Here is a 52,307-nt window from a genome sequence, read left to right as displayed (position 1 = left end):
CATGAAACCATTCCCCATGGTCATAAATACTTATTATCTAATGAGAATATTGTGGGCATTAGCAGTGCTAAATGGTATAAATATATAACAATACTGAAGTCGTTATAGTTTACCTTTAAAACCTCCCCAGCTATGGTTATCCCAGACAATCCACAGTAGCTTTCTTTTCTTTTGTTCTTTTCTTTCTATATTTTTTTATTTTACAAAATCCACAACTAAAGAAGTCAGTTGAATGGCCTGAGCAAACAGAAAAGAAGAGCTAACATTTCTATTCCTGGAAAACAATAAATGTGCATCCCCAGCTAAAATTCAGATAATTAGAAAACATCAGATAATTCACAGGAGTTTATGTGTACCTGGAGCCATGCAAGGTGTTTAAATTTGTGCAAGGAATAAAGACAGTATTATTTTCAGTGTGTTTTCTGGTTCCTACTTGGGAAGCACTTGCACTGGGTGTTGAGTCATGAAGGAATGTAAGTTGCCACTTTTTTTTTTAATTATGAAAGAGACCTCTCTATCTTGAAAACAGAGATCTGATTCAACAGCTCATGGCTGCCCTGTGCTATTTATGGACACTGTGTAATGAAAGCAGAACAAGACTGAGATGGTAGTATTTGTAAAGATGTATGAATAACTGTGTCCTTTTCAAGTTTTGAAACCATAATTAAAAATTATTGTGTGCTTTTTCAAGTTGTTTCTGACTGACTTATGTCAATCCTAAAGTAGTCTGACCATGGGGTTTTCTGGGCAGGATTTCTTCAAAAGCAGTTTATTTTTCTTTCCTCTGAGTCTGCCCAACAACTAGTGATATTTTTTTTTGAAAGAATCAAGGCCGTTACTGATAATTTTCCAAAGCATTTTAATGCTGTCAGTGTCACCTTCTCTTCTAGATCCAATTTCTTATATTTTTCCATTCTGAATGCATTTTAATACCAAAAGGAATATGAGTAAATGGGAAGGCTATTAAGCTTTGCCACGATTCCTTACGTAAAGCTAGAACATCAGGTCATTGGGACTGGACTAGCATTATTTATTAAATTATATATTTAAAATAGTAATCATATAATAATAATAATAATAATAATAATAATAATAGGGTTGTTGTAGGGTTTTTTGGGCTATATGTCCATGTTCTAGAGACATTCTCTCCTGACGTTTCGCCTGCATCTATGGCAAGCATCCTCAGAGGTAGTGAGGTCTGTTGGAACTAGGAAAAAGGGTTTGTATATCTGTAGAATGACCAGGGTGGGACAAAGGACTCTTGTCTGTTGGAGCTAGGTGTGAATGTTTCAACTGACTACCTTGATTAGCATTTGATGGTCTGACAGTGCCTGGTGCAATCTTTTATTGAGAGGTGATTAGCTGTCCTTGTTTGTTTCCTCTCTGTTGTTTTGCTGTTGTAATTTTAGAGTTTTTTAATACTGGTAGCCACAGTTTGTTAATTTTCATGGTTTCCTCCTTTCTGTTGAAATTGTCCACATGCTTGTGGATTTCAATAGCTTCTCTGTGTCGTCTGACATGGTGATTGTTAGAGTGGCCCAGCATTTCTGTGTTCTCAAATAATATGTCCTGGTTGGTTCATCAGGTGCTCTGCTATGGCTGATTTCTCTGAAGTAGTTTGCAGTGCCTTTCATGTTCCTTGATTCGTGTTTGGATGCTGCGTTTGGTGGTTCCTATGTAGACTTGTCCACAGCTGCATGGTACACGGTAGACTCCTGCAGAAGTGAGAGGATCCCTCTTGTCCTTTGCTGAACGTAGCATTTGTTGGATTTTCTTGGTGGGTCTGTAGATAGTTTGTATGTTGTGTTTCCTAATCAGCTTCCCTATGCGGTAAAAATTGTATGTGACATAAAATCTAAATATAAAACTTCCAACATTCCATATTAATTTACAAGAGCCAACGAATGTTTGCTCAGGTGTATGGGTTGGTTTTGTGGCCAGTGATGTTAACTGGGGCTAACATGGTCTAACGAAGCCCAAAATACAAATAGTTTTCAATCTGAGATCTGGTAGTGGTCTCTCATCATCTAATTCTCCTCCTAATGAGAAAAGTAACTTTTTAGTTGTTTTTTGAAGGAGAGGAGGGAGTTCCAGAGGTGGGGGCGATCACGAAGAAGGCCTTCTCTCTCGTTCCCACCAAATGTACTTGAGATGGGGTGGGACCGCGAGCAGGAGGTGATGTGATCAGTCAAATAGCCTAGAAAAACAGCCTTTATATATTTGGGAAAAGAGTGTTGCCTGGGCAAAATGAGCATATGAATCATAGGATCATAGAGTTTGAAGAGACCTTGTGGGCCATCCAGTCCAACCCCATGCCAAGAAGCAGGAAAATCGCATTCAAAGCACCCTGACAGATGGCCATCCATCCTCTGCTTAAAAGCCTCCAAAGAAGGAGCCTCCACCACACTCCTGGGCAGAGTTCCACTGCTGAACAGCTCTCACAGTCACTTGAGAGGTGAAGAGCAACGTCTGGTGGCTTGGGGGGAGGGGGGAAGGCTTAAAGTTCAAGCCTTGACCTTTAACATGCAGAAGCACATTCAGAACAAAGCACATGCAACTTTGGTTTTGTATTGCATATATGCCAACCATTAATAACGCTCCTCTTTAAAAACACACACACACGCAAACACATCTGATAATAAAGCAATATTTAGTAAGACAAAGTGCTGCTTCGGAGAGAGGCCATACAGACATTTTGTATTAAGAATGATTTTATTCATAAGTAAAAACAATATTTCTGATTTTTTAATTAAAAAATCCCACCTTCATTGATTCTGCTTATTAAACGATCCTTATATCTGGGGAGGAAATTCTTAAATTAAGTTTGTGTATTTCATTCACAACTTCAACCAGTGCAGACTGTAACTTACAGCATTCTATTCGTATTCTGTACATCGTTACTATACAGTATATTTACAATAACAGCTTACAATCGCAAACTGACACAGCTGGGTATGATAAAGAGATTTCACTGTTCTCACTTGTATCTGGAAGCATTTCAGAAGGGAAAAAGAAATATACTGAGTGTAATCTGAAGAAACAAACAGTAGTGTATTTGTCTCTGTTACCTTTACAAACACAGGGCTGATAAGCAGAAAAGCTATAGCTGTTTTATGTAAAATAACTAGAGGTTTGTGTCTTTGTGCAAGAATCTGAATTAATTTTGTTATTAATTAAACAGATCTTCATGTTGTATTTATATTTCAAAAAGTTTGTGCATAGCACAAAAGATGTCCATTTTGTTTTTTCAATGCACACTGAAGCAATCTGCATCTGCTTTGAACATATTTGCACAATGGTTGTTTCAGTCTACTCAGAGATATCTGAAATGTATTTAAACAATTCTGGTTTTTGAAACAAAGTTGTGAATATGAGGAAATGCTCAAAATACCATAATACTGATAAAAATCCACTTGAAATGTATACAAGTACGTTAATGAAGAGATTTGGCTTTGGACACAATACAGACTTGAATAATAAGCAAACTGAATGTCTACTGTATTGTAGAAATTACCTTTCTGAGCCTTTCCCCCCTATACTGTACAGTTCAAATCCCTGAAAGCATTTGGAATGGGAAAGTTGGATCATAGTTCTTAAGAAACATCGTGTTGGAAGAGAGAAGAATCCAATCAGTTTTACAGAAGGTGCAGGATTTAGTTATTTGTTCATACTCGGAGCACACTTCCCTCAAACCATAGGGACCAAAGTACAGCAGAATATAGACAGTACATTACGTTCTGTTTTTCAAAAACAAAGCCTCTAAGTGCCATTGTCCCAGTTTGATCATCAAATGAATGGCTCAGCTTCTAAGGCAAAAGTTACACACCTTCCAAAGCTAATTGCTCTCTGAATGTACAATGACCATAATTATATGGGGTACAATCTACTTAGATCAATATAATTGCGAGGTGATTTTTCCTCAGCCTGGTTGAGAAACCAGCTAGGGCAGACATGAGCAAACTTGGGCCCTCCAGGTGTTTTGGACTTCAACTCCTACAATTCCTAACAGCCTGGAGGGTCCAAGTTTGCCCGTGCCTGATCTAGGGCCATGAAAAATGTGAAAAATGTCTTCTTGTGCTGGTGGTTGGCTGCCAATTTGACAAGGGTTGTATGTCTCTTTATATTTCATATTTCAGTTTTATATTTGAAGCTTTGAGAGCTTCTGTCAAGCATGAATATATAATACAGCAAAAGAACACAGTTCTTTATTATTTCCTATGTTTTCCCTAGGTATTCAACTGCTAGTTGTCAGGAGGATATAGATCAGGCACGGGCAAACTTTGTTCCTCCAGGTGTTTTGGACTTCAACTCCCACCATTCCTAACGGCCTACTGGTAGGAAGGACCAAAGTTTGCCCATGCCTGATATAGATCCATGAGTCAATTTCACATCGCACCCTCACAAACAGTAGCTACTACACTTTTCCTTTCAGAAAAAAAAATTATCGAGCAGAACAAAGTGCAAGGCAATTATTACAACTTGTTTCAGAGGTAAATCATGCTTTTCAGATCTTTCTGAAGTTATAATTATCCAGTAATTGAAAATCTGTGTCGTTTTTCTTGCTACCGTTATAGTGCAATTTAGTGACAATATTAGTGAGGCTGCAAAAAAGCCGAGTAAGGAAAATGTGTATTGTATCTGTTTTAAATATATTAACAAAATAGTTGTTGCTAAAATTAATTGCTGATTAGATGTTATATAGTTCATCGGATGACTATTTTTAATGTATTGTTAAAGGCTTTCATGGCTGGAATCACTGGGTTGTTGTGAGTTTTTCAGGCTGTTTGGCGATGTTCCAGAAGCATTCTGTCCTGGAGAGAATGCTTCTGGAATATGGCCTTACAGCCCAAAAAAAAACTCACAACAACCCAACTATTTTTTAAATTGCAGGTCTGGATCCATTGAATGGCTGTAACAGTATATATTTAAAATGGAGTCATGGTAGAATCCATTTGTCCAGTTTATTCCAGGTTTTGTAATCCACTCCAGGACTATAGTAAGGCTTCATGCAATCAAGCTAATTTCCATAGTTCGTTAGGTTTCTAATAGTAATCGTTATGAATCAAGTATCTTAAAAAGAAATTAGAAAGCAGATACCCACTGTTAGTTTTTTACTCCCACATGCATAAAGTCACATTTTCCCTTCTTGGAAAAACAGTCTACCATGTTTTCATTTTTTAACATCTATTTCACATCTTAAAATTTCAGTTAAGGCATAATATGTTTTCCTAAAACATTCGAGTCTTGTTCAAGCCTGTGCTGTTCAATTGTAAGGGGCCGGCACAGATCCTTTTGATCCTCTAAGGAACCCACTATCTTAAATAAACCATTTATTTAGCCCTGAAGCAGGGCAGAAAGAAAAACATTTCAAGTCACAGGAGCCAGCCCTGCACTGAATGACAAAATATTCGGTAAAGCTAGAAATCTGACAAAGATGCAAAGCTCTGATAGTGAAGGAATATCAGAGTATTGCTGAATCATGAATAAAGAAACTTAATTTCTCTCAAATTAATACATATTATACCCTCAAGAATAGGGGGAACACAAATATGCCTAAGTATGTTACACACAAACCCACTGAAGTCGTTTTCGATAAACCAGAAAAACATGACTTTCTATAACTGATCATATTGAGAAGCTACAATGTTCATTTGAATTTCATAATATCAGCACACAGTCGGACAACAATAACACTGATATGATTAGAAGAATGAAATCCTTTGGCAATTAACGTCACATCTGCCTTGATGAGTTCATTTGGTATAAATAGAAGAGTTCCCTTAGAAATTGCCACTGTAATAGTGACCAGTCCTTGAACCGAAGAAGTCATTCATATATAGTAGAAAACAACACAGACAAAGACTGCAAGAGCCGAGTATTACGTAGTGCCCGATTCCTTCTAGAGAGAACAAATTTTGCAGTACCTTATTATCAACCGGATGGATCTACTTCTTAATCGAACTTCTTTGCTTGTTTTACAGTCAGTGCATAATAAAAGAATCCATTCATCATCCACATCAGTACATGATTTATGGGCGCTGAACCAGCTTGCTCTTGCTCTTGCTCCCATCTTGTTCACTCAGCTTGAAATGGGTGTAAGCTAAAATGCCAAACAATGTGCATGTAATCCCAAGGCCTTGATTAATTGACAAAGGGTCCTTAAATAAGAGATATCCTCCCATGAGAGTAATGCAGAATTTGAAGTGTCCAAACATATTGTAGCTGCATATTTCTGTTAAGGAGAACAGATATTCATCAAAGGTTAAACAACAAACATACTGAATTCATTTATAACCTCTTTATACTGCCAAAGATATAATTCTATTTAACTTCTATACTGTTAATGGGATTTGAAAGCAACCTAATTGGGCAGAAGGTTGCAGTTGGTGATTACTGACTCTCCCCATCTTGTAAACCCAGGTATTTTATTCTGAGCACTCTCTCTTTTCCCATAACACAATATAGGTTTTTCACACATATAACAATATTCCTTTAATGTACCTTCTTTGAACCTTTGAATTTTATTACCGTTGAAGTATAGTAAATATTTAACAAGTTGATATTGTTGTTAAAACTTGTGCGCCAGCTGCGTCTGTACCTTGAGACGCCAGACTTGGCCATGGTAGTCCACGCCTTAGTCACATCCCATCTGGACTACTGCAACACTCTCTATGTGGGACTGCCTTTGAGGATAGCTGCAATTAGTGCAGAGATCAGTGGCTAGATTGCTAACTGAAGCGCCATATCGTGAGAAGTTGACTTCCATGCTGCGGCAGCTCTACTGGTTGCCAGTCCAATTCCGGGCTAAATACAAAGTGCTGGTGTTACCTATAAAGCCCTAAATGCTTCAGGTCCAGGATATTTGTTTAATCGCATCTCCCTATACAGACCATCCTGTGCACTATGGTCAATGGAGGAGGCCCTCCTCTCGGTCCCACCTCTGTTACAAGCTTGGTTGGTGGGAATGAAAGAGGGGGCCTTCTCTGTGATCACTCGCCGTCTCCAGAACTCCTTCCCTAAAGAAGTAAAAATAGCCCCAACCCTCCTCTCCTTTACAAAACTTCTAATAATGCACCTATGCACTTTAGCGTATGAAGAGGAGGAAGACTAAGGCACTTTAACTACTTGGGATGCTGGCTAGTCCCACTTATACTATATGGCTGCCAAGTTACATTTCAAATGAACACTGTGCCAGCCACTTTTAATGTAGGGTATTTTTTGTAATGTAGGGTATTTTTTGTAATGTTTACTTATGTTTTAAATATGTCTTATTGTATTGTTTTGTTTTATTTTTCATCATAACGCTTAATTTTTTGTCGTAAGAGCACTGTTATTATTGTTGCATTATTGTGTAATATTCTGATATGTTTTTACTCATATGAGGCATTGAATGCTTGCCTTTTTGTGTATATAAGCCACACTGAGTCCCTTCGGGGAAAGAGGGAGGTCTAGAAATAAAGATTATGATTATGATTATGATTTCTTTCACTCAACTAACACTTATTTAATAATTAAAAATGCAAGTGCTTGTAATTAGGGAATTAGAACTATCCACCCAGTTCTTGTAGGTTTTTTCGGGCTATATGGCCATGTTCTAGAGGCATTTCTCCTGACGTTTCGCCTGCATCTATGGCAGGCTTCCTCAGAGGTCTGCTGGAGCTGGGAAAAAAGGGGGTTTATATATCTGTGGACTGACCAGGGTGAGACAAAAGGCTTTTGTAAGTTGGGCTAGGTGTGAATCTTTTCAACTGACCACCTTGATTAGCATACAATGGGCTGACTGTGCCTGGAGCAAACTCTTAATGAAAGGTGCTTAGAAGTCCCTGCCTGTTTTTCTCTCTGCTGTTTTAATTTTAGAATTTTTTAATACTGGTAGCCAGATTTTGTTCATTTTCATGGTTTCTTCCTTTCTGTTGAAATTGTCCACATGTTTGTGGATTTCAATGGCTTCTCTGTGTAGTCTGACATGGTGGTTGTGAGAGTGGTCCAGCATTTTTGTGTTCTCAAATAAAATGCTGTGTCCAGGTTGGTTCATCAGGTGCTCTGCTATGGCTGATTTCTCTGGTTGGAGTAGTCTGCAGTGCCTTTCATGTTCCTGGATTCTTGTTTGGGCGCTGCGTTTGGTGGTCCCTATGTAGACTTGTCCACAGCTGCATGGTATACGGTAGACTCCTGCAGAGGTGAGAGGATCCCTCTTGTCCTTTGCTGAACGTAGCATTTGTTGGATTTTCTTGGTGGGTTTGTAGATTGTTTGTATGTTGTGTTTCCTCATCAGCTTTCCTATGCGATCAGTGGTTCCCTTGATGTATGGCAGGAACACTTTTCCTCTGGGTGGATCTTCATCTTTACTCTTGTGGCTTGTTCTTGGTCTTTCAGCTCTTCTGATGTCTGAGGTGGAATATCCATTGGCCTGTAGAGCCCAGTTGAGGTGGTTCAGTTCATCTTGGAGGAGATGGGGTTCACAGATTCTTTTTGCACGGTCTGCCAAGGCTTTAATGGTGCTTCTTTTTTGACTTGGGTGATGGTTGGAGTTTTTATGTAGATATCTATCTGTGTGTGTGGGTTTTCTGTAAACGGTGTGACCCAATTGTTGATCTGGTTTACGGATGACTAGGACATCTAGAAAAGGCAATCTTCCTTCCTTTTCTTTTTCCATAGTGAACTGGATGTTTGGGTGGATGCTGTTAAGATGTTCCAGGAACCTGTTAAGTTCTTCTTCTCCATGGCTCCAAATGGTGAAAGTGTCATCCACATATCTGAACCATATAGTGGGCTTTTTGGTTGCTGTTTCAAGAGCTTGTTTTTCAAATTGTTCCATGTAGAAGTTAGCTATGACTGGGCTGAGAGGGCTCCCCATAGCTACTCCATCTTTCTGTTCGTAGAATTCATTGTCCCACTGAAAATAGCTGGTGGTGAGGCAATGGTGAAACAGCGCCGTGATGTCTTCTGGGAACCTCTGGTTGATGAGTGCCATGGTATCTGCAACTGGGACCATGGTAAATAGAGACACCACATCGAAGCTGATCAGTATGTCATTTGTATTTAGCTTGAGATTGCTGATTTTTTCAATGAAGTGGGCTGAGTCCTTGATGTAGTGTGTATTGAGCCCAATGTGGCTTTGTAACTGTGCAGCAAGAAATTTGGCTAAGTCATATGTGGGGGACCCAATGGCACTCACGATTGGTCTGAGTGGGGTGGAGTCCTTATGGATTTTGGGGAGTCCATAAAGCCTGGGTGGAAGGGCTTCCAATTTACATAGCTGCTGTCGTATTTCGAAGTTGACTGAGGAGTTTTTAATTAGAGTGTTGGTTTTTCTGGTTATTTTGGAAGTTGGGTCTTGCTTAAGTTTTCTGTATATAGTAGGGTCCAGGAGTTTTTTGATCTTCTCCTTGTATTGCTCTGTATGCATGATGACTGTGGCATTCCCCTTGTCTGCTGGCAGAATGAGGATATCAGGATCTGAATTTAGGTCTCTAATGGCTTCTCTTTCCTTCCTAGTAATGTTACTGGAGGGAAGTTTTGCCTTTCTCAGGATCCTTGCTGCTTCCGCTCGTACTTCTTCTGCTTCCTCCTCTGGGAGGCGGTAAATTGCTGATTCGACATTGGCAATGATGTTTTCTACTGGGATCCTGGTGGCGGTTACAGCAAAGTTTCCTCCTTTCGCTAGTATGGATACTTGGTCTTCAGAGAGTTGTCTGTCTGTCAGGTTGATGATGGTCCGTGATGTATCCAGTTCTGGTTTCGGCTGTTGCTTTTGTCGTTTGTAAAATTTTTGTTTTTGTCTGTTGGTGTGGACAACCATGTTTTTCTCCATTTTCCTGTAAGTGAGATTGTCTATTTTGTCCCAGTCCTGGGAATTCATCTTCTGGCTGATATTGATATGGAGGTGCAGCAGTTCCTTGTCTGTGTTTGCGAGTTCTTTGCGGATGGTGTGGATTCTCTCTCTTAAGAGGTTGCGTTCCAGGCGGTCATAGATCCGGTGAGCCTGTGGTGTTTTGAAAGTCCTTTTGGCTGCGAGGAATTGTGGGATGGTATCTGTGTCTCTGCAGCGTAGAAGGAAAGTCAGGGAGCACAGTAGATGTGCTTTCCTGGTCCTTAGTTTCTCCAATTTCCGTGTGTCTTGGAACAGTTTCTCCCCGTAGAGATGTTCAATGTATTGTCGAAGGCTTTCATGGCCGGAATCACTCAGTTCTTGTAGGTTTTTTCGGGCTATATGGCCCTGTTCTAGAGGCATTTCTCCTGACGTTTCGCCTGCATCTATGGCAGGCTTCCTCAGAGGTCTGCTGGAGCTGGGAAAAAAGGGGGTTTATATATCTGTGGACTGACCAGGGTGAGACAAAAGGCTTTTGTAAGTTGGGCTAGGTGTGAATCTTTTCAACTGACCACCTTGATTAGCATACAATGGGCTGACTGTGCCTGGAGCAAACTCTTAATGAAAGGTGCTTAGAAGTCCCTGCCTGTTTTTCTCTCTGCTGTTTTAATTTTAGAATTTTTTAATACTGGTAGCCAGATTTTGTTCATTTTCATGGTTTCTTCCTTTCTGTTGAAATTGTCCACATGTTTGTGGATTTCAATGGCTTCTCTGTGTAGTCTGACATGGTGGTTGTGAGAGTGGTCCAGCATTTTGGTGTTCTCAAATAAAATGCTGTGTCCAGGTTGGTTCATCAGGTGCTCTGCTATGGCTGATTTCTCTGGTTGGAGTAGTCTGCAGTGCCTTTCATGTTCCTGGATTCTTGTTTGGGCGCTGCGTTTGGTGGTCCCTATGTAGACTTGTCCACAGCTGCATGGTATACGGTAGACTCCTGCAGAGGTGAGAGGATCCCTCTTGTCCTTTGCTGAACGTAGCATTTGTTGGATTTTCTTGGTGGGTTTGTAGATTGTTTGTATGTTGTGTTTCCTCATCAGCTTTCCTATGCGATCAGTGGTTCCCTTGATGCACTGCAGACTACTCCAACCAGAGAAATCAGCCATAGCAGAGCACCTGATGAACCAACCTGGACACAGCATTTTATTTGAGAACACAAAAATGCTGGACCACTCTCACAACCACCATGTCAGACTACACAGAGAAGCCATTGAAATCCACAAACATGTGGACAATTTCAACAGAAAGGAAGAAACCATGAAAATGAACAAAATCTGGCTACCAGTATTAAAAAATTCTAAAATTAAAACAGCAGAGAGAAAAACAGGCAGGGACTTCTAAGCACCTTTCATTAAGAGTTTGCTCCAGGCACAGTCAGCCCATTGTATGCTAATCAAGGTGGTCAGTTGAAAAGATTCACACCTAGCCCAACTTACAAAAGCCTTTTGTCTCACCCTGGTCAGTCCACAGATATATAAACCCCCTTTTTTCCCAGCTCCAGCAGACCTCTGAGGAAGCCTGCCATAGATGCAGGCGAAACGTCAGGAGAAATGCCTCTAGAACATGGCCATATAGCCCGAAAAAACCTACAAGAACTGAGTGATTCCGGCCATGAAAGCCTTCGACAATACAAATTAGAACTATGTTTATGATGCACAATGCATTGTAATGAATCCAATTACATTTTTAAATGAACTTAAATCAGTCCTATAGTTCTGAAGTATCAATTATACCAGGCATCCTCAAACTGCGCTCCTCCAACTGTTTTGGGCTTCAACTCCCAGAATTCCTGATGATAGAACAAGCTTGTTAGGACTTCTGGGAGTTGGAGGCCCAAACAGCTGGAGAGCCACTGTTTGAGGATGCCTGAATTATACTGTCAAGAACCTTGAATAAATTATAGTGTGAACCAACTTAGTCCAAACATTGAAGTGCCTAACCAAGGTGCCAAATCTCACTTCCACATAAACTTATATACGTTTTCACATATTTTATAGTACCTTTCAAGTTTTAGAAGCCTAGGAGATTCACTGCTCCACTAACAATGATGCCAGCAGCTACCACTTTAAATAGACCATGAAGGGAAGATACTTAGTGATTGACTTTCTTCTTTCACAAAATGATTTAGTAGGATCTTTTGCTTGTCTTCAAGCACCAAACTAGTAATTGTTATCTGTACTTCATCCTATTCTGTGCACTTTATTAAGCATAACATAAACATTTTTTATTTACTGGAAATGACAAAATATAATGAAGGAAAGGATACGTGACTGGAGAAGTATTCCCAATGATCCAGTAAATAGTTAAGTTCACCATAAAGGCAATTACTCCAGACAGCAGCACCATAAGCTGTGAATTTAAAAAAGGAACACTCATAAATGGCAAGCAAGGCAACGCCAGTTTAAAAATGTTGAGCAGATATGACACTCTACATTCAGAGTACACAGACAATCTTACAAGTAAAAGTAAATTAAAAACCAGAAAAAATGCAATGATCCTTCTTCAGTTGACACATTCAATTGCTCAAGGCAGCATGGATTCTTTCTAACCTGTTCTAGTTCATTTTATGTGTCTTGACTAGGTCAGAGGCCAGTCATTCCCCAAGAACATAATGGGCCACTACAGTAGTAAACAACAGAAAATAAAATGAACCTGTCAGACCACCGCTTCACTGGATCAGTATTTAACCCAAAAACTATTTGGGACTTCAAATTGTTCCGTCACCTAAGCATGCCATTCCTCTTCTAATGAGAGCAACTAGGTGCTATGGGAGGAATCGAGTCTCCCTGATGTTTAAATCAATTAATCATTTAGTTCAGAATGGCCTGATTTGACTGTGCTTTGAAGCCTAGATCTCTTAATCATCTCACATTTGAACTGGTTGCTCCAGAAATGAAGATACAACTGATGACTTTCTTTGTTGTCCTCCATAGGGAATCACTGGATTTAATATTTAGAATGCTATTCCAAGAGGCACACACACATTTTAAGGTTTGAGAGACAAAACGCAAGAAGCATAAAATTCTTACCACAGCAGAAAGTGTCCAGGGACCAAAAATTCCACCTTCCCCAAATACTGGTTCAAAGAAGGGCACAACACACACCAATATGCCACAAGACATTGGTGCTTGGTAGTAGAGCAGCTGCATAGAGTTTACCTGCAGCTCATGCTGCTTTGCCCCTACCCACTGAAATCAAAGAAAAACATGTTGATAACATTTTGATACCCCGCTTTGAGACAACAGCTATGCACAATCTTATGTGCATTGTACAAAATCGTTGTGTTGTATGTTGTTTTTTGAACTATAGTACAGAATAGTACAGCTTCATTTATCCCAGATTATTTGAGAACACAGATAAAACAGCTGGAAGTTCAGAAGTTTGAATAAATGCATCTTCCTTTTGGAAAGATTTACACTGTGATCAAGCACAAAAAGTGTTAAGTTTGGGTTTCAGAGGTTCAAGGTACACTGACAAATCATTAGAAACATGATCACTTTAAACCAAAATTGTCCCTTTACATCATGCATCGGAAAACTCTGGCTCTCTAGGTGTTTTGGACTTCAACTCTCGGCTGTTAGTAATTATGGGAGTTGAAGTCCAAAACACCTGGAGGGCCAAAGTTTGCCCATGTCTGCTTTCAATCATTCATATTAATTGGTTGGGATAATAGTTACTTTAGACTTGTTAGTGTTCGAATTCAACCCCATACTGCTCAAGTCTGCAGTCCTCAATGAGGAGAAGTTAGTTTATTATAGGCTGAGGGAATTTCCTTCCATGTCTTTTGAATGACAGTTGGAATGTATCTGATTTCTTCTCTCCTCTCTGTTTTCCTCTCATTCTGATTGCTGGTTTAAAATGGATCCTTTTCTGCTGCAAGCTTTTTGAATTTGACTTATGCCTTCTGACACTTTAGTATGGAGAGTATGTGCTGTGTGCTTTGAGATCTCTCTCTGCTTGTGTGTCAGGAGAAATATAGTGATTGAGTTTTTCCCTCTCTAGAAACCTTAGAAGAGATGGGTGTTAGAGTAGCTCAGACCCAGTTACTTACCAGTAAGAAATGCAGTTATTTCTTATTATTGTAAATAAACTGTTTGTGATTTTTAAAGATTAGACTCTGCATGTTTGCCTCCTAAGCTCTGAATTCTTAACAGCCACATCACACGACACTTCACGCTTTGCTTGCCAATGAGCTGATGCTCAACTTTTGTATCGTGTTTGTTTTTGGATGCACTGCTATATTTAAGGTAATTTTACCTAACAGTTAGATCCTTTTGTTCATGAGAACAACATAAATTAATATGTTTAGAGTTCAGAAATGTTCTCCTTGGGTTCCCTTTTAAACAGGCAAGGACACCTAGAGGAACATTTTCAGATTATGCTACCTAGAGGAACACTTTCAGATTACCATTAGTATGTTTCCTTTAACCACCTTTGCTGCATCCTACGGAATTTTGAGGTTTCTAGTTTGGTGAGACACTGGAGATCTCCCTGCAATAAAGCACCTGTATAATCTCTTTGAGAAGACCTCTAAATATCCTAAATATCCCAGGAATTGCAGGTGAAGAGGAATAATAGTGTTTTCATTGTGTAAAGGGACCTTCGTGGTGAAGGCTGAAAGTGTGACTTACACCTAAGTAAACATGCACAGGACTGAGCTCTGGCTGGACTGCCAATCACCATGTCTGATTATCAGAATTACAACTCCAGTCTTGTTTTGAGTGTTTGCCAGAAAGTGCAGAAGGATAAACGGATGGTGATTCCCATTATCAGATTCTCCCGTAGCCTTCCCCACGTAAAGCTAAAGGCTTGAATAGGGAAATTATGTGCATTGTAATCCTCCCCAAGTCCCCTGCGGTGTAAGAAGGGTGGAATACAAATACTGTAAATAAATGAATAAATAGTTCCCATACGGATGGCAGTATTCTCATATATTCTATTCCAAATGAAGATTATAGAACACAGAGAGCTTTCTCTATTGATTCAAGACAAATAATTGTTTACATTTTCTCTTGCCATTTGATATGTGACTGTTATTGAGAGTGTACAACTACATTTGCCAGGGGTGAAAATACTCACCACTTGATAAATGGAGGTAACTAGAACGCCGATAGAAGCAAAGATTATTCCGAGCAGGTTAAATTTCACATCGTAATAGGAATTTAGAAAGACACCCAAAGTGATTGGAATCTGTAAGAGAGAAATAATAAAATGTTAAATTTTAATACATTTCCTGCTATTATAACTTAGCAAGAACATAACTCCCCCTATCAATAATGTTTCACAATGATGAAAACTCAACCTCGATGGGAGAAGCTGTGGATTGTATTAATTCATAATTTTGGAGAACACTAAACCACAACCTCTGAGTAAAACTTTCACAGTGATGTTTGCAATGGTCTGCTGGGATTTCTGAAATGACTTGCTGTCTGTTTCTTGGCAAGGAAATCCACAAACATGTAATATTCCCGCGTCGCTGATGAAAATGTTAGGTTTGCAGTTTAGAAAAGTAGAAATTTACATCCATTCAAGCAATATGAATGGATGCAGGGGAAATACAAATCCCATCCCCCAATCAGCTAGGAAGGCAATCATGGCTGAGTGATTAAGATCAAGGTAAGGGACCCCGCAATGTTGCTAAAATGATAAACAAGGTTTGTGTAATGAAGAATATTACATAACTAGGAAGGTGAAATGGCCTTCCATCATGATCGAAAGGAAAACAAACTGAGAGACATCACAGTTCTCTTTCCTTTCTCTTATGCTAAACAACCAATGCTCTTTGTCCCAAAAGAATTTCAGAAACTAATGAGTGATTTTGACATTATAGACAATATCACACTCCTGCAACAAATCACAATCTTGTGATGTGCAATTAATACTGTTTGATACCACTTGAACTCTCATTGCTCAATGCTATGTAATCATAGAAGTTCTAGTTTTAAAAGGTCTTCAGTCTTCCCTGCCACAGAGTGTCAGTGCCTCAGCAAACTACAGCTCTCAAGATCCCATAGCATTGAGCCACTGGTCAGACTGTGTTAATTCTACAGTACAGATGCAGAATCACTTTAAGTCAGAAGCAAGTTGAAAGCATACAACAGCACAAGCCAACCTTATTTAGGAAAATGCGAGCATGTGCGCAAGACAGCAGATCAGACATTGGGAAAGCTTTTTTGAGAGCTTTCCCATCCAGCCTGTTGCCTACAAAGCCAACTTTCTCTAACGTTTAAATAGGCTAGTGTTTCTCAAATTCTGGTCTTTCGGGTGTTTTAGGCCTCATCTACACTGATCATTTAATGCACATCTGCACTACCTGCAACCCTCCAGGTGTTTGCGACTCCCAACTCCTAGAAGTCCTAGCCAGCTGTTCCAATACTCAGGAATTCTGGGAGCTGAAGTCCTAAAAACCTGGAGGGCTGCAGGCTGCACAGGCCTTATTTTAATGCATAGAATCAATTGGAAGGGACCACAAGGGCCATCCAGTCCAACCCTCCTGCCATGCAGCAGCAACAACGTTTTTATGAATTTTGTTGTGTTGTATTTTAACTATGTTGAATCTCAGGCCTGTCCCCATGTAAGCTGCCCTGAGTCCCTTTGGGAAGATGGAGGCAGGGGTACAAAAATAAAGATATCATTATTAGTAGTAGTATTATAAGTACTTCAGGGGGACTCTGGGCGGATTCCAACAACAGAAAGGCCAATATTCAATGCCTCAATACAACAACAAATACAGATATAATAATATAAGATAATCAAACGTATAAAACATATTATAACATGACACCTAAAGTTAAATAAAACATAATCTATGCAAGGAACATAGACTCAAGGCAGTCCCAACCAATGGCCATCCAACCAAAGTTAGCTTCACACCATGGCGGCCAGATAACGAACTCCCACAAAAGTGTGCAAAAGAAAGCCCTGAATGCACATCAGTGCTTTGTACCATCACCATCTGGGCCTGAGACTTAATTTCTAAGAGAAACATGTGCACAGTCCCTGGTGACACAGTGGGTTAAACTGCTGAGCTGCTGAACTTGCTGACCTAAAGGTCGGTGGTTCGAATCTGGGGAGCAGGGTGAGCTCTTGCTGTTAAGCCCTGCTTCTGTCAACCTAGCAGTTTGAAAACATGCAAATGTGAGATCAATAGGTACTACTCCGATGGGAAGGTAACGATGCGCCATGCAGTCATGCTGATCACATTACCTTGGAGGTGTCTACGGACAACGCCGGCTCTTTGGCTTAGAAATGGAAATGAGCACCAACTACCAGAGTCGGACACAAATAGGCTTAATGTCTGGGGAAAGCCTTTACCTTTACCTACTGTGTGCACAGTGAAACTATTTTCTTCAATACCAATAAACTGCATTAAACAGTCAATGTCAACATGAGCTTTAGAGTCACTTAAGTCACAAACAAAAGGTACACAATAACAAACTTATTTAGGAAAAGGTGAGCATGTGCTCAAGATAGCAACTCAGACTGGGGCTGGATCTACACTGCTGAATAATGCAGTTTGAACTGCATTAAACGGTCAGTGATGATGGGGCCTTAAGAGTTAACTTCAAGTCAGAAAGGCATAGAAGCTTATTTAGGAAAACAGGAGGAGCACGTGTGCAAGACAGTGGATCAAACATTGGGAAAGTTAGCTTTTGGGGGACTCCAGCTCCTAGAATCAAGCAGCCAGCTGTTGCCTATAATGCCAACTATTTCCATTTTATAAAAGACTCCATAGAATCACAGAGTTGGAATAGACCTCACGGGCCATCCAGTCCAACTCCTAGCCGAGAAGCAGGAAAATCGCATTCAAAGCACCCCCGACAGATGGCCATCCAGCCTCTGTTGAAAAGCCTCCATTGGCTACAAACTACAGGAAAGGACCTTCAACCTGAATATTAGGAAGAACTTCCTGAGTGTGAGAGTTGTTCAGCAGTGGAACTCTCTGACACAGAGTGTGCTGGAGGCTCCTTCTTTGGAGGCTTTTAAATAGAGGCTGGATGGCCATCAGTCAGGGTTGCTTTGAATGCAATTTTCCTGCTTCTTGGCAGGGAGTTTGACTGGATGTCCGAGGTCATTTCCAACTATATGATTCTAAAGAAGGAGCCTCCACCACACTCCTGGGGCAGGGAGTTCCACTGCTGAACAGCTCTCACACACAGGAAGTTCTTCCTCGTGTCCTGAAATCCCTTATCATCAAAAGGAGCCTCCACCACACTCCTGGGGCAGAGAGTTCCACTTCTGAACAGCTCTCACACATTGAGGAAGTTCATCCTTGTGTTCGAGCTCCCAGAATTCCTGATCACCAAAAGAAGGAGCCTCCACCACACTCCTGGGACAGAGAGTTCCACTGTTGAACAGCTTCACACTCAGGAAGTTCTTCCTAATGTTCCAGATCCCTGAATCCCTGATCAAAAGAAGGAGCCTCCACCACACTCCTGGGGCAGAGAGTTCCAATGCTGAACATCTCTCATACACTCAGGAAGTTCTTCCTCATGTCCCAGCTCACTGAATCCCTGATCACCAAAAGGAGCCGCCACCACACTCCTGGGGCAGAGAGTTCTACTGCTGAACATCTATCACACTGAGGAAGTTCTTCCTTCCTCATGTTCCAGCTCCCAGAATCCCTGCTCATCAACCAGAGTTGAAGCTCCCAAAAGACTTGGGAGGGCTAGTACTGGCAGGCCCCGAGTTACGAACAACAAGGGATTGGTACGTAAGTCGGAGCATGCACATGTATTGGTGAGAAAGCTTCAGCAGGAGTCCCCCTTTCCCCATGACGCCTCTTCCGGGTGTTCGCAACTCGGGGAGTGCCTGTCTTGCGTGTGGGGCGCCTTCCTCCTCCTCCTCCTCCTCCTCCTGCTCCTGCCTACCAGGGTGAGCTTGATCCTGGCGGGGAAGGTCTTTCCGTAGGCCAGGCTCTGGATGAGGACGATGGCCGGCGTGGTCATGGCCTTGGCCAGCTGGTAGGTGCCGACGGTGTTGTTCTGGAGCGAGAGGTTGGTGAAGACGACGAAGCCGCAGAAGCTGAGGGCGAGCGGGAGGACCTGGCCGGGCCGGAGGCTCTTGGGCGCGAAGAGGCCCAGCGCCTGGCAGCCGCGCAGGCCCAGCCACGTCGCCGCGAAGTGCACCAGCGTCAGGCTCAGGTTCGGGAAGCCCGTCCGCACGTACAGCCACTTGTTCAGGAAGACGATGCAGATGGACGAGGCCAGGTTGGCCAGCAGGCCCGCCGCCAGGCGCCCGCGCTCCGGCACCCAGCCCATCCTCGCCGCCTCCCCACGTGGCTTCCCGGAAGGACGAAGGAAGGCAAGAAGGAAGGAAGGCAGACCAAAGCCTGGCCTGGACGCTGCCTGAATGGAGAATGGAGCGCCTCTGCTGTGCTTCTCTTACGCAAAGGCGCGGGACCGCCTTTGCGTAAGAGAAGCACAGCAGAGGCGCTCCATTCTCCATTCAGGCAGCGCAGCAGCAACTCTCCAAACTCCACGCGCTCTAATTTGCATACCAAGGGACCCCGGTGGCGCAGTGGGTTAAACCGCTAGGCTGCTAAACTTGTTGACCGATAGGTGGCAGGTTCGAATCCCTGGAGCTCCTGCTATCAGCCCCAGCTTCTGCCAACCTAGCAATTCGAAAACATGCAAACCTTGGACAATGCCGGGCCATTCATTGATCGTGTCAGGAGCAAACCAAAACAGTTGTATTGCATTAAAACAAACAAAGTTTCCAGACTTGGTATTCTATTAAATGTTCTTAGGCCACTTGAAGCTCCCAAAAGACCTGGAAGGCTAGTACTGGCAGACCCCAAGTTACAAACAATCGGGTTTGTACGTAAGTCGGAGTATGTGCCTGGATTGGTGAGAAAGCTTCAGCAAGAGACCCCCTTTCTGCATGATGACTCTTCCGGGTGTTTGCAACTCGGGGACTGCCTGTATTGCGTGTGGGGAGCCTTCCTCCTCCTGCTCTTGGTCCTCCATTGTGCATGTGGATGTTGGGCTACATCCATTGAGTTAGCTAAGTCTGGGAGTTTTGGCTCTGTGCAGGTGCTTACAGAGAAGCAGGGAGAGACAGTTTAGAGTGTGCTCCTGGGACTTTTGGATACTATTACATTTTTGTTCAGGCTTGAGCTATGCAGGTGCAGAGAGAGATAGTTTAGAAAAGAAAAGCAGAGAGAGACAGAGCTTGGAGTGTGCTCTCACTTCATGAGCTGCTGAAGGAGTTTATCCACCTGGACAAAGAAACACCATTTTAAATCTCTCTAAAAGGACATTATGTGAGTTGATGCAACGGATCAATGATGTTCTGCATTACAAAGAGTAAACTACTTATTATTTACTGTTCATCTGCATGGCATATTTTCTTTCTCTGGCAAGAGTGTGTGGACTGAAAAAAAGTGAACTACGCGTGATTTTACATTACACCACACTTGACCATCACCTTCAAAAGGCTTTTGCCACTCTACTCAGAGGAGTTGGTTCCTTTTTTCTGGGACAAAATTAACTCTTACCAAGAAAGGAACCATCTCATTCTCTGAGAAGAGTGGCAAAAGGCAAGAGTCCATCCTGGGGAGAACCTAAAATAAACACCCAAATAAGTTCCCAAGTACTGTACCATATAAAAAGATATAACAATGCTCAGAAATCTGGCTGCCAGTATTAAAAGAAACCTCTAAAATTATAGCAGTAAATAAAGAACAAAACTCAAACACAGGGGAACTCCAGACAAGAAACAATCAGGAACAACTAATCACCTCTCAACAAAGGATCCCCCCCAGGCAGGAATAAGCCACATCTATAAACTGTCAGGCCTTCAAATGCTAATCAAGGTGGCCAATTAAAGCATTCACATCTACCTCAAACAGACAATAGTTCTTTCTCCCACCCTGGACTTTCCATAGATGTATCAATCCAATTTTCCTGGTTTCCAACAGACCTCACAACCTCTGAGGATGCCTGTCATAGATGCAGGCGAAATGTCAGGAGAGAATGCTTCTGGAACATTGCCATGCAGCCCGAAAAACTACAACAACCCAATGCTCAGAAGTGTTTTAGCTAGAGTGTTTTGTTCATCATAGTAGTGCATTGGCCTATATCTGTGCTGGCGAATCTCGGTCCAACCACACAGTCCGGCAATTAAGGCTATTTAATTTGAAACGACTCCGTTCATATCCATAAATGTTCATATAAATTAAACCAGTCCATTTGCAATTTTATTGAGAAAAATACATTTTAATCTGTTGTCACTTTACATATACAAAATTTCAAGATACTAGCGTGAATGTATTGTAACATCATTAAAACATTTCCATTTCACACTTTGGAAGTTGAATTCAAAGACTCTCGTCCTCCTTTTCTTACACCACCATTAAACACTTTTATTGTCTAGAAAGATACAGTTAAGACTGAATTTCATATCCAAGAGGATCAAGGCCCTGATCCAAAAGCATAAGGGAAGACTCTCTTAGCTTCTGTAGCAGTTTCCGAAGTTCATCCTTAGAAAACACCTGAAGGAAAAGAGGGAAGAATTGCTTAAGTTACAGATGCCTCTATAACAGGCATGGACAAACTTTGGCCTGCCAGGTGTTTTGGACTTCAACTCCCACAACTGTGGGAGTTGGAGTCCAAAACACCTGGCAGGCCGAAGTTTGTCCATGCCTGCTTTATAAGCGTTTATTACCAAGGAATCAAGTTACCATAGCACATTAAATATGAAGAGAGTATCCACAATAATTGCAAAAATGGGTCATTACATCTTGTTCATAAAACTTGCCAAAACCTTCCAATCTATGTGTTACTATCACTGAGAGGAATTGTGGCAAGATTCCTTAAAGAAGGAATAGAGTGGGCAAAAACTGCTCAACTTAGATTCTTTAATGAAGTGCTGCAAAGGCACAAGATCCATATGTGCCATGTGATTTTCCTTACAATTTAGAGAGAAAATGGTGCAAAAGGAGCACTTATTACAAAGTAGATGTTCACAACTAAATAGCCAAGCAGAGCATTTCAAACTCAAAAAAACAAAAACAAAAAACAAACAAACAAAAAACAAAAAAGGGGGAGGGGGCTGAAAGAGTTACTTTTATTTTTTTAATTTTATTTTATTAAATAAAACTGTTTATTTTGGTTATGGTACATAACAGAAAAGCAAATTGTGGCAGATATAATCAAGTAACAATATTTGTGTACATGCCTATCTAGCTTAGTCATTCAACCAATTAATTTTGACATTGAGTACAAATTATTATCATTTACATAACTTAATACACATAGGCTTGCTATTTCTGCCTGTTTTCCACTACTTTCACTCAAAGCTTTCTATTCATTTTTTTCCATAACAAAAAAAGAAAAAAAGAAAGAAAAAAGAAAGTAGAGTTACTTAAACTTTCCCACTTGCAAGGACAGGAAAGATCCACCATAATCAGAGTAAGCTTTTTTATTCTGAAAGCTATCAAGAAAAGAACACATTTCCTGAAAGAAGAACCAGGAAAATAAGATTCTGACTGTAAACAGAAGGTCAGCTGCTGTCCTTTCCTTTTTGCTTTGTCTTTTACTCGTGTTGTATTTTGAAATGGTCATATGACTGGTCAAATAATAATAATAATAATAATAATCACTTGAGACCCCTTTCCACCCAGAAGACTTTTAATGTGATCCTGAATATATAGATATAGTAAATAGAAATAAAAATCAAGCATTTTTCAAGCTTGTTGAACAGGCTGATTCTCCTTTTTTATGAAGTACAGCTGAAGCATCTTCTGCAGAACACACTGCAAAGACTACACTGAACTAAAGCAACCCCATTTGGGGTTGGAACCCCCAGTTTAAGAAGCCCTGGCTCAGAGTTCTCTGGTGTTTATTTACCGTATAGAGTTTGTGCCGATCTGAGGCAATCAGGTCTGCCAGCCTGAGGTCTTCCTGATACTGCCCTGTGCTGTGCAGGACTGTATGGAGGAGGAAACACATGGTTGGCAGGCAGAGCTTCCTCAGCATGGTCATCTGATGAGTGCGCTCAGGATCATCCTCAGCATCCTTGATGAGAAAGCAGGGATTATTTAATGTTAAGCAACAGTGTCCTTTATTATTTCATACAAGACCTATACTCAGTTTCTGTCTATTTCACACATAACAAAACATGACAAGTGGTAAATGTACTATCAAATTAGCCACAGTATGGTTCTCTGTTGTAAGGCAAGATAACAAAGCAGCGTATGTGGACTGCAGTTAGTTTAGCTTATCCCTCTATGAAGGTATTATTCCTATGATAGGTTTACCAATGTTTAAATGGAACAATTACATTGAAGCAAATCCATAGTAAACAAAAATATGAACAGTTAAAAATCAACACAATGGTTTTGAATTTGCTGTTAGAAGAGGCATGGGCAAGCTTCAGCCCTCAGGGTGTTTTGGGCTTCAACTCTCAATTTCTAACAGCCAGTAGGCTATTACGAATTGTGGGAGTTGAAGTCCAAAACACCTGAAGGGCCAAAGTTTGCTCATGCCTGTGTTAAAATCACTTCTATGGTATAACTATGTACGCATTATTACCTCTCTGACATCAACCATCCATCCTCCATCCACAAACAACAAGACGTTGTACATTTTTTCTTTCACATCAGCTGACAGAGCATCCAAAAGACCTTTCCAAATACCATAATCCACCTGAAAAAACAAAAAACAAAAAAACAAAGTGAAAACAACACAAACACAACCTTGCTTTGTGGTATTTACTTTAATACGTGAACAAACCTGAGAGGGAATGGCAGTTCAAGTTATTAGATCTCCTTTATTAGTCATGCTGATGTTCCAGATTAATAAACCTATATAATTATCCACACTGCGCTGGACCATTAAGAGTAAAACTGCCCACAAGAAATATCTAATTACAGTTATACAGAGTGAAGAGGAGGCAGCCTTGAAGACACAACTCCATTGTGTCTTCTGCAACATCACTTGGGAGCCCCTTAATATATACAATATATAATAATATATAGAAATAATAACATTGTAATGTAACAATATATGTATATATATTATTAATAATGTTGTAATATATTATATATACTATAATTTATGATATAGTACAATAATTTATATAATATTAATATTATAATATACTGGTAGTTTATTATATACACTGTGGTATAATATAATAGTGCAATATAATAATATATAGTAATATAATAATTGTTTGTCATATATTAGATATAATATTCCTATTAATATTTCAGTATAGTGGTACAATACAATATAATAATATATAATACTAATATTGTGCTATGCTAATAATATATTATATATACATATAAAATTGATAATAATATAATGTAATATAATACTACTACTAATAAAATATAATAATATATAATTATATTGTAATATAATATGAATATATTAAATATAATACTACTGCAAATATATAATAATATATAAAGGTACTACTGTTTTATTATTGCATATTTATATATTTTTTAAGTTGTAATGTTTTTAATTGTGAGCTGCTTTGAGTCCCTGCATGGAGAGATAAAGTGGGATATCAATAAACAAACAAATAAATAAATACTATGTGCTAGTTAAACCTCATTAATCAACTGAAATCCATTGGAATAGTATGCCAAAGAACATTTGCTACTCCATTCCTCTTAAGCAGAGGGAGCACAACTTGCCAAAGATCATGCAATGAGTTTCCTATTAAGTGGAGATTTGAACCCTTGTCTTCCAAAGCCTTAGTCTGACATTCCAACCACTATAACATAAACATTTCAGTAGATTTTAGCCAACAATAAAACAGAGTTACTTTTTAATGTCTATTTACCTCATATTTCTTTTCTTTAAGTTCATGGGCTACTTTTTCAGTGAAACTCGGTTGGGCGGGTTGGCCAGGCTTTTGTGGCATGGAGTTCATGTGCTTAAACCACTCGTTAAAGGCTTCATGGGCTTCCTAAATAGGGGCAAAACATATTTATTTTCATTTAGTAATTGGAAAATTATTTAGTGATATATAAAAAGGTGTCTACCAAATTGGTCTTGATTCCTGATCAAGATTATCTGCAACAACCAGACATTTTGAACATCTAGCCAAGGCATGGGCAAACTTTGGCCCTCCAGATGATTTGGACTTCAACTCCCAGAATTCCCAACAGCCTCAGACCTCTTCCCCTTCCTTTTCTATATTGGCTTAAGTGGCTGAGGGGCAAAAGGAAGGGGCCTGAGGCTGTTGGGAATTCTGGGAGTTGAAGTCCAAAACACCTGGAGGGCCCAAGTTTGCCCATGCCTGATCTAGCCAATTTAGAAAATACATCTTCTTACTGGTTTCATCAAAATATGATCTAAAATGTAAACACAATCAAAACTAATTTCTTAGCCATATTTAAAAGAAGATATAAGCACATTCCCAAAAATATAATACTGGGATTAACTTTCAATATGAGACCAGGCTCAGTCCTAGCATTACATGAAGTTACAGTGCTAGGGCCCAGTTCTGGAACATGAGGCAATTTAGAAAACATCCATACACTTGGCTAATATCTATTTCTCTCATGACTGAATAATATTAACATGCCTAGACACCTGGAAATAGGAGACAGATCTCCCAGGACCCCAAATCACATTCTCACCAAATATGCTCTAATACACAAGTGCTCTCTAATGGCGTTGTCATCTTCAGCTGGAAGTGGGCTGTCCATCCCTTGCTCTTCCCACTGATTGTATATCTCTGCTATAGAGTCTTGTGGGATCTTTATAAACACATCTTTGGCTGCTTCATGTTTCTTAGATGCTGCAAAATATAATATTTAAAGCAGTCGATTATCACTTTGAGAAATAAAATTGGTAACAGAGCTATTGCTCTCAGATTCACGATGCTTTATCTTAACTGTCAAACTAATGATTCTAACCGCCTTACCCAAGAATTTCCTCATTATAGCATTGCTTTGTTTAAGTGCTTCAGCTCTTTGAGCAGGATCAAACACGAGCCAGTCAATCACGTCGATCTTCAATCGATCTTCCTGGGAAAGGGGGGGAAATCCTTCACAGTCAGCATATATGCAGGAAATGAATGTATTTCACTAACTTCTCAAGGATATAAGCAAAGCTATAAACAAAAAACAACGCTGGGTTGCTGTGTGTTTTCCAGGCTGCATGGCCATGTTCCAGAAGCATTCTCTCCTGACATTTCACCCACATTTATGGCAGGCATCCTCAGAGGTTGTGAGGTTTGTGGGGGAAAAAGTCAAGTGGAGTTTATATATCTATGGAATGACCAGGGTGGGAGAAAGATCTCTTCTTCTATTTGAGGTACGTGTGAATGCTGCAATTGATCAACTTGATAAGCACTGAATAGCCCTGCAGCTTCAAGGTTTGGCTGCTTCCTGCTTGGGGGAATCCTTTGTTGGGACATGATTAGCTGGCTCTGATTGTTTCTTGTCTGGAATTCCCCTGTTTTTGAATGTTGTTCTTTTTTTTACTGTTCTGATTTTACAACATTGTAGAAAACCCAGTGGGAACCTTTGTCTTCCCAGAAAGGCATTAGGCTTGAGTACTTTTAAATAAGAGAGGTACCTCATAGGGAAAGATGCATTTGCACCCACATCATTAGTAAAAATAGTTTTAAAATATGGCGTACAGATTGATGTCCCAAAGAGTCCATTTAAGCATAAATTGCTGTAAAATTCTCAACAAAGTAACTATACATATAAAAAACCAAAATATGTCTTTCTGTCCCAGAAATGCTGTTGCTAGGTGAAGGATTGGCTATTGCTAAGCGAAGTGGCCCTCACTAGGATGTCACTGGGAAATAAAGGTAATCTGTGTATGAGGGAAAGTTAGGCAGGAAGGAAAGAGCCACAAAGAGAGCCATGTTGCCATGGGGAGATTGTGAAGTAGGCCCTCTCAGAGCTGGAGAGGAGAGAAAGGGAAGGAAGGAAGGAAAGAGAAAGGAATGGAGAAGGGAGGGAAGGGGGGAAGAAAAAGGAGGGAAGGAAGAAAGAAAGAAGGGGGCAATGACCTCTCTGACACTTGGGCAATGCCAGGTAGATACACTAGTATGTTTAAAAAGTACATTTCGCATAAAGCAATACAAAATGAGGGACATCAATAGTTTTCTCATGGAAGAACTAGCTGCCTACCTGGAGTAGTGTAAAAGTTTTGGAGAGAATAACTTTAAAAAAAATAAGGAAGTCCATTAGGGGAAGGCAGTTTAAGGAATCAGCTGTGAAGGTCCGAGGGAAGTGAATGTGTTCTTAGTATCTGAACTGAGTGATGGAAAGTTAGCTCAGTTTGAATATTATTATTGAAAGGCTGGAACAAAGCAATGGTACCTGATAAAGCAACAACCGTTCGGTATATGATGAAAACAAAGTTGAAGTATTATATATACTTGAGTATAAGCCGACCCAAATATAAGCTGAGGAACCTAATTTTACCACAAAAAACTGGGAAAACGTATTGATTTGAGTATAAGCCAAGGGTGGGAAATGCAGCAGCTACTGGTAAATTTCAAAATAAAAATAAATACCAATAAAATCACATTAACTGAGGCATCAGTAGATTAAAAGTTTCTGAATATTTACATAAAACTGTAGTCTACGGTAAGACTGCCCAACTCTGATTAAACCATTACTCTAAACATCAGGAGAGAATGCTTCTAGAACATGGCCATATAGCCTGAAAAACCTACAACAATTCATTATTCTAACCTTCTTCAATGTAAATGTGCTTACATATCCTTCCAATAATAATAGAGTAAAATAATAAATGTAATAACAGAGTAAAATAAAAAATGTAATAATAATAAAATAATGGAAATATAATAATAATATTAAATAAAGTAAAATAATTTATTTATTTATTTATTTCGTATACTTCTACCCCGCCCTTCTCAACCCCCGAGGGGGGACTCAGGGCGGCTTACAAAATGGCACAATTCGATGCCTATTACAATAATACATGTAATACTAATACTACTTCTACTAATAATAAGAGAGTAAAATAATAAATAACCTTGACATGAGTATAAGCCGAGGGGGGGGGGGGGGTATTTTCAGCCTGAAAAAAGGGCTGAAAAACTCAGCTTATACTCGAGTATATATGGGAAGTTAAACCTGGCTTTGACTGGCTTCCTTAAGACTGGAACATAGGAGTTTACTATTAAAATAACTATTTGTAAAATAAATCTGTAAAGGGATTTGAACAGGAGCCATAGGGCATGGCAAAAGAGGCAACCATCCAGGACTAGAAATTGTTAGGCCAAGTAGACATTACACCATGCAAGTGAAATTCCTTATAAGCAACAATTGTAATTTTATGGTAAGTGTGAAGTTCCAGATATACAATGTATTAGATATTACGAGTATACGTGTCTTTCAGGACTCCAAAAAAGAGAAGAAACTACAATCAGGAAATCTTGGTGCTTGAGTTTTCCTCTTAGCAATATTTATATTATGTGCAAAATGAATTCCACACTATTGTTCACCTTTGTTGTGCCTGTGTCTATTGCAAGATCATGGTGAGTAAACTCGCCAGCATCTTTTTTCCGAATATTTTCGACAACAGTTTTTGTTATAGTTGCAACTTCTAGACCTGCATTTAAAAAAGGAAAAATGTACAACACTTACATAAGAAGAAACAAGAGGGGATTTATACTAAGGAGGGGGGAAAAGAGTACACTGAATGAGGAGTACTAATAAGACTTAACATTCTCTTAGAGTAGGGCATGGGCAAACTTTGGCCCTCCAGGTGTTGTGGACTTCAAAACATCTGTAGGGCCAAAGTTTGCCCATGCCTGCCTTAGAGAATGTTGTTCCTCAATAAATTAACCACACTATTCCTTACCTGCTTCCTTTGCTAGCTCCAAGCAATGGTGCCGTTGCTCAGTCTCAGTGACATCTTCCAAAAACACAGCATACTGAGCAATAGCTACATCTTGAGGCAAGTGGCTTACATAAAATGCTATTAGATCTGTGTGCTTCTCACATATTAACCTCTGCAGCATAAAACAAAAGTTTAAATACAGTATGAGTTTATTATGGAATTAATTTCATCTATGTACAGTATCTGTACATTTACATGAGATAAAAAAGGTAAAGAAACTGGATGCATTCTCTGCAGGTATATTTTAGATAAACTACATTTTAATGGCAGACTACAGTTATAAATAGGCCTGTTCATTGCGTACTGACGCAGTAAGTGGTTGTACTTATGTAAATATGCTGAAAATAGTTACAAAGTTCTGTTTATTAGTTTTCTTCTTATGATCAACATACGCTCCCATTCTTAGAAGCAAAAATATTACTAGTATGTTTAAAAGTTTATTTATTGGCTATAAGGCACATTCAAAGGCTTACCTGAATGTAGGTTTTCAAAACATCAACAGACACTTCCTCCTGAATGGGGAAAAACAGCATCTGGTTTAATACAATAATTTAAAGGATGGAAACTAAAATTGGCATTTTCTTATCTTTTATGGGAATCTGAAAATTATATTTCTCATGTTACTTTTGAAGATATACAATTAAGTCCAACTGAGAAACAATCATTTATAGTTGATAATTGTTTATCAACTATAGGATTATAGTTGATAATTGTTTATGCTTGAATCACAAGGTACAAAGAGGCCAAATTTCCCCATAATGGCGAGAGTAATGATGTAGTATTACTTTTGATCTGCCATTCTATAACTTCTGATTTGGAGCAAACCATAGAAGCAACTTGCTTTGACGGTTTTATATTGTCAGATGCGATTGAATGAAATTAGTAATGAAGTGTGTGAAGGAACTGTGTGCAGTATGAGATTTTTATTGTGTTTTCATAATTCAGCACTCAAAAATGCATTAGAAACAGCTGTAATATTGAAACAAGCTTTTTTCCACCCCAAACCTGTACTTAAGAGGTGCATTACAATGCCAGCAAATAGTAAAATCTAGCACATTTGTTTTAACTCTGCACTGCTTTGGTGCAATAATGACTGCTTATAATGACTGCCTGCTATTATCTAGAAGCAAACTGAAGAAGGGCAAGGAGCCACCAGGAAATGTTCCTGGGATTCATATATTCTTGTCTGTTTCTCCCCACTTTAACCCCTCTAAACCTGCTCAATAGTTTACAGGAAAAGGAACATAAATGTTGTATTCTTCTTAAAATGAGCTTACTTTGGTCTGTAGTCCCAAAGTGCGGAAGAATAAAATGAGGTGAGTCATGAACCGCAGCAGATGCCCTGGGAGCTTGTTTCTGTCTTTAGACAGCCATTTGTTAAATTCTTCCATCAAACCTGACAAAATACAAGTTTCAAATTACAATGGTGGCATGAAACCAATATTAAAAGTGTTTTGTAGTGTTTGATATAATCTTTAACAGGAACCGTATATTGATTACAACTGCATCATTATGCAACCAAGATAAAAGAAGTCATCTCATATTTAAATAACTTACTAGAGAACCTTGAGGTAGATGTGACAGTGAAGACATAGAAGCTACAATATATGGCCATGCTTCAAAAGGCAAGAAGGAGACAAAGACATGCTTTTATACTAACGCTGCAATCCAATTATGCTTTATGTATCATTTATGACTACATCTCTCTTCTGCCTCCACACTCCACTCATACAGAGTATAAGGAATTACAGATTTCTTTTAAATCAATTGGTAGCATTTCCAATTGCAAATAGAAGGAAGTCACACATGTAATGAATCACAGAGCTGCGATAAGAAATGCAGTAAAGTGAGATTTATAAAAAAAGCAATGTTACCATCCACATCTCCCAGGATAACGAACTTTTGAATCACATGGTAATGCTCTTGATTTTCCTCCAAGACTCTCTGAAAAACGGTTTTGTGAGAAAACACACAATATAGTTAGTCATACTAAGTTATGCATAGCCAAGGCACATATTTTGTTTTTGTGTGTGAAAAGGATTGTGCTGCACCACAGAATAAGGGACAGTTCTTTTGTGCGATTAAAAAAAGCATATCCCTACAAATGTAAATTATTATAAGTTAACTTGAGTCGAAGGTTTACTGACCAAAATAAAGGCTACTGACCGACTGAAAAAAAGCATATTGAAATCTAAGTCATATGTATGAGATATTGAAACTGAAGTGGCTCTTATCCTGGACTTGAAGGGAAAAAGGATGTGATAATATAATAATAATGTGATGAAATAATAATAATAACAACTTTATTTTTATATCCTGCCACCATCTCCCTGGAAGGACTCGAGGCAGCTTACAAGTGGGACCAAGCCCAACACAACAAAGTTAAAAGCTAAAAACACATTTAAAAATACAACACACATATAACAATCTGATTAAAACAATTAAAGCAGCAGAATATAAAAACAACCATTAAAATGAAACAAGACAAGCCTCCATAACCAGAACCAGGGATAAGGTGAGCAAGTTCAGAAATTGGAGAGGGCTTGTGCAAAAATGCAGATTATGGGGCTAGGGGTGGGGTAAAGTGCTGAGTTTACTGTAATGGTCAGTTTGGGCTGGCCATTCATAGACAGCAGCTTAATCATTATTAAATGTACACTGGAACATCCAGGTTTTGTGGTCCCTGCGAAAGGTGGACAGAGTGGGTGCTAGCCTACTCTTCCTGGGGAGGGAGTTCAAGAGCGGGGGAGTGGGGCACCACTGAGAATGCCCCCTCTCTCGTCCCCACTAACCATGCTTGTTGACAGTAGTGGGAGTGTGAGAAGGGCCACTCTGGCAGATCTTAGGATCTGCACTGGTTCATAAGGGAAAATGCAGCCGCAAAGGTAGGCAGGACATAAACTGCTTAGGGTTTTAAAGATCGAGGTTTCCTTACATTTATTATTAGTATTAAAAGATTTCTGAGTAAACAAACAGTTAAATTAAGTCCAGTTCATACAGCCAGTGAAGGCAAGACAAACCATTCCCTTCAGCATCAATCTTCCTAGAATCTTCAAAGTTCCTGTGCTTATATTACTGTTTTTTTAAAAGAACAAAAGACCTTTTCCATAAGATCAAAGAAAACAAAGTGAAATTTACACCAAGACTGGGGTTGCTATATGAACCGTAAGGGAACACATTACATGACCAAGTAGAAATAAAAGATGAAAACAACACTCTGAAGAACTACTTCTGAATAGACACACAATTTTTTTTAAAGTTCTTTCTTTCAAATCAGACTCCAAATTACCTTTTTGTCTGTAGCTTGAAGTTCCTCAAATACCTTTTCTAAAGTCCAGCTTCAAAGAAGTAAAAAAATTGAGACACTGAATTAATATGAATCATTTCAATATTGCGTAATAGCTACTTATCCTGTAAATAATAACTCACTTGGTTTCCAAATACTCTCTAGGGGGCTCTTCTGTTTCTTCTGTGGCCATTACGGAAGAACGAATTTCCTGTTCAACAAGTGTATCCACCATAACCCTGAAATAGGCCCAGACGGCATCTTCCCAGGTCTCACAAACTGGAAGAAGCTTTAGGTTTATGGAGAAAAACATAAGCAAAACTATGAGAATATGTAGCATTAAAGCAAACAAATTAGCTATACAGTAGCTCAGACACATTTGGTGTCTCTAAATGTCAGGATAGGCCATGATTCAGTGAAAGCAGAAGGAACAATTGTGAGTCTCTGGCTTATGTATGTCTCTCTTATGTATAGATGCAAAAAGGTGTCTGGGAGCTTTTGGTTCAACATATCAGAATCTGGGTCATGGTGTTTAAGCTAAGAATAATTTTTAAGTCTCTAGCTTCAAACTGAAGCTAGCCAGTTACGCTGAATTCAACAACTGTACAAAGACACTTTAATCACATGGAAAATATATGTAAGAATGTTGTATGCTTATGCAGACTGATAAGTTATCTGGTTTCATCATAATTTCCACTGGCCTTTTAAAAAAAGATTTAAATGTAAAAGCAATTGGTTCAGAAAATAAGTAATTATTTAAAAATTCAAAAGAACTATGTCTAAAGTGTTGTCTAAACATATCCGTTTTTAAAAACATGAACACAGCTTAGCCTAACTTGTTTGTGCAGTTCCGCACCTATCATAAAAGTAAGCCCAAGCTAAATCTCAGTAAGATCTAACTATAAGGAGGAAGGGAAAGGGAGGAAATCTACTAAGGAATACAGTCTTCCTCGAAAAGATTTACAGGCCTCCTTGTGAAGCCCCGAATGAGCTAAAACAATATTACTGTTTCGTATTCAAGTTTTTCTGGTCTTTAAATCCACTGTATAATGCTTATTTCAGATGAACCACAGCCTTAATAAAATCTCATACCTGTTTTAGGTTCCCACAGAGTGCTGCATAGATTGCTCTCTCATGCTTGTCAAACTGCTCCTAAAATATTCAGTTCAAAAACATCTCAGATTATGGTCATTTACAGCTTGGTTCTGCACAAACTTAAGACATGTACTATACATTACTTTTAATCAGTAGCTTTTGAAAGGATGATACAACATTAAGCATCACAGTGTTTATAAATCTCTATTGGGCAGTGTGTGTGCATTACACACAAGCCATATTCCCCAGAATACTAATTTTCAATTTAGAAAGCATTAAAATATTATCCCTAGTAGAATCCAACATACAGTTGGAAGTGGCTGCTGGCACAACTTTCTCCATTATTTTGTAAAAAAAAAAAAAAAAAAAGATGTTTCCTTTCTTTCAGTGTTTCTGGCCAACAAATTGATACTGCTAGCTAATGAAAACAAAAAAAAAGGTTGAGAGCAATTCATCTACTATCTGATGGAAGGGTTCCCTGGTTGATTTTTAAGCTTTATTTTTGGAAATGAAAGAATAATTAATGCATAGTGGAGACAAGTATGGAAATTCAGACCTAGAATCATAAGAGTTGGAAGAGACCTTGTGGGCCATCCAGTCCAACCCCCTGTCAAGAAGCAGGAAAATCATATTCAAAGCACCCCCGACAGATGGCCACACAGCCTCTGTTCAAAAGCCTCCAAAGAAGCCTCCACCACAGTCCAGGGCAGAGAGTTCCACTGCTGAATTGCTCTCACATTTAGGAAATTCTTCGTGTTCAGGTGGAATCTCCTTTCCTGTAGTTTGAAGTCATTGTTCCACATCCTAGTCTTCAGGGCAGCAGAAAGCAAGCTTGCTCCTTCCTCCCTAAGACTTCCCCTCACATATTTATACATGGCCATCATATCTCCTCTCAGCCTTCTCTTCTGCAAGCTAAACATGCCCAGATCTTTAAGCCACTCCTCATAGGGCTTGTTCTCCAGACCTTTGATCATTTTAGTCGCCCTCCTCTGGACACATTCCAGCTTGTCAACATCTCCCTTCAATTGCAGTGCCCAGAACTGGACACAGTATTCCAGGTGTGGTCTGACCAAGGCCGAATAAAGGGTTAAAATGACTTCCCTGGATTTAGACACTAGACTCCTATTTATGGATGTTTCAGGATTATATATAAATCTACAGGAAGCAAACTGCTCAAAACTTTTCTTTGCAGTCCATTTCTTACCTTTTCTGCCAAACGCCAGCAACTCATTTTCCAAATGCATCTGTATGGATTGCCTTCTACTGGCTCCAGCTCTGTTCCTATGCACAAAGATATAATGTACAACCAGATAAGATGGCATTTCAGAATTTAACAGTGAATGTACTCTATTTATCAGTTATCTATTTAACAGGTACTCTATTTATCAAGACATCCAATTACAGTTTTTCTAAAACTTCCCTCAAAGTTTAATTATAAATGTCCTTAAAAATGTATCATGAATGTCAATTATCAAATTAGATAAGTTTTGAAAAAATTAGCTCTACTCATTGTTCTGTCTTCAAATGCATTTTTTGAGAAGAGAGTTTGGGGAATTTGTATTTAAGATGGATAAATGTATAAACATAATCTTACTAACACACCGTTCAGATATGTACCTCCATTCACATTAGGGTCATGATACAGTTTCCACCCTTCCAGAGTTGCAGCTCTCCAAGCCTGTCCACATCTTTTGCACAGTCGTTGGGCCTTTAAAAACAAGTAAGAAGGCTGGATTAATTTTGAGGAATACAGTAATTCAAATTATTTAAAAGAACAAGGTAACAAAATGCTTCAGTACATCCTTAGCCTTTAAACAAAATGGTCAGAGCTGCAACTAGCTTGGACCCTTGCAATGTTCAGGACTTGGAACTTCTGTTAAAACAAATCAGGGTCAAAATATGGTTTCAGATCCTGATTTAATACTTAATCAGTTTGAACGAATCACGGTTACACTAACAGAAACCCAATGAATATAGTTTGCTCACATATGCATTAACTTTATATATTAAAAAAAACCTATAAGGCATTAGAGACTTACTTCATCTGTCATTCCTGCTCTAATAAGAGTGAACAGGAATCTGAGCAACCGTGCATCATCTTCCCGATCCAAATCATCAAGTGGCTTTTTCTGCCGTATTGGAGCATCTGGATCCTAAATATAAGAAAAAACGACAGTGCATATAATTTTGAATAATGGAAATACATGTTTCCCTGACTATAAGTTGAAGGAACTGAAATTGAAAGTAGAATATTATTGCAAATTCTTTCCCTCTACTGCTGTGATTTTTTTTAAATTCCTGGCACTGTTGTTCTCTGTCTTCCTTTTCGTTGCTCATCTTGCCCTAATACCGTGGATTAAATTGTGATGACCAAGCCATTTGTTATATCAATTAATGACTTGCTATTCCATGGGGCTATCATAAGTCAACAGGCGACATGAAGGTACACACACTTCATCATGGTCAAATATAAAATGTCCCATGACTCCATATCGTTCAAAGAACTGGCTTCTCTAAATATTACAACTGGGTTATTTTTAATAGTTGCTATCATTCTCTCTTTAAAAAAACAAACCAAAAACCAACAACAACAGTAAGCTGATCTTAAAGGTTCTAAACAAAAGGAAATAATTTTGTTTATATTTACATGTTGTACATTCTAACAGTGTAAGAAGTTACAGTGTATCCCATTTCAAAAAGCGTTTTATAACAGTAATTCATTTATTTATATAATGACCAATTAATTGCCAAACTCTAAGTAAGAACTGTTGTACAGGCAAATACTGCCTATGCATCAACTGTGGGCCCTTCCGCACTGCCCTTTATCCCAGGATCCGATCCCAGATTATATTTAGCCTAGGTTATCTGGCAGTGGGGACTCATATATTCCAGTTGAAAGCAGATAATCTGGGATCCGATCCTGGGATAAAGGGCAATGTGGAAGTGCCCCATATTGGAACATGGGAGTCTAAACAAGTATAGTCAAATAGAAGCAACACTTCTTCATTTTTAAAAAAAATATATACATCATAAATTATTGAGGAAGTTTAATCAAATAGCAGAAATTTATAACAGTTTCTTCATTTTTGTGCAAATATTTACGATCTGGAATCTGTGAAATACACTTACTAATTCAGTCACCAGTGGTCGTGAGCTCCCAGCAAATGTGTTTAATTGTCGCTGCTTCAAGATGTGCAAAGTATTCTCCCTGAAAACACAAGGCACATTAATATTTCAACAGCAGTGGTTACCAAATTAAATATTCTGTTATCAAAACTATTATGTACTGATGTATTTTGGATTAAATAATCTCCAGGGCAGCTTTAAACTCACTGAACAATATATATGAACACAGTGTCTTTGATGAGCACTCTTCACTTTACCTTAAGAAATCTCAATTCAAGCAACACTTGGAAGAACAGCTTTAAGCAGGCTTCCTACATCTGCTCATTCTGCTGCTAATACCTGAAACTATCTCAGTTCTGTCCCAAGATTTCTGAGGTCAGCTGAAAGGACCTTTCTATTGACCAAAGTGGCAGGCAGCTTCAGATGCAGTGCCAACCCTATAAGCTATACCTGATTATGATGGCCAACACATCCCAAAACATGCAAACAAATTACAGCAGGCCTGATATAAGAAAAATGGGATAACTGGATGATAAAACATTCCATACTGGCTTGCTATGAAACACAAAATTTTGATTTCTGCTGTATATCCAAATCAGTGCTGTAAGATTTTCCTGAAGTCAAACTTTCAAAAAGTCAGCTTATGAGTTTAAATTTGCAATATCAAAATATCTGTTATGAATGAAAAGCCAAAAGAAATAAAATTCCTTTTCAAAAAGTAATGTACTCTAGAAATCACAACATTGGCTGAATATATAGAAAAGAGGCAGGCACAGGTATGGGGATCTAGCAAAAACTTTGAAAAACAGTTTTTTAAAATGTTTATGTATAATGTGATACCAAGTACCAGCAGATAACAAAAATGAGCATTCATCAGTTTGTAATTAACTTACCAATAAACAGACTTTGCGTAAAATTCAATATTATCAGAAAAATCTCCAATTTCATCCTTGGCAATACTCTCCAGCCAGTCAACCACCAACTGAAAATTAAATTAAACACAAAAATTACACAAAATAAAAAAAAGCCACTTTCCGGTTTCCACCCTACCTTTTATTATGGGAAATTTAAATATCAGGCACAATTAGGTAAATTTCCACTATGTATATTCAACAGTATATTCGCCCAAGTATGTGTTCTGGAAGAGCCAGCATGGTGTACTTGTTTTAGCATTGGATATAGTTTTAGCATTGTCTTGCAACCCTGGAGACCAGGGTTTGATTCCCGGCTTGGTCATGGAAACCTACTGGGTGGCCTTAGGTAAGTCACATACACTTAACCCAGTAAAAAAAAAACATAGTAAGTTCATCTCAGGGTCACTGTAAGTCAGAAATTACTGGAAGGCACACAACAAATGTGTTTTGCACCTGCAACCTAAGTCAGATTCCACCTTCAACATTACAAAGTGTTCTAAGAGCAATCATCCATTTGTTTCAATATGAAGCAAAGCTAAGATTCTTTTGAAATCAAAAGAACCTCCCGAGATTATTTCAAACTAGTGGGGTAAGGAAGTGATAGTTTGGTGATTATTTCATTATTCTCTTAGCTTTATGAAATCAATGTGCACGGCTTCTTTTTAGACGTAATCTGTGGGATGGTTTTTAGAAACATGTATTTGTGAAATACAGTTTTCCTTTTCATTGTAGGGCTGGTTCCAACATAGATATCTGTTTTACTCCAGATATTTGTGTTCAAGATCCCTACCAGGTTCTGTCTTTTAATATCTACACCAGAGATTGGAATGGGAAGGAGGGGAGGGATGGCCACACCGCTCTATTCCAGAACTCTTCAGGAGTCATAACATATCTGTACCACTTCAGATATTGCATAGGAGAGGAGAGAGTACCTCAAACATTGAAAAATGATAATCAACATTATCTGCTTTGAACTGGATAATCTGAGTCTACACTGCCATATAATCCAGTTCAAAGCAGATAATTTGGATTTTATATGGCAGTGTAGAAGGGGCCTTAGATGCTTCCCTTACCTCCTCAAGTAACTTTCACCAGAAACTCTGCTTATCTGCTTTGATAATCTGGATTATATGGCAGTATAGAAGGGGCCCAAGAGATGTGCTTATTGGCAGTTATACAGGTGGTAAGAAGAGTGAGAAAACTGTGATTTAATATCTGTTTACTCAAGAAATAAGTATCAGAGGAAATAAAAGCATCAGTTTTGAAGGTTCTCATTGCCTTCAGCCGAGGCGTTTTTCAAAATGAACGGCAATTTAGGAACATTTTCTCGAAACGCACAAACAGTGAAGTCCTGTTTTTAAGTTTAGAGTTTTTTGGTAAACCATTTTACTTCAACATGATATGGAATGAAATTAAATCTATCACAAAAAGAACTTTTAATCATAAACAAAAGTAACCAACAAACCTTTCTCTACAATACACAACCTATACACATTGTAAACCAACACCTACTTAACGAATCTATAAGCTTCCATTCGTTAACTGTTGATTTCAACTTATTTGTTGGTATTACTTAATTTCTACCTTTCTATTTTTAATAACCTTAATATTTAAGTACTTCTCACCTGTTATAAATGAATATAATGTCTGTCACAGGTTTACATTTTCCTATTTTAAATATTTTAAGATAAATATTTTAAATCTTATTACAATTCTATTTTGCTTTCATTCTCTACATTAGGAAAAATTCAAAAACCTTTGTCTTCCAAAAGGCAATCAGACAACTTCCTAATTGAACTAATAAAGTTTGCCAATTTGCTCAGATCTAATGCATGTTTAATTAGAAGCAGGTTCTATTTGGTGAAGTGGATGCATTAAAAAAGTGCATTTAGATTTGTAGTTGAAACCTTTAAAAAGCATTCTTTTAAATCATACCTGGCTTTGTCGAACCAATGAATCCCTCTGAAACAGGTTGTTTACAGCAGTCTTTTCACTGGCATTTATAACCTAGGGAACAACACATTCATCTTCATATGAGGGGTCAACAGTTTTTTTCAGATAAGCGATTTTCTTTTCTTTTTTCTCTTGGTTGCATCCAGTGGAACAGGATCTATAAAAAAAGTGAATTCCCATTTTCCCCCATGGCCTCCTCTCTGAGTCTCCTCCAGAGGATGAGAAGACTTTATAAAGTCGATTCCAGTACATGTATATGATGGGGGTTGCAGTGGGAATTTGTTGGAACAATGCTCTACTTAAAATATTTTGGACTTTTAAGTAATATTTGACAGTTTCAAGGTTATCTTAAGCATTTCATTCCATAGCTTCATATCTAGGCTGCATTACATTTTAAACAGTAAAACACTTATTTGTGTATTTAATAATGCTTTTATAAAAAAGACTGTAACAAAACTTACTGCAATATCAAACATGGTTTCATCTTCCAAAGTAGACTGTATCCTATCCCTGGATTTAAAACAGTGAGAAAAAATAATGCAGATTAGCATTAAATGTTATTTTTAGTACCCCAAAACGAATGAAAATATTTGGAGATTGATTCTCAGAGTCACACTACACGTTTATGTACAAGAGAACCTCATAGCTTTGTTTCCTCTTCATCCTATCTATACATATACAATGTTATATTAATTGAAAGGTCTCTGTACATGTTCACATACAGTCCCACACTGTCTTGTAAATTATTTTTCCTACAAATTCCACTAAGAATTGAAAGTCATACTGTAGTTTAATATGGTTTTTCGCCATATGAAACTACATTTCACTTGAATTTTTTAAGAATGGCAATAGCATGCTCACGCCAACTATACAAATAAAAACACATAACAGGATAGGGAGATGTTGACTGTTCTATAAGTAGTGAATCTTCCTTTTCTCTGAGCAACGGTGAATAATCTGTGACCCTCTTGGATTCCAACGCCACCAAGTAGATATGGCCAATAGTCCAAGGTGATTGGAGCTTGAGCCCAGATTTCTGGAAAGACAGGTCCCACTCTAACTCTAGCAAATCAAGGGAAGAGCCTGGATATCTTTAAAACAAAGGAGAGGATATTCTAGATATTGTGGATAACTACTCCTTTCATTACTTACTATGGCCACAGATAATACATTTCAACTTTAAAATAATAAGATGTTTTGATCTGAATAGTATTTCTGCACCTGGAATTAAATAATTTTATCTCATAGTATTATGTTATTGGAGCTATATTTATTTTATTTTATAGATATTGCTCAGCTCTTGAAAATTAAACAACTTGTTAACAATGTTACCAAACTAGCACATACACCCAGTATTGGCCAGGTCTTGTTGCGACTATTGCCCACCTACTTTCTCCCTTGCCCAGCTCTGAGAGGGCCTATCTCACGATGTTTCTATGGCAACAGCCTATGTGGTACAAGCAGCTGACGAACATACATACTTCAACTTATATATATATATATATATATATATATATATACACACACACACATACACACACACACACACACACACACAGAATATGTGGGTTAGTTGAAAAAATGTTGCCATTTTTAATGCTATTATACAAACATCAGTTACAGACATTTTTATACTGAATTTTTATTTAATAACAACTTTCTAGTCAAGTTAATAACCTCTTAAGCATGGATATAAAAGATGGATATTTAAGCTTCACTTATATGGATTACAAAGAGAACCAGTGTGGTGTAGTGTTTTAGTGTTGGCATCCCTTCTCAGACATTGGGTGCACCAAAGCATGTCATATTGTCTCAGCCTCAAAGAGAGTAAACCCCTTTGAATTAATATTGCGAAAAAAACCCCATGATACAGCGACCCTAAGACGAATCTATGTTGAAAACAACTTGAAGGCCCATTGCTACAATATCCTACTGAACATGGTGAGGTGCCTCTAAAGTAAACACAAATAGGACAGTATTACAAGTGTATAAAAAGCTTTTTAAAAACGTGCATACTTTTCTAACATAGAAAAAAGCCTAGTTTCTTATTTTCCACATACATTGAGTGCTGTCTTATAATATGTAAAACATATATGATATATAGAAGCAACAAAATCTACTTTGAAGTGTCTAGATCTGAAATCTAGAAGACCAGAATGTGCTTAACTAATGAGCTGTGGAAAAAAACAAGCAGTCTTTGGGGAGGGTTACCTGTAAATTGAGGACAACAGTCTCCACGTTACCATCTCCTGCTTGAGAAGCCACAACACACTGGCAGTTTTTAAAAACTTCTGTCCAGGAGCTGCTCGGTTCACTAATTTTTGAAGAATGTTAACCTGACATTAAAACAACACGTTTATTTTTCATTTTACTTTTCCATTTAATGCATAAAACTTGATCATCTATAAAACAGTATGTGTATATACATATGTAAGTATACCAGGACTTAGAGAGAAATTGTTTAGTTTTAGAAGATCTTAGTAAGTAACTCACGGAGCGACGTTATTAGGGTGTTTCACTCTGTGCCATCTTTTTCTAGAGAGAAATTGTGAATCCGGCAAGATACACTCTTGCTCACATACTAAACATATTCTGCAGCCCCAGTCCATCCCACTTCGCTAAAAAAAGATTCAGCGTGGAAAAAAAACCCTGCTTCTATTAGAATTTTCCAGGGAGGCAATTATCCTTTAAAATAAGGTGCATCCCTCTCTTTGCCTTGTTTAACAAAAGGTGTCTGTGTTTTTACAAAAATGGAAATGGGCTTCTAGTCACTTCCAGTTCTGGAGATTTTGAGGCGGTGCAGCGTCCAAATCTCCAGAGGACAAAAATTGGCCCCAGGATGCTTCGAGACTGACGTTCTTTTCTTCACAGCATAAAGGCAATCATAGAATCAAAGAGTTGGAAGAGACCTCATGGGCCATCCAGTCTAACCTCCTGCCAAGAAGCAGGAATATTGCATTCAAATCACCCCCGACAGATGGCCAAGAGACATGTACATTCTTGACCCAAATAATTTATAATCAAAGGTGAAATAAAAAAGAGAAATAGAAAAGCTACTGTTAACAAGACATTAATAAAAGGCAGAAATAATATTGACCAACACACCTGAAATGTTAGCCCTGTTTCTGGGTATATTTGACCTACTGTTTCCAAAAATGGCAGCATTTGAGATACAAAAATATGCCATACATACACCACTATTCACTCTGAATGTCCATAAAAAATCAGGTTATTTGAATGTAGTGTTTAAATCAATATATTTTAAACATGAAAGGAACATATTAAAAGAATGCACTTATTTCACACCAAAAGCACAGCTTTATGATATAAACTTTCAAGTTATTCAACACACCATATCTTAGAAAGTAGAGCTGATGTGGTCTACCCCATGCAATTTTCTGAATCAGCGCCTCAAATAATCCCAGCAAAAACCAAGACACCAATATTTATTTTGGTAGGACTGTGTAATTAAAGAGAAATTGCATTGACATTGAGCATTCAGTGCTTAATATGTCATTTAACAGCCAAAAATACCAAATAGGTATAGTAAATGTTTAATGGCTGGCACGTTTGCTACACAAATTCTATGTTTCTTCACTGACAGAAAATTTCTTCAGCAATGATGGAATAAATAAAAATAAAACAGAAAATACCTGGTTATTGCAAGTATCTTCATATTCATCTGTAAGTTCAAAAACGGTATTTGAGGTGTGCTTTAACAAAGAATTCAGAAAATCGGAGTACATGCTCCTAGTAGCTGGAGTCAGATAAGAAAAAAGGTACACATTAGAACAGCTCGATTTTAAACCATTCTAGCTTGTATCAAGTTAACACCTAAATTATGCCTTCTAAGAACAGTACACACTAGTACTTTGTTTCAAAGTACATTTTGTAAGAAGGTATTTTGCAAAACGGTTTTTAAGGAAAGTAACATGAATATCTTCATAGGATGACTGACACATGGCAAAGAAATTTTAGCATGTAGACACTTGACATTGTAGTTCTGAAGTTATTCACTCATAATAAATCCAAATCACTGTATCAAAACAAAATAACCCTGCACTACTGTCTCACCAAAGCTCTGTCAAACATATACGTAAAGAAGTCATAAAGGGGGAAAGTACACTTTTACCTGCTTCCCCAGGATCATCCTCATTCAACAGAACAACACTCTTAGTGACATCTTCTGCTGCACTGTACTCTAAATTTGTGAACATCACTGAGTGCGGAGGTGTGAGTGCAGTTGTCCAGTCGCTGTCGTCTAACTAAACAATTACAACACAGAAAATAAAGCCTGGTTTAATAGTATAATAATATATTTGTCCATTTTTGTTGAGTAAAAAAGGGTGCATCTGTACTGTAGAACTTATGTGATCTCACATCACTTTAACTGCCTGGAATCATGGGAGCTGTAGTTTCACAACGTCTTCAGCCTTCTTTTTCACCAAACTTCCAACTCTGCAAATTTCATAGCATTGGACCATGATAGTTAAAGTGATGTCAAGCTGTATTAATTCTACAGATGCACCCAAATAACCTTTAAATGTTTGTTAAAGTCATCCTAATAAAATATGGTGGTCATGGTAAAATAGGCACTCCCTCACACACCCTAGACATGCCTAGGAGTAACATGAACTGTAAGAACAACAAGGCAGGGTGTACTTTCTAGACAGGAAAGATTGCTAGATTGGAAAGGAAGAAGAGCCACAGAAAGTGTCATGTGATATAGGCGTTGGGTCAGGAGGAGGGCATTTCCTCCTGTCTCCTCTATTTTAGGAACAAAGTCAGTTTTGCTGCTGAGATAATCCCCCAACTCCTGGGTTAGAGAATTAAGAGACAGAATCAGAAGAGAGACAATGTCTATGGGAATAGTGGCAGTGGCCAAAATGAATTCTGTTCTATTTCAAGGCTCAGCTCTGGGGGTCTGGCCTTCATCACTTAAAAGTTCATGTTAGCTTTTCTGTTCCTTCAAATATAGAAACCCTTATTCTTGGATCATTAGAGCTTGCTTCTCTACACCAAATTCCTAGGGTCCATGAGAATATATTGGATAGGTAAAAGAGTTGCTCCATGCCCACAATTTTTAATATTTTACATTCACTGACTGTCACCATAAAATGATGTGGCTGCCCATCAACTTGTGTTCATAGAAATGAAAAAAAAAAAACCCCAGTAAAATGAACCTTAAAAACACATTTTGGTTCATAGGATGGCGAGAGAAGCCCTTAAAATCTTTAAGAAGAAAATACCACATAGCTCATTGTTGAAAGGACTGCAGTGTCAATATAAGATGTTAGAGCATGCAAAATGACAGAAAATCTGTCAACATTAGCAAGAGTACAAATAGACTCTATTTGTGAGGGGGGGGGGGGGGGCAGGGGACAGCTCCACCTTGTCTCCTGTATATGTCATTAGTCAACCCCTCCCCCCAGCACCACCTGCTGCTCTGGGCCAGAGTGAAGAGAGGGGGCCAGATGACAGTTCCAACTTGTCTCCTGTGCTATGCTAATAATATAATATAATGTAATATATATTGTATATACATATATTTATAATATTATAATACAATATAATACTACTACTAATAACATGATATTATAATTATATATTTTATATTACATGTAATATTACTAATAATATTACAATATAATGGCATAGTACAATATAGTAATATATAATACTGATATTGTACTATGCTAATAATATAATATATTGCATGTAAATATATCTTGTAAGACTCTCTGAGTCCCCTTTGGGGTGAGAAGGGCAGCATATAAATATTGTAAACAAACAAACAAACAAACTCTACATCTTCCATCCTCACAACAACCAACTTTGCTGCTTTTAAGGTGAAAGCAGAAACGCAGTAAAGAACTACTCAAGAACAGTTGCTTCACTAGCAATAACTACAGTAACACATCAGTGATGTCATAATTTCACAATGGCAGAGCACTTTTCAGTCTCTGTAGTCTCCAGGCATTAAAGCACTCTTTATCAACATGCAAGAGCAGGTAATTCTGGTTCTTCAAACTATTAATTACTAACTGATCTCTAAATATTATAAATATTATAAATTTAATACTGTTTTTCTAAACTGGGGGAAAGTTAACACCAGAAAACTAATAGCAAACTCTGTATTTACACAATACTTGGGTCAGAGGCATACCACAGAACTGCAGTGGAAGACCTAGAGAGGCCCACAAATATTTCCCTCTCTAGGCCCTCTGGTTGGTATATTTGGGCCAGAATAAAGTCACCGAAAAGCGGTTCCCAGACTTTTGTAGTCATCGAATTCCTCCCCACCATCACCACAGAACCCCAACTATGTCCCTAAGCATTGTGAACCCACAAAGTTCTTCCTTCTTTCATCTACTCCAATTGCCTGAGTATTTTGTATAATGTAGTACATTTGGAAATAAAGAGAAAACATTTTAAATATAACCATAGTCCTTTATTTTGGTAGAAGAAAATATTATATATAACCACAAATATTTACTTTGGTAAAGGAACTCCCACAATGCTTTTGCAGAATCCTAGGGTTCTGCAGAACAGTTTGCCATTGAATTCTACTGAAGGATGTGGCTAGACGTTTGCCAAAGAATCAATATCTCTTTCGTGGAGCACAAGGAAAACACAACTGTCAAATGCACTCCATGCAGCACATTCCGACTTAGTGTGTTCTTACCACAGATAGATTTCCAAGATGCCCAGGAGTATGCATAAGATAAGGAGATCTTCCTTCTGGGCCCAGAATGGCAGACATGTTTGGTTGCCTCATGGAACTTCGACTGTGTGGAGTAACTGGGGAAAAATATAGTATTTTTCCAAAGATTAATAGGAATAGGTCGCAAAACATTAAGCTTTCTAGTGAGAGTAATCAGTTTATGAAGTTGCATCACAGAAAGTGCTGTAAGTAGCTGTTTTTTTGTGCTAAAACTCTACCTTAAAGATACTCTCTTAACGGAATTTTGACAGTACTGTGTGAGGGAAAACATACTAGATACAAATATTTAGTGTATTACTAAAATTCCTACAATTAAAAAAGCATTTGAATTGTTTGTAAAAAAGCATAAAGTGCAAAGGAACATACAGGAGTGAGGAAATAATCCTGGAGTCCTGGGAATTGTCGGTCCTCTTGTTGTCATACCACTTAAACTGTCATCCAGGGAAGCAAGGACTAAGAAAAGGGAATCCAGTTAAGAAAAAAAAAAGTATATATTCTGACTCATTTTCCAGATGCCTGTGGCTGTTACAGATGAAGACCATCTAGGTATGCCCACCTTTTTCTTTCTCTTTTTTATTTAAATGCTTTCCGCAAACCCACCTTTTCCAAAAAGTCTTGGGATAAACTAGGTGAGAGGAGTGCTTTTTTTTAAAATCCAAATTACACAAACTGGGTGGGAGAACTGATTTAAAAATAGAAAGTTGGAGATACAATTTAAACCTCTTTCTCATGCTATGAACCTGGTTGTGAAGAAATTCCAAAAACGTAATCCAACTTATACATATATAAAATGAACACATAAAAAAACTTTTACTATTATTTAAACACAATTAAATTAAGGATATCTTAAAAACACTAATAACGACATGACACCACAAAGCCAATAGAAAATTCCTTCATCAATAATTAGTTGGTAATTACTAAAAGCTTATTTGAAAAAAAATACTGTTGTCTTCTGGTAAGAAAACAGAGTCCTTGTTTAAATATGCACTGGTTGGCACGGTTAGTCATTTTCTTCAAGTGACAAAAAAGAAATAAAAACAAAGTGTTTACTGTATTTTCTGAGACTCCTAGCCATTTCCTTACTTAATTCTTTTGATGAAAATGAGATCACAAGGTCCCCAAGAAAGGGAAAAAATGTATTTTAATTTATGTTAAATATGTAATACCATGACCAGTGTCAACATAAAAAAAAAAATTAAAAACCAAACAAACATAATTTATGAGAATTCGGGAAGAAATGCAAACATTGAGACCATTCTAATAGGCCTCAAAAAAGGATACTCGAAACTTTTTTTTGCGAACTCTGCTTCCGAACTGGCTGAGTTATTTCTTCAGACATTTCTGGAAAGGGAAAAGAATCAATGAAACTAATTTGTATTGCAATGTATCCTTCTCTGTTTCTATTGAATGAGCAATCAAGCAGGAAGAGTTCGGAGAAACGCAATTCTTAGCTTTGTCTCTTTTTCATTAAGAGAAGAATTGCTTGTAGCTATGAATAATATAGTAATAATAAAACACTTCTAGACTGTCCTCTTTTTCCAAGAGGACTCAGGGCGGTTTACACACACAAAAAGGCAAACTTTCAAACAAGTACAAATACATCAAGGCAATATGACATGATACAAAATAACAATAGTGAACTAATTGTCTGAAGAATGCAATTAATGAAGAAAATTAAACATCAAAAATGAAAAACATGATACAAATAAACACATAAAACAAAGTACATTAAAACATAATTAACATTAAAACATCTGACGTAGTAAAACAATTAAAATAGATGAACAATGGCTGTTTTAGTTGTTCTTTAAAGTGTACCATGATGGCCATGGGGCACAAGTAAGTCAGCCAGCATTCCAATGGCATTATTGTGGGTCCCCAGGTGTTTTGGCCAACAACTCCCAGAAATCCCAGCTAGTTTACCAGCTGTTAGGATTCTGGGAGTTGAAGGCCAAAATATCTGGGGACCCACAGGTTGAAAAACACTGGTCTAGAGTATCCCAGTCCTCCTTATTATGAAAACATAAGGAATACAAACCAGAATAAAATAAAATAAGAATAGTACAATGAAACAGATTGCAAAAATAAAGTCTGATTGAAAGTTCAGAATCCTACATTACAAGTTCTAGAAAGCCTGCAAAAGCAGAATTAGTTTGCTTAGTACCAGTATGCTTGTACAGCACCAGTAACATGACAATTAACATGGGTACCCAGGCAGGCCTGCTCTAGAGAGAAAATCTAGCAGTGAAGTGCCGCTATTGAAAAGATACTCCTTCTCATTGTGTTCAGATGGCAAGGCACCCAGAGAAAGATTTGAGGATGAAGGCCTTCATAGATTTCTGGACTGATGCAAGATGGGGGGAAAAAACCAAATCAGGCCGGAAGCCAAAGTAAGTTTATCAGACTTGTTGCACTTGCATATGCAAGCACATACACACACTCCACTTTTTGAAAACCATTGATCTCTAAGAGAGCCAAACTTGGAAAATTTTCAATTTTTAAAGTCTAGTCCCTATTGACCATTCTATCTGAAGGAACCTGGCTATTGGGGTCCAAAAGAATAACACTTTCAAGTTGTGGGAAGAAAAGGGGAATAAATTAATGAGAATAATGTGAGAAACAGCTGTCAGCCACACTAATATTCCAAGGAACGGTGAGAATGAATGAATAGATACTGTAAAAGCACACCTGTCAGTCACATAACATTCCAAGGAACAGGGTGAGTGAATGAATGAGAACAGTGTAAAGAATACTTGTTAGTCACAGTAATATTCCTGTGGAATGGTATGAATGAATGAATGGCTATAGTATAAAGAACATACCAGTTATTCCAATATTCCAAAGAATAGTGTGAATGAATGAGAACAATGTAAAGAACATCTGTCAGTCACAGTAATATTCCAAGGAACAGTGTGAATGAATGAGAACAGTGTAAAGAACATGTCAGTCACAGTAATATTCCAAGGAACAGTGTGAATGAATGAGAACAGTGTGAAGAACATCTGCCAGTCACAGTAATATTCCAAAGTACCTACTAAGGTTAATTCTCTATGAAGGAATGAGAGGAACACCTCAGGCAACTGATTTTTCCTGCAGTCGCCCAACCACAGATTCAATCATCCATGGTTTGAAAACATTTTTTTGAAATCCAAAAACCAAACCTTCAATTTGCCAATACATACAAAGGCCACAATTTTACTATGCCGTTGTGTATGATGGGATGTGAGCACCCATGGATTTTGGTTTTTTTAATGCTTATTTTTTTATTATGTGTGTTTTTGGCATCTAATTGTTGCCTATATATATAAGCTACCTTGAGTCCCTTACGGGGTTGAGAAGGCCTGGGTGAAAATACAGTAAATAAATAATAAAATATACATACTTAGCTGGGAGTAAGCCCCATTTAACAGCCCACTGTTTCAAGAAAGGGGGAGCACAGTGTCTAGATCTAGGGAAGTAATGCTACCCCTCTATTCCACCTTGGTTAGACCACACCTGGAACAGTGTGTCCAATTCTGGGCACCACAATTGAAGAGAGATGTTGAGAAGCTGGAATGTGTCCCAAGGAGGATGACTAAAATGATTGAGGGTCTGGAGAACAAGCCCTATGAGGAGCACCTTAAGGAGCTGGGCATGTTTAGCCTAAAGAAGAGAAGGCTGAGAGGAGATATGATAGCCATGTATAAATATGTGAGAGGAAGTCACAGGGAGGGGGGAGCAAGCTTGTTTTCTGCTTCCCTGGAGACTAGGATGGGGAACAATGGCTTCAAACTACAAGAAAGGAGATTCCATCTAAACATGAGGAAGAACTTCCTGACTGTGAGAGCCGTTCAGCAGTGGAACTCTCTGCCCCGGAGTGTGGTGGAGGCTCCTTCTTTGGAAGTTTTTAAACAGAGGCTGGATGGCCATCTATCAGGAATGCCCATGAGGTCTCTTCCAACTCTCTTTGATTCTATTATTCTAAATTCAAATACATGTTTACTGGACTGGGGGAGGTTAATCGTTTTTAGCTACAGTGAAATAATTGAGAATTCCTAACATAGCTAATGTTACCTATCTTTTGTGGGGCTGTCTCTTTCACCTTCCCCATAATAGAGACAATCCTACGTCCCTCACAAAACTGTATATCCCAGAGAAAAGGTGATTAAATTGCCATCCAAGCAGTGCAGTGTGAAAGCGAACGGGCACTTCCGAGAGGCTCAATGCTCGAGCATCCCTTATCTGAAATTCAAGACTTCAGAATCCCCAAGTGAGTGACTGAGACAGTGACACCTTCTGCTTTCCAATCCCCGGCTGAGGGGGAAAACCAAGGGGCCCGAGGCTGTTAAGAATTGTGGGAGTTGAAGTCCAAAACACCTGGAGAAAGGCCGAATCTTGAAGCTGAAGCGGCGGGAAAGAAAAGAGAAGAGGCCTTGGCTGCTTTGCTGAGGCGAAGGACATGCCTGAGGCCATTTCTTCCTCGGCTGCTGAACTATAGAAGGCGGGAGGGCCTCACCTCTCAACCCAATGCTCACGCCTCCCCTCCAGCCTTTGACTCGCCTATAGACCTTCCGCCATACTCACCTGCTCTCCACAGCCGAGTGCCGGCTGCCGCTTGTTGCTTGAGACTTCCCGCCCGCCGGAAGCGGAAGTGAAACTCAGGACCCGGATGAGGGCAGGAGGCTCTCTCCCGAGACAAGGGAATAGCTCCATGGAGATGTACACATGGCGCCCCCTGCAGGCGAGGAAGACCGCCTAGCCCCCACCGCTTTGGGCGTGGCGGGAAAGTTTTCCATCGCTGGAAGGAAGTTTGGGGCCCCTTCCTGACAGCTCAATCAAACCCCGCAGTATCTGCTTGGAACTGGAATATATGGCAGCGTGGACTCAGGGCCCTTCCGCACAACCATAAATCCCAGAATATCAAGGCAGAAAATTCCACAATATCTGCTTTGAACTGGGTTGTCTGAGTCCACACTGCCATGCATTTCAGTTCAAAGCAGATATTGGGGGTTATTTTGCCTTGATATTCTGTGTTAAAGGGCCCTCAGAAAACCCAGTTCAAAGCAGATATTGTGGGATTTTCAGCCTTGATATTCTGGGTTTTATGGCTGTGTGGAAGGGCCCTGATGAGAGATTGCAGGTTAAAGGTGCCAGAAAAGCCGCTATTTGACAACTGATGGGCAGATTCAGTGCCCCTTTTTTGGCATTTAATAATAATAAAACTTTATTTATACCCCGCTACCATCTCCCCAAGGGACTCGGTGCAGCTTACATGAGGTCAAGCCCACAGTACATCAGTAAACAAGGCAATAACAAAAACAATCAATACAAAACAATATAAATCACATAAACAAAAAATTTCCGAGTATTTGTATCATGAAGTCTAGGACTCGGGTCTAAATGCGAAATTCTTGTAGGGCTCAGACTTTAGACACCTACACGTGACCTAAACGGTACTACGCAGTACACAAAACCACCCTAAAGTAAAGGTGTCACTATGGGTGCAACTACTCTGCAGAATGAATGGGGTTTGATACTACTATAACTGGCATGGTTCAATGTTCTGGAATCCTGGGACTTGGGGTGATACTGGTACTCTTTGGCAGAAAGGACTAAAGACCATCCAAAACTAGAGCTGGCAGGATTTCACAGTATTCAGCCATGACAGTTCAAGTGGTGTCAAACTGCATTACTTCTACAGTGTGGATCAGGCATGGGCAAACTTTGGCCCACAATTCCGAACAGTAGGCTGTTAGGAATTGTGGGAGTTGAAGTCCAAAACACCTGGAGGGTGTAGATGCACCCCATCTGTTACCCATGTTGAAAATTTTGGAGTGTATTGGCTTTCCTTTATTGGTATTAGTGCATAAGTGCTGGTTTTAACCTATAAAACCCTACACAGCTCTGGCCCGGTTTACCTGTTCGAATGCATCTCCTCCTATAAACCATCAAGGATGCTAAGATCATCTGGAGAGGCCCTGCTCTCGATCCCACCACCTTCGCAGTCGTGGTTGGTGGGGATGAGAGACAGGGCCTTTTCTGTGGTTACCTCTGGCTATGGAACTCTCTCCCTGGCAAGATTAGGTCTGCCCCCTTCCTCTTATCAATCAGGAAGCAGCTAAAATCCTGGCTCTGGAATCAGGCATTCGCAGTTTGATAGATGATCCGGCATAGACGAAGATTCAATGAATAATTGGATTGAGTTGGATGATGTTTTTAACCTGATGATTGTCTTTTATATGCATTTTAGAACTTACTGTGTATGTTATTTATGTTATGTATTGTAAAGCATTGAATTTTTGCTATTAGCCGTGGTCTGAATCCCTCCACGGAGGTAGAGTAGAACGGGATACAAAAGTTCTAAATAAAAAATATTTTGATATATGCATCTTAATGGTGTTGCATTTGTTGGTTTTAACCATGTTGTACCTCACTTTGAGCCTTAATGTTCTTCTGGAAGGGAAGCTGTGCTTACATACATAGCTATGAAACAGAATGAACAGTT

The 52,307-nt window shown here is 38.7% G+C and overlaps 2 protein-coding genes across 2 annotated transcripts; both read right to left on the bottom strand.

The window, feature by feature from the left end:
- Positions 1–2,693: 2,693 nt before the first annotated feature.
- Positions 2,694–19,283, bottom strand: SLC35E3 (solute carrier family 35 member E3). Its single transcript, XM_060777484.2, has 5 exons — positions 18,736–19,283; positions 14,945–15,055; positions 12,895–13,053; positions 12,132–12,214; positions 2,694–6,222 (listed from the first exon to the last, which is right to left on the bottom strand). Exons 1-5 carry the CDS (start codon positions 19,123–19,125, stop codon positions 6,030–6,032), a joined length of 936 nt encoding a protein of 311 aa, XP_060633467.1. The 5' UTR covers positions 19,126–19,283; the 3' UTR covers positions 2,694–6,029.
- A 1,780-nt stretch (positions 19,284–21,063) lies between these two features.
- NUP107 (nucleoporin 107) lies at positions 21,064–50,464 on the bottom strand. The gene is made up of 28 exons (XM_060777485.2): positions 50,387–50,464; positions 47,105–47,164; positions 46,187–46,273; positions 45,782–45,897; positions 43,229–43,361; positions 42,750–42,853; positions 41,308–41,432; positions 39,558–39,606; positions 39,079–39,150; positions 37,123–37,211; positions 36,233–36,311; positions 35,143–35,256; positions 34,721–34,811; positions 34,308–34,384; positions 33,101–33,160; positions 32,152–32,297; positions 32,012–32,060; positions 30,597–30,666; positions 30,000–30,118; positions 29,196–29,234; positions 28,684–28,834; positions 28,325–28,431; positions 25,757–25,859; positions 25,470–25,630; positions 24,668–24,793; positions 23,401–23,514; positions 22,717–22,884; positions 21,064–21,359 (listed from the first exon to the last, which is right to left on the bottom strand). The coding sequence occupies exons 2-28, from the start codon at positions 47,160–47,162 to the stop codon at positions 21,252–21,254; spliced, it is 2,715 nt and encodes a 904-aa protein (XP_060633468.2). The 5' UTR covers positions 47,163–47,164; positions 50,387–50,464; the 3' UTR covers positions 21,064–21,251.
- Between the last annotated feature and the right edge of the window lie 1,843 nt (positions 50,465–52,307).

The sequence above is a fragment of the Anolis sagrei genome, chromosome 5, assembly GCF_037176765.1.
Source record: "Anolis sagrei isolate rAnoSag1 chromosome 5, rAnoSag1.mat, whole genome shotgun sequence".
In the NCBI taxonomy this organism is placed as follows: domain Eukaryota; kingdom Metazoa; phylum Chordata; class Lepidosauria; order Squamata; family Dactyloidae; genus Anolis; species Anolis sagrei.
Note: the sequence above shows the minus strand (reverse complement) of the source record. Positions and strands in the feature narration are given on the sequence as shown.

What these genes read in the sequence shown, in the direction of transcription:
- SLC35E3 (XM_060777484.2), bottom strand. Translation starts at nt 19,125, where the DNA reads ATGGGCTGGGTGCCGGAGCGCGGGCGCCTGGCGGCGGGCCTGCTGGCC. An exon ending in CCTGGACACTTTCTGCTGTG is followed by an intron (nt 12,215 to 12,894) that starts GTAAGAATTTTA and finishes TTAAATTCACAG; the next exon opens with CTTATGGTGCTGCTGTCTGG. An exon ending in GGGAATACTTCTCCAGTCAC is followed by an intron (nt 6,223 to 12,131) that starts GTATCCTTTCCT and finishes AGAAATATGCAG; the next exon opens with CTACAATATGTTTGGACACT.
- NUP107 (XM_060777485.2), bottom strand. Translation starts at nt 47,162, where the DNA reads ATGTCTGAAGAAATAACTCAGCCAGTTCGGAAGCAGAGTTCGCAAAAA. An exon ending in AGGATTATTTCCTCACTCCT is followed by an intron (nt 45,898 to 46,186) that starts GTATGTTCCTTT and finishes ATTTTTCCCCAG; the next exon opens with TTACTCCACACAGTCGAAGT. An exon ending in TGTGTATTAGAGCATATTTG is followed by an intron (nt 24,794 to 25,469) that starts GTGAGAATGTGA and finishes GCCCCTATTTAG; the next exon opens with GAAGCCCATGAAGCCTTTAA.